The sequence below is a fragment of the Dermacentor variabilis genome, chromosome 8 (genome assembly GCF_050947875.1).
Source record: "Dermacentor variabilis isolate Ectoservices chromosome 8, ASM5094787v1, whole genome shotgun sequence".
NCBI classification, from domain to species: domain Eukaryota; kingdom Metazoa; phylum Arthropoda; class Arachnida; order Ixodida; family Ixodidae; genus Dermacentor; species Dermacentor variabilis.
Window position 1 is genome coordinate 89,493,596 of NC_134575.1, and position 72,089 is coordinate 89,565,684.

Consider the following 72,089-nt stretch of genomic DNA (forward strand, 5'->3'; position numbering starts at 1 on the left):
ATAACGTAATGCCTCTATGACTGCTGGTATCTCTACTGAATCAAATGCCTTTTCGTAATCTATGAAAGCCATATAGAGAGGCTGTCTGTACTATACAGATTTCTCAATTACCTGATTAATCACATGAATGTGATCCATTGTAGAGTATCCCTTCCTGAAGCCAGCCTGTTCATTTGGTTGACAAAAGTCCATTGTTGCCCTTATTCTGTTGGAAATTATCTTGGTGAATATTTTATATAATACTGGGAGTAAGCCAATGGGCCTATAATTATTCAATTATTTAATAACATCTCCTTTTTTTGTGGATTAGTACAATGTTTGCATTCTTCCAGTTCTCTGGGACCATTGAAGTTGATAGACACTTCGTAGAGAGAGCCGCCAGTTTTTAGGCATGTCTCCTCCATCTTTGATTAAATCGACTGTTATTCCATTTTTTCCTGCCACTTTCCCCCTTTCCATGTCTTACAAGGCCCTTCTAACCTCATCGCTAGATATAGAAGGAATCTCTGCAACCTGTTCATTACTGCTTCGAATGGAGGTACTGTACAGGTCAGTATAGAATTCTTTCGCTGCTTTTACTATACCTTCGAAATTGCTGATGATATCACCCTGCTTATCTTTCAGTGCGTACATCTTGGTTTCTCCTATGTCAAGTCTCCTAACTGATTTCATGCTGCGTGCATTTATTACGGCCCCCTCTGTCTTTCTCACGTTACAATTTTGAATAACCCTTATTTTCTTCTTCTTGTTCAGTTTTTTGAAAGTTCCACGAATCCTAGCTTATCTCTTGAATTGCATACTTTCATTCTTTGTCGTTTCTTTGTTACTTGGGGGAGCTTGCCTACTGGCTGCCTTGGTGCCTTACCTCCCACTTCATTTGCTGCCTCTGAAGCCAGCCTAGTTACTGTTTCATTTTTTACTTCAATGACATCTTCATCTCTCTGTTCTAAGGCTGCATATTTGTTTACAAGTAGCAGACTGAATTCGTCCGCTTTTACCCTTACTGCATTTAGGTTGGCCCGTTTCTCCCCAACCAATTTTACTCTTTCTCTCTTCAAATAGAGATGAATGCTAGACCTCACCAACCTATGATCACTGCACTTTACCTAACACTTCAACATCCTTCGCTATGCTGGGATCGGCAGAAAATATGAAATCTATTCCATTTCTTGTTTCACCATAAGGGCTTTTCCAGGTCCACTTTCTGTTACTACACTTCCTGGAGGTGTTCATTATTCGCAGCTTATTCCTTTCTGCGAATTCTACCAGCATCTCTCCTGTAGCGTTCCTAGAATCGATGCCATAGTAGCCAACTGGTTGTTCACCAGCCTGCTTTGTCCTCACTTTTGCATTGAAGTCGCCCATTACTACAATATAATGAGTTTGCACTTTTCTCATCACTAATTCAGCAATTCATAAAACTGATCTACTTCATCATCATCATCATCATGACTGGATGTTGGAGCATAGGCTTGTACTTCCTTTAATCTATATCTCTTATTAAGTTTGATGACAACTACTGCTACCCTCTCATTAATGGTGTAGCATTAGTTGATGTTGCCCACTATTTCCTTATGGATGAGGAATCCTACCCAGTATTGCTTCTTATCTGGGAGACCTATATAGCAGAGAACATGGTCCTTAGCACTGTATAAGCCTCACCAATTCTAACCTCACTAAGGCCACTGATATCCCAAACAATGCCTGATACTTCCTCAAACATTCTTGCTAAGCTAGCCTCGCTTTACAAAGTTCGTGTGTTAAAGGTTGCCTGGGTCAGTTTCCATTGGTAGCCTGTCTGGGTCCAGAGATTCAGTTCTAGGTAGTACGGTAGCTTCTCCTGTGACTTGTACACATACAGACCTGTTGCATTTGTACAGTAATAGTAGGTGCCCACTTTTAATCCTGTCAGGATTAGGAACAGACCCGAGCTGCCTTGACAGCTCGGGTCTGTTCCTTTTACTGTTCAAGTGTATGAACTGTCACATTTACACATGGCTGCACAGTTCCTCTCGGGTAACAGACCATAGCACGATGAGTTTACAGAATTATGGTAGCTAGCTGAGCGAGATGCATGTGTGCAGATGTCCTTATGAGCAACGCCATGCAACGACAGTCTCTCCTGTTCCATAGCTATGCTCATTGACATGATGACCAGCACCACTTCAACATGTACTTTCTTCACAGTGAAAAGAATGCAAATTCAAATGGAATTGTGTACCCCTTTTTCAGCAGTAATGCACTCGGTAAAGGAATTTGTTCTGCGACCAGGGCTGCTTTGCCTCGTAGGCTAAATGGGCAGCCACAAAGGTTGGCACTTCGGGAAAAGCGTACCATAGCACACATCAACTCACTTCAATTTTCTAGCATGCTTCACCAACGGGCCATAGACAACATTAGGGTCCGTTGAATGCGAATTGGATTCCATTTTGCAGTAGTATTAACTGCCTTTTATGGCTCATTCTTCTCGGAACAATAAACTGATAGTACTTGGAAAAATACATGCTTTTGTCTATTACAATTAATGCCTCACAAAGTGATGTTTAAGATGTTCGATATGATAAACCTAAATATAGTGGAGAGTGGTGTAATAATTTGAGTTTGCGGTGGGTGTGAAAATACGTTCAGTAGCTTGCGACTGCAACATTAGTGGCAAAGTTTCACAGTAGTCTCTTCTTCTCATCGGTCTATTTCACTTCTACAGCAGGACAACATTTTCTGGCAGTCTCGACTGGCTCCCAACACCAGTCAGCAAATTTACTTATCTCATCTACCAACATCCTTATTATCTGCTGTCCTTGACTGCACGTCCCTTTTCTTTACATCCATCTGTGTTACTCTAACACACCACCAGTGTTCCATATTTATTTCATTTATTTATTTGTATGCACTTCAGCCCCATGGGAGGGCTATTGCAGGAGTGGGATTAATACAGTGGTGAACAAACAATAAAGTGATATCAACAATGAATCTTACAACATTAGCAACTGTATGTCAGTCAAAGTACTGGAAAATCATTTTCAATTCTAAAAGCAGCAAAACAGTGAAATGCAAACACATAAAGCATAAACTAAACCTAATTTAAACAGTTACACATACTCATTTTCATAGCACATTTGAATTCACTTATCGGGAGTGAATGAAGGCAGCCAGGTAAGGAATTCCATAATTCTATAGTGTGGGGAAAGAAGCTGCACTTAAAAGTATTTGTACGAGCATAGAAAGGGTTACGATGAAGCTTGCAGAAGTTACACATGCAAGAAGGCTTGGTGAAAGATATACAAGCTGTGTTTGAAGTATAATAGAACATGCTAATTATTTTCTGAAAAAATTTTAATGATTCCACATCACAGTGTACTGAAAGTAATGTTAGTTTCAGCGTAGGGAGAGCAGACGAGGGTGAAAAATAGCGGTCATACCGGTGAAAAATGAAGCAGACAGCTTTTCTCTGAACTGCTTCTAGTTTATGTTATTTTGGTTATGACGTCACCACGCTGTGGTGGCATAATCGATAACAGGGCGAACAAGAGTTTTATACATTAAGAGTTTAGTAGCCTTCAGAGCCTTCTGAATAGTACGACGTAGGTATCCAAGTTGTTTTAGGGCCTTTGAACATGTCTGGTCAATGTGTGCAGTCCATGCGAGATTATGAGTAAATGTTACTCTTGTTGAAGATGATCCATTCAAGGAATATGTTGCAATTACAGTTGCCACACTTTTCGTAAAGGGAAACAACTATTTTTTTTAATTAATGTTAATTTTCCATTTTTCGCACCTAGCACCAAAAGAGACAAAGGAATCGTTCAATCGCTTATAACTAGTCGCAGAGTCAATCCTGTCTTATAAGACGCAATCGTCAGCATAAAGACGAATGCTGGAAGAAGCATTTTTTGGGAGATCATTGACAAAAAATAAAAACAATAAAGGACCCAGGACTGATCCTTAAGGAACCCCAGAGCCTACTTCAAAATTTATGACCTTGCAGAACCAAATTCGACGTATTGGGACTGGTTGGAAAGGAAACTAGCAATCCAATCGACCGGACGGGATTTTTTTAGTACTGCGTTTAATTTTTGCAAGAGGTGAGAATGAAATAATGTATCGAAAGCTTCAGAAAAGTCGATGAAGATGACAACCTTCTCAATCCCCACATTTTCCTCATCATGTCTAGAATATCAGTTACACCCTTTTATTAAGTGGATTCTTATAGTATTACGCATTATGCAACTGTCCTAGCTCATTTAAAATCAAGATCTCTCGTGCACAATATTTTACTTCTTGCTGTTCTGCGATAAAATTTGGTTGGCTGTCAATCCAGTGACACATCCGGTGAATGCAGCTAGCTTCACACAACTTTTCTTTTTTATAATTGCCATATTCGTGAAATAAATGACATTATATATATAGTAGCATACTTTAGGCTAAGTACCTTTTGCTTTCTGAAAAAAATTAACCGCTCTTCAAAGACGTTCCTTCATCATAACAGCCTATACACATTGTTTTAATAAAATCAATCATTACTATCATATTTTACATCACTGTCTTTTGCTACCCACCATTACACATTTCTTCCCTAAACAATCGTCAGTTCAGTGTTGGCATGCCCGTGTTACTGCAGCCATCCATGTTTCAACTCTTTCATTCCTGCAACTTCCAACTGGAACAACCTTCCTGCTTCCATTGTTTCCATTTTCAGTGTCTGTATTCAAATCACATAAGCAACATGAGGGCTGTGAGAAACACTGCAGTTAGGGACGCCAAAATAAGTTCAGTCATCTGACATTCTTTAAAGCAGTATACCTGCCTGGTATTCTTGACTGGTTTTCACAATTAATGAAGGCCCTAGACATCAAAAGCCCAGAAAAAAATGATGGCAAGTCTAGGAGCTTCCTAAATAATTTATTATAATGGCTTTCCTACAGCCAGTTATGGTTTCATCTCCCAGGTTACTGTGTCATGACATTATGACACAGTGTGTAGTCACGTGGGGAGCAGGACATTGCTAAGCTTTGACACTTTCTTGGGTCGTCTGTTATGCAGATTCTCATTGTAAGGGCCGATCACGTAGCACCATAGCAGTAGGCCACAGCGAGTGCCAAAACAGCAATGTTCTGATCCCATGCGACCACATACTGCAAGATGACATCACGACACAGTAACATTAGAAACGGAAGCATAACTGGCTGTAGAAAAGCTATTATAATGAAATATATAGGCAGCTACGAGTTTTGCCATAATTTTTTCTAAGGTTTGCAGTTTCCTGACCTTCATTTAATGATAAAGAAAGAAAGAAAAAAAACAATCATGTTAACATACCTTCAAAGGGTCCCTGAAGTGGTTTGGACCAATTTTGTAGGCACATAAGTGCAGTTGAAGTAAAACATTTGCACCACAATTCAAGTGAAGCATGTCGTATTAAGAAAGTTACAGGTGATTACAAATTACGCACCTTTTTAAGAAAAGGCGATCCTTTGTCCACCACTAGCTCTATTTTGCGCGACGCCGGCTAAGAAGGTCACAGATGATTAGTGGCGTTTTATGGGAAAACGCTCAATTATTTCCTTCTCCCTCTCTGTACGCACGGAGTTGATTGCGCACGCATGCAGTCTTGACGCTAGCGCACAGGAAATTTTTGATTTAAGAGTTTCCAGAGTGATCGATTCTGCAGATATGAAAGGTGCATACTGCCCTGGGCTGGGATAATACAGGCTTGTATCATGTTTACGCACATTAGAGAGAAAGCACTAAAAATCAAGTTATAGTGTTTACACCCCAGAGCAAAACATGGGCTGCAAAATATACAACAACCTAGCAAGGGATAATTTTGACAAACTAGGGCTCTTTAACATATGCACTTCAATATAAATACACAAGTGTTTACACATTCCGCCCCAATCGGAACGCAACCGGGAGTCGGGCTCGCAACTTTAATTGTGCTCAGCAGCAGAATGTCGTCAGAGCCGTCAAGGAGACGCCGATGAAGAGTTGAAGAGATGAAGGTAGTGGCAGAAGATTGTAAAAAAAAGATTATTTGTTCAACAAGTATTCCCCACTTGGAAATCACCGCAGTTCTCAAAATGGTGTTGTAGGTTTTAACTTTTTTATTGACAATATGGACACTCCAGGCGCATTTCTGCCGTTGGTGTCGCCGCGAGGTTCTGCATAAAGTCCAAGGGCAACAATCTCGTTGCTGTGCGCCGTATGCTGCACGTGCAAGTGAGTGTGCAAGGATAAACCGGCGATCGCGGCTCAATGCAACGGAGGAAAGTGGGAAGGAAGTGCGCCGCCTTACGTCCCGCGCATGGCTTCAGGGGTGGGAGTGTAGGGAAGGGGAGGGGGAGAGGCGTTCTACTCCGGGTGGCGGCCACTGCGTATTAACCCTTTCCTTACCGTGGAAAACGGACGTTTTTGCTAAGTGTCTAGCTAATGTTTGTTTTTCTTGGGGACATATTGTTGTACAACAGATTACTATACATGAAAATTTAGCTGATTGTTTTGCCTTTCCAATGTAATAAAATACAAAGAAAGCACTGCCACATTTTTCGATATTTATTTCTGAAAGTTGAAGAAAAGGAAGGAAAACATACATGCGAAGGTACAAAATTGCCACTGTACTTGATTACACAGAATTAAAAAAAAAAAAACACTGGAATATTCAAATGATTGTCTGTGTCCTCGGGTACACCTCCTAAATATTTGAACGCTCTAGGTAAAAAAAAGTACATTTTCAGGCGACCTTTGACCTCAGCACCCATGACGCATGTGCCAATCGGCGAAACAGTTACGCGTAGTGGTAAAACAAAGGTGCACTTCACAGGTGCTGCAAAACGTGACGCTGTTCCAAGTTGCACTGCGAGAAGTTCAGCGTCACAATGTTAGCGCCAGAGAACATCGAGCTGTCATAAGGGCACTTGGGCACATCGCTTCATTTCCGATCTCACCTTTGCAGAGCTTGCAGAGCACGTGACCGCAAGGCAACACCAGTGTACAGGACGGCACCAGACCACAGAGGCAGCACACCCGAGCGTGCGGGCATCGGCTTGACGAAAGCGAAGCACCGCCGTTCGAGAAAGTCGTCGAAGCCTGTCAGTGTGTACTCGAAGGTAGCCATACTCGGGTGGTGCTAGTTCGCAAACACAAAAGCCCAGCGAAAAATACTCAAGCAGCCCGTAAATGGTGACTGAAGCTCAATGGTCAGCAACTTGGGTGTTCTCATAGCACTGCTTGCAGTTCCTTCGGTTGCCAACCTTCTCAGGCTTGTGGCGAACCCAGTCGGGTGGCAGATATGCTGGCTGATTGATCATCAAGATTCAAAATTTGCTTCATGAGCATCTCTTGGAAAGAAAGCCGGTAAAAGCGGGCACTCAGACGTAGCTCAGGAGTATCAGGGTGCCCTTTCCGATGCTCTTGAAATAGAATAAAACTATTTCCACAAGCAATATCTATGCAGTGGAAAAACGATGTTTTCCACCAGCGCGCACATTTACGAAGGACATTGTATGTGCCAATGATCTGGTCAGATTTGTCAACGCCCAGCATACCTGCGTTGTACTCATGCACCAAGGGCTTTCTTATGGTCCTCTCACTCCATTTGTTGCCCACTTTTGCACGTCTGTTTGCAAGGACATGTTCATTGGCTGTATGAATGGTGCTCATAAGACTTACAACCCGACGTTCCTTCCACTGAAGAAACAAGGCGTTTCCTTCCCTGATCCAATGAATGTCTCCACGTTCAGCTTTCTTTTCCCATTTTGAATCATTCAGATTGCCAGGGTTACACAATTTGTAACCCCACTTTGTCACCTTGTCACGAATATATTGCCTGATTCTCAAGCGTGCTTTAGATTTCACCATTCTTTCAGCAACTGAAATGGCTTCTCGTGGCTGAAAAAGTTGTGTCGACGCCTCATTAACCTGTCGAAGTAGTGGGAATATACTTCCCGCAGTTTGCCAGCTGAAGCAGCACTATCATCCTCGGGGTCTGAGACATGCAAAAAGCAAGCAGGGACAAAAAATGCTTCCTGTTCATGACCTTCCCTGGGAGTAGACTGCCGTTGATTGTTCCAATGTTCCAATACAAATGGAGCCGAGGTAGTTGCACAACGCCCATATAAATCAACAGTGCAATGAAACGCAACTTCTCAGGGGCGTGACCTCTAGCCAAGAGCCATCTGGCTGAGCATAGCTGGGCTTCCCAAAAATCTTCATCTACGCATACTTGTTGGTGTGTGCACAGAAAGTGGCAATCATGGCAGCGGTAAAAAACATGAACATGTCCAGTGCACTTGAGAAATATCCGCTTCTCACTCCGGCGTGTCGCATCCGGGTGTATGCCGAGTGCACGTTTTGGTGAGAACTTGGCTCGGCACCATGTGTTTGGCAAAATATTGCCTCCATATGTAGTTGACACCCTATAAGAGAAATGTAAACAAGTGTCGTCACTTACAAAGCACGCGCACCCTATAACAACAACACTGACATCCGAAACTATGCTTACCTTGCCACACTAGTTGAAAGTTCGGGCTGCCGGTCAGAGGAATCGTCACTGTCAAAGTCGAATTCAGATGATCCAATGTCCTCTATGGACTCCTCACTACTGCTCATATCGAGAGTATTGGCATCAGAAGCAGCGGAATCACTTTGAGAATACTTCTTCAGTGGCGCGCGACGCGTTTTCGGCGGCATCTTGCGAAAACTCCGCGCTATCTCCTCCGCTGCTTTTCTTCCCACAGGAGCCCTCGCACCTGATCGCAAAAAAAAACAGAATAAAATAAAATGTGCAGTAGGTATCCTATTACATGCCAGATGGCGCCAAGTGTCTGCAAGTGCAGAGCTTTATTTTTAGCGGGGCATTCAAAGCCATCGATTCATAGTGATCGATGCTGTATGGGGCAGTAAGGAAAGAGTTAATTGAAAGCCATCTGCGACAAGTACAGAGTTCATGGTGCGCTGTATCTTCGCAGCTTAGTTCACATTAATGCGAGCGGCAGCATGAAGGTCACTTCACTCAATGCTGCTGCTGCGTTTCCTCACTGTAGCGCGCGGACACCGAGTTTCCGCGGTCATCGCGTGAGATATGTCTGCTTGTGCGTGAGTAGCACCTTATTTGTTAATTTAGTTAGTATGCCTATGTTTACAAGTTTATACGGCCGATAAAACTACTATTCTTACTTCGTATAGCTGTCCACTATTTGCTATCGCAACAGATGAGCCGCTTTTCGGGCGAAAGTGCGACTTCTCTAGCATTCTTCTTTTTTCTGCTGTGTGCTTATATGTTAACCCTGTGCATTTACTGCTGTGCGATGCTGTGGACCTCCAAACCACCATGCACTGCCTCCTGGTCCATCTCGCGTTGTAGAAGTGTTTCTTTTCTAGCTGCAGTCTGGCGCTTTTTCCTCGCATGAGACATGCCAGAAACAGAAGTTGTCGAGCCGAGGCATGTCGTCAAGACATGTATGCTGACAACAACGCACATGTGGCACTTCCAGCTGCAGCCGCAACTGTCCCAGACTGCAAGCAAACTGTACGACCCATGGCCAAGAAGACCAGGTGGCACACAACGGCGTGGAGAAAGCACCCCTGCCAGGAAGAGGTGCCGAGCTACAACGTGCGGATCCGACCAGTTGGTGGTCTACAGGACCGCCTCACCTACCTCGAGTTCTCTTTGGTATTTGCCAAGGACTCCACGAGCTATTGCGCAGATTGTAGATCCTGCTCCTCAGTGTTCCTTTCACTCCTGGCACATCTACTTCCCTTTCCCATTTCTCATACTAGGCCAAGAGGCCCATATTCCCTTCAATCAATAAAACCCTTCAAGGCTGGCACCTGACAAAGGAGAATTGATAGAACAGGTAGCACATGTCAAAATCAACAACCTTAATTGGGGATTTAACTCTTATCCCCAATTTTTCCCAATCCAGGTTTCTGAATACCTCCTGTAAACACACTGTGAATAGCATTGGAGAGATTGTATCTCCCTGTCTGACGCCTTTCTTTATTGGGATTTTGTTGCTTTCTTTATAGAGGATTACGGTGGCTCCATAAAGAAAGCAACAAAATACCAATAAAGAATTCCAATATAAGCGACTCCTTATGGTGCTTACACTATATGTAAACAGCAATCTAATACGCTTTTGTTTGTATATTCCTGCCGCCTACATTGTTCTGTCAGGACTTCCACACATCCACTCACGCAAAAGTGTTCTGAAATGGCATAACAACTTTTGTTACGGAAACAGAGCCCCTCGTTCTTGCAAATACTATTCATGTGAAGGTATAGATTTTCATCTAAATCATGATAAATAATCGGGTTTTACATGCCAAAACCACGATCTCATTATGAGACAAACTGGGGACTACCGTACAATTTTGACCTCCTGGGCTTCATTACTGTGTACCTAAGTACAGGGTTGTTTATGCATTTCGTTCCCATCGAAATGCGGCCGCTGTGGCCGGAATTTGATCACTGATGTGTGATGTTGGGTTTGTTGCTACATGTCTTTTAGAAATGGTTTTAAGAACAAAAATGAGTGCTCATAACTACGCCAATCGTAGTTATGAGCACTACACAAAGACAATATAATTTTCACCAGTTTAAATGCGGTGCTGCGAAAAACCGTAACCATCTAAGAGAAGGCTCTGAATCAAGCACGATAACAAGTTTTAGAGTATTCATTATTTGAAATTGACTGCAGTGCTGAGGTAATTGCTAGAAATATTGCAAGATAAATTTATTCCAAGATGTTGCTCGTCACAAACGCTGATCTGACGTGGTCCAGGAGGCACATACTGGTTAGAGGCAGCCGAGGTGGACGTCGTACCTTGATCGTAGCTTTTCAGGCATGATGGCACCTATGAAAGACCGTACATCATGCAGATCAACCTCACCGGGAAGACGCACAATGCTCCAGGGAAGCGGTACCAGAAGAGAGCGGCGCTCCTCAAGCCGCTCGCGTATAGTGGTGACGTAAGTGACCGGAGTGGGATTTTGAACCACCAGCGCTTTAAATGCCAACGGGCTTGTTCCCTTTAAAATGCGTGGAATGCGTTCTGTTTCCATCATGTTAGCACTAACACGTCGGCAAAGCTCCAAGACGTCTTCAGTGTACGATGTATACGACTTGCTTTCATGATGACAGTGGTCGGCGAGCTTCTTTTTGACGGCATGAGATCCGTCAGCAGTAGTGCCGAATATCTGTCGGATATTCTGGCTGAATTCGGCCCAATGGCCAATTTGCTGTTCGTGGTTGAGGAAGCATGTTTTCGCGACATGAGTGAGGTTGAATGCGATGTTAAGTAACTTTTATGATCGCCTCACTTGTTATACTTGCTGATTCTATCGTAGTCGTTCATAAATCGTCAATGTCATAAATATGGACCCCTGCCAAAAGCTGGGGATCACACTGACGATTATTGAGAGTCCAAACAGGAGTGCAAGGCACTGTAGAGTTAGCAGAAGCCGAGCAGCTGGAGTCCAACATTCCTCTGAAATAGACAAGAGAGAGAGAGAAAAGGATGCATAGAAAGGCAGGGAGGTTAACCAGAGGCAGTTCTGGTTGGCTACCCTGCACGGGGGGAAGGGTGAAGGGGGATAAAAAGAGAAAGAGAGCGGAAGGGGGACATAGAGAGAAATAGAGACGAGCACGAACAAACCATGTACACTACAGAGTGGTAGAAGGCGGCGGCATTCTTAAAGTCTATTGAAGCCTCGTAGACCACAGGAACCTTAATAACGCGAGTAAGGCCTTCAGCGCGGATGTTCTGCAGGAGTACTGACCTAAAACTTTCAGTTCTGACAGTGGACAATTGTCCAACTGGTCCAGTACTCTGCACAGCACTTGTCTCCGGGGAAGTGCACTACAACAATCAAGGTGGTGTCCAAAATCACAAATGTACGTGTAAACCCTAACAACTTTGAAAAAATGACGCTAAATTTTGTCTTCCAATTTTCAGTGAAGGAGTCCTACGTGGCCTTTTCTTCTAGAAACGTCAAATTGGACACGTGTGTTCAACAGACAGAAAAGTCTGTTGTCCTAATGCATAAATTGATCCTCATCATGACATCAAGAGTGCCATCAGGCGCTCGAAAGAAGAACACATCTTAAAGGACAACCTTGGAATACGTGAACAGATGGGAAGTGTGCAGTGGGTCATTGAAAGAAGGCCTTCTCTCATCTGGAACAGCACAGGGGCTATGTGCGAGCATGCACGCAGTCTTGGAGCTTTTGGCATACCTCGCAAAGCAGGTTGGCTTCAAGTACCTCCTAACCTCTCGCCCGAGTCAAGACCCGGTTGAAAAACTGTTCGGCACAATCTGGCGGTTCTCTGGGTGCAACGATCGTCCAACGTCAGCACAATTTTGAACTGCTGTGAACTGCCTCAGCTTCTACAACCTAGTTAAAGCACCGACTACAGGAAATAGTTCAGGGGGCACACTAGTGCCACTGGTTGGAGCCAACGAAGTGGCAAGTCATGTCGACATTCTGATAGATGCTGGCAAACTGGGAGAGGCCTCCAGTGTGCTTCAGACATTCAGAGAGCTCAACAATCATATCCATCCTGAACAGACTAGTGATGCAAGGGTTATTACATGCAGTTTATATTACATATCCGGTTATGTTACAAGGCGCAAAGTCCTAACAAAATGAAATCAGTGCTTCAAGTTACTCCTCACATCAACCGAGGAAGCAGACTAGGACTTTCATCCTTCACATTGTTCAGTGATCGGGGCAGGCGGTTATATCCTTCAAGGGAGCTCCTCTGTTTTGTTGAAGCTTTGGAGGATACTTTTACTATGTGGTTCAGTTGGAACATGCTACCCATCACATTAGAAGCACTGCACTAATTGGATGCGACTCCTACAAGCAAGAGCTCACAAGCAACGTAATGAAATACATATTTAATTATGACAAGGCTTTATTTTTACACAATGTCATTGAACAAAGAGCGAACATCAACCAGGGAAAAGAAAAAGCCCTTGAAACTTCAAAGGACCACATGAAAGGAACCTCGTAGGGCCATGTCAACAGACGGCCCATGGAGACACCCTTATTATTGTAATGAAGAAGAAGAGCACAGGAACAAGGCCAGCCAGATCGTCTCTTCCATGCCTGCTGTGCAACCAGTGGGCCAGCCGGATCGCCAGTGCTTGGCACGAGTGTGAGCCGTTCGAGCTACCAGCTGTTCCTGCTCTGCGTCACCTGCCTCCTCGGTTACGAAGAGACGTTACCATCGGAACTGTTCAGTGCACCCATTACAATTGGTGGAGGTGCTGGGTACTCAAGAACATCTATACCCTGGAACTCCGGTCTCGGACTCTGCCTCCCGTCATGCCTGACTCTCGCCAGCCGCCGCCACCCCCCGTTGCCTGCTCTGGCGCTGTCCCGCAACGCCATCCAGCGGTTTTCAGCGGTACGGACGAACAGGACGTCAATGGCTGGTTGGCTACGTACGAACGGGTGAGCTTGCACAATCGATGGGATGATACCGCCAAGTTCAATGCCGTCATATTCTACCTAGCGGGAGTGGCTCACCTGTGGTTTAAGAATCACGAAGTCAACTTTCAGTCCTGGTCCGCGTTCAAGACCAGTTTCGCTGCAGTTTTCGGTCGCCCTGCCGTCCACAAGTTGCGCGCCGAGCAGCGGTTACGAGAGCGAGCGCAACAACCCGGTGAAACATTCCCCTGTTACATCGAAGAGGTTCTTGACCTGTGCAAACGTGTGGATGCTTCTATGCCCGAAAATGAGAAATTAAAGCACATTTTGAAGGGCATCGCCGATGACATTTTTCAAATGTTGATCGCCAAGAGTCCGCGCACCGTAGCAGCAGCACACCGGTGATCAGTTAGCACGTGGACGCCATGCTTCAGCGCGGCGTCATTCGACCTTCCAATAGACCGTGGGCATCACCGGTGGTTCTTGCCACAAAAAAAGATGGTTCCATTCAGTTCTGCGTCGATTATCGCAGTCTCAATAAGATAACGCGCAAAGACGTATACCCTCTACCGCGCATTGACGACGCTCTGGACAGCTTGCAAGGCGCTAAATTCTTCTCTTCGTTGGATTTAAGCTCGGGCTACTGGCAGGTCCCGATGTCAGCAGTTGATCGCCCTAAAACTGCATTCATTACGCCAGATGGTTTATACGAATTTAATGTGATGCCATTTGGCCTATGCAATGCACCTGCTACCTTTGAACGAATGATGGACACTATCTTGCGCGGCCTAAAATGGAGCACGTGTTTGTGCTATCTCGACGACATCGTTGTGTTCGCTTCTGATTTCAGCACGCATGTTCTTCGCCTTAGGCAAGTGTTGACGTCCTTGACCAACGCAGGCCTGCAATGGAACCTGAAAAAGTGCCAGTTCGCTGCGCGCAAGCTCATGATTCTGGGTCACGTCGTATCACAAGACAGCATTTGCCCCGACCCATCAAAACTTCGCGCCGTGGCAGAATTTCCGAAACCAAAGACACTCACAGACCTCCGCGCCTTCATCGGCCTCTGTTCTTACTTCAGGCGCTTTGTTCGCAATTTTGCCTCGATAATATCACCTCTGACACAACTCTTAAGTGGCGCCAACGACCTATCCTCCTGGTCTCCTGCATGCGACACCGCGTTCGTGACCTTACGCCGTCTCCTGACGTCTCCGCCTATATTGCGACACTTCGACCCCACCGCCCCAACTGAAGTGCATACCGATGCCAGTGGTATTGGCCTTGGCGCTGTCCTTGCGCAGCGCAAGTCTGGCTACTCCGAGTACGTCGTTGCTTACGCCAGTCGTGCGCTGACCAAAGCGGAACGCAATTACAGCGTCCCAGAAAAAGAATGCCTGGCCATCGTTTGGGCACTCAGGAAGTTTCGCCCCTATGTATACGGCAGGCCTTTCAATGTGGTTACTGACCATCACGCCCTTTGTTGGTTATCCTCTTTAAAAGACCCGTCTGGACGCCTTGCCCGCTGGGCTCTGCGCATTCAAGAATACGACATACCCGTCATATACCGCTCCGGTCGCAAGCACACTGACGCTGACGCTCTGTCCCGCTCTCCGCTGCCTGCCGACGCGGCCTCCCTCTCCACCATTGAGGCGGTATCCTCGGTCGACATCGACACGTTCGCATCAGAACAGCGCAAGGATCCTTGGGTGGCCTCTCTTTTGGATCTCCTTTCTGGCTCGCCTGCATCTCCCATCTCCCGCTCCCTGCGTCGCCAGGCTGTTCATTTTGCTGTCCGGGATAAACTATTGTATCGACGGAACTACCAGCCCGATGGTCGCCAGTGGCTCCTGGTTATCCCTAAGACTTTGCGTTCCGACATGTGCGCGTCTTTCCATACTGACCCACAATGTGCACACGCAGGCGTTTCGAAGACGTATGTGCGCCTGCGGCAACGTTACTACTGGCGCGGAATGTTTACTTTTGTCCAAAAGTTTGTCCGCTCGTGCCCGCAATGCCAACGCCGCAAATCTCCGCCTCAACCAGCCCACGGATTATTGCAGCCGCTTCCGTGCCCTGCTTGTGCCTTCGACCGTGTGGGAATTGACCTGTACGGGCCGCTACCACTAACACCCGCTGGAAAACGATGGATTATTGTTGCAGTTGACCACCTTACACGCTATGCCGAAACCGCTGCTCTACCTGCAGCGACCGCCAGTGACGTTGCATCCTTTCTGCTCCATCGTTTCATTGTTCGTCATGGCCCACCTCGGGAGCTGCTGAGTGATAGAGGCCGTGTGTTTCTGTCGCAGGTGGTTGAAGCTCTGCTTGCTCAATGCCGCATAGTTCACCGGACCATCACGGCGTACCATCCTCAAACTAATGGACTTACAGAGCGTTTCAATCGCACCCTTGGTGATATGCTCGCCATGTACGTTTCATCGGAGCATACAAACTGGGACATCATCCTCCCATTTGTCACGTACGCATATAATGCGGCTACACAAAGTACCGCAGGATTTTCTCCATACTTTCTTCTCTACGGTCGCGATCCTTCCCATACCATCGATACGGTTTTGCCTTATACACCATACGCGTCAGAATGTGCTCCCGTTTCAGCCGTCGCCCGATGCGCCGAGGAATGCCGTCAATTAGCCCGAAAGTTCACTTCTGCTGACCAACAACGACAAAAAGCCAATCGTGATGGCGACGCTACGAATCCGAACTTCGCTCCCGGCGCCCTTGTCTTGTTGTCCGTGCCTTCTACCACGCCTGGACTTTCGACAAAACTTCTCTCGCAGTATGATGGACCATACCGCATCGTCGAACGGACCTCTCCCGTCAACTATGTCATAGAGCCGCTTACATCGACATCCGACAAGCGCCGCCGTGGAAGGGATGTTGTTCACGTGCGCCGCCTGACACAATTCTATGACCCGCTCGTCTCCACGTTGTAAGTCGCCAGGATGGCTCCGCTTTTGCACCAGGGGTAATTGTAATGAAGAAGAAGAGCACAGGAACAAGGCCAGCCAGATCGTCTCTTCCATGCCTGCTGTGCAACCAGTGGGCCAGCCGGATCGCCAGTGCTTGGCACGAGTGTGAGCCGTTCGAGCTACCAGCTCTTCCTGCTCTGCGTCACCTGCCTCCTCAGTTACGAAGAGACGTTACCATTGGAACTGTTCAGTGCACCCATTACATTATAATAAATGCCCAAATAATAAACCTTCTTCTAACCAGTTTTCATAGAATTTCACTTATTTTAAGCGTAAATGAGTACCACTTAACCTTCACTTATAACGCTTGGGTCGGCAGTTACAAGTTGTAAACTACTGCAAAGAACTATTATTTTCGTCACATCAAGAATAGATACACTGAAAAATCACTTAGGTTTCTTCTAATATTGTGGCGTAATGAGCTGCGGTAGCCGCATGGTTAGCGTCGGCCCATCACAGCACGGGCAGGACAAGCGCCATACACTGTGCTTAGGAATCAAAGAAAAACCGTTTAGATGATAAATGGCTTATTATTTTACACGTGATAGCCCGATAACTCACCTGCCAGTGTGAGAAAGGGCGAAAAAGTAAGGCACCACTAACATAAAATGTATATGAGCACTACAGTGAGCTGACGTGAAAGCTAAAGCCAGCGCCACATACGGCACGCATCACACGAGTGCACGCAGGCGGCAGCTCCTTCGTCACACTTCCAAATTCTAACCGCTGTACCACGGCTGTGCATAGCACGGTCGCACGCATCCCTTCTTGGAGGTGATCCGCAGTGCTTGTTAATTTAGTTAGCAAGTGAATGTTTACAGTAATTTATGCAGCTGATAAGGCTACTAACTTTACTGCATATAGCTGTCTAATAATTTGCTATCGCAATCAATGCTTTGCCTTTGGGGCAGAACTGCGACTTTTTTCTAAATTTTTATTTAATTCGACCAATTTCGTTGGTACCACTAGTATCGAATTAACTGAACTCGAATGCACAGTGGAGCGCCTCGACAACGAATGCCTCTGCAACGAAATGACTAGAATAACAAAGGAATTCTGTTGCGAGCTGTGCGGTGCACCTGCATAATGAATGATTTCAGAAGCCCCATGCACTTAGTTATAGAAGCGTTCGACTGTATACGGTGTCTTGCGCCTGTGTAAGAGAGCGGCACCGGTACAATTACTATTTATTGTACGCATTTTTTAGAAATCTTGTTTCGTCCCACCTTTAACCAATTTAAAAACTTTTTCGCAAAGAGAATTTATTTCTGTAAAATCTGACACGGCATCAACAAAATCAAAGGCTAAGTAAAAATTTGTAAAAATTACAAAAAAGTTCGGGAGTGTTGGCAGGTACTAGACAACCTCCACATTGTTCAGCATGATACAACTCATTCGCAGGTTGTGTAAACGTGAATACATAACAGCAAAGGCAAATGTGCTGCATAAACTGGGCTGATCTTAAGGGTGTAAAAATATGACAAGTGCAATATCCTGAAAGTGGCTGGGGGTACGAAGACTCATTCACAATAAACTTAGCAAAAAAGGAGTGTTTTTTTAGTCCTGGTGATATCTAGGAGCGGCAATTGTGATGCAAAAAGATGAACGCAACAGCATTTGCAGCTTTGAAGGACCACATAAGGTATAAAATAGGAAAGGCCATTTCCTATTGTGCTGACATTTGCCCACGTACATTTAAAGCGATAAAGAGTCACATGTCAATTCGTCACATAGTCCAAACAATGAAACTGAGCAAACAGCAGCATACCCTGCCAGTGTGATGCACATAAGGCTTCCTTAACCTGTCGGTGGCCTCCGGCGTTCCTCTGACAAACAGTACAACAGAACGCATACTGTTCCCAGCACAGACTAACCATAACTATCACCACCGCACTTTGATATCCCATGATGCTCATATCAGAAGCTAAAGACGGCCCAAAAGACTGAGGTCATCGTTTCTCATTGTCAAATGCTCTTCTTCAAAAAAAATAAAAAACTAGCAATGCAACGAACAGACTAGAAGATGATCTATCTCTCAGTTACAGTGGTTGTATGGTGGAAGACCGAACAACTCGGGCTTAAAGTCTTCGAGCGAGGTCAAGCACAACGTAGCACTCTTGCGCGAGTCCTCATCAACACGTGGATCTGGTACCATGACCACCTGCATTCCAGCAGCCACGGCTGCCAGCACACCGTTGGGGGAGTCCTCGAACACCAGAACCTGCAAAGGCAAAAGGGTGCATCTAGGGATGAAAATGCAGACAAAAGGGCTAGGCAGGCTGCACAGCGTACCTAATGTACTTGTATTAGAGTGAAACATCGTTACTACAAACAGATTAACAAACTTTTCAGAAATACCCTGCTGACTTGTTATAGTTTCAATGTAAAAATATTTCAGTACTACAAACTTCAGAATACCGAACTTTTCACAATAATGATCGTTATTCAGTTTCTCTGTGATGTTAACGCCTTAGTACTACAATCTAATATTCCGAAATCTAGGGATTCTTAGACTGGTGTATCCTTTATGGCAGCCGAAACAGTAGGCTAGCAAACGACAAGGAACAGAGAGCGGACGTCACAGTGCGTGGGTTTCACATGGGTTTCACATGGGTTTTGAAGACCTGAGACAGCACTCGAGAAAAAAAGAATGCAGGGAAGCGGAGGCGACCACACATCAGGTTTTGCATGCACATGCTTCACCGAGAAAAGTGTCCCCTAACAATGGAGGCACGTCTCTTCTTTCTTTCGCCCTTCTTTCTGGGCATGTCTCTTTCTTTTGTACATACTTCTTTCTGTGACCGTACTAGCTACACCTGTGGCGAAATGTGACCTCTGTACTCGCTGGGATGCCACACGGTCGCACTGTGCACTCTATAGAGGGTGTCGTGTGTGCGCCCTTGTGCTTTGACATAGTTCAGGTGTCCGCCTTGAGTGAGACGGTTGCAGTGTCCATGGCAAGAAATGTGAAAAACAAACAAAAAGCAAGAAACACTGTGCTTTGGAGGCGATATGGAGCTACATTTTTGTCGGTAGTTTTCTCGGTGTCAGCGTCTGTATTGCGCGCGTCACTCATATTATACGATGCTTCGGTGGTGCGTGGTGGCGCAATCTATGGAAAACAGCAACAGCACGTGCTGAGAGCCAACAGCAACGTCTTCGTGGATAGCTCATATGGTGACAACTTATAAACTGATGGGCAGAATGGTTACTTTTGGGGCTTTTACTATAACAATCTTTCAGAATAATGAACCATTTACCGTGGCCCCCTGAAGTTCGTTATAACAAGATTTCACTGTATATGCAATGAATAAGTTGAACCGAAATGAGCAAACTTTTTAAGGGCTTTGAAGCTTAGTGTCTAGTACATTGGCACTTTCAAATTCTCTGATCTTTCCTCGTTCCTCCTGGCTGTGTTTATGAGCGTTTCCTGTCAGTCTACGACACTGGAGATTCGGGCGCAAGGAAAAAAGAAATGGTGGTTCATAGCTAGCCAAATTACTATCCCTGCCCATAACTTTCAATAACTACAGGCAGCAAACTGTCTACTGTATACTATCAGATTTGGCTGAATTGTGAATTTCGGTATATTCCAACCACCCCAGCAAGGCTCACGCTCATAAAACCAACAAAAGGCACAACTATATTTGCACACTGCGCAGATTCTATTGAAAACCTCACTTGCTTCTGGCATGCCACTAGCTTTGCCATAACCACCATATGCACCAATTTCCCCGATTCAAAGCAACTGCAATGCAAAAGTGGCTTTTTCCCCTTAATTTTCTAGAAGTCACAAATTCTCTGAAAACCCCAGGATTTCTTTGAAGGAGACACCTCGCGAAGGCGAATGCTAACTGACACACTGGATCTGCAGCCACGGTGACCTGCTGCAGAGCACAACGTCATAGGCTATTTCTTTAAAGCACCTAAAATGCCAAAAGATATTATTGCAAGAGGTTACATTGCTACATTATTGGGGAACAAAAGTGACACGTGGGAGTTGTTGAAACCTCTCCATATTGTCTACAAGGACATATGTAAACAGAATCCCAGCAATGAAAACCTAATTTATCTTGTAGTGGGAAAAGCACAATAAAAACGAGAATTTAGGTGTACACAACATGAACATATCACGAGCACGCAACACAGCACTCATGTTGTGTCTACCTCAATCATTTTTTTCACGCTGTTCCCATCACAAGATCGTATCCAAACTTGGCCCAGTGTCGCAGCCTTCTGTAGCCCCTCACTTAATGGAAGGCGGAATGCAATAGCGCTTGTATACCGTGCTTTGGGCACATGTTAAAAATACCCAGATGGTAGAAATTAATACAGAGTACCCCGCTATGGCATCCCTCACGGCGAATATGTTGCTGTTAAATATATGAATGCTAAATGAGAGCTGACTAGCAGATAGCTTCTTCAGAACTCTGGGTTACATTCTCTCTCTTAGGCAATTTCCGAGATGAACTGCGCCTCCTGAGAGATGTCAAGTGAGCTTGCCCGCTTAGATAAGGATGATTCCTTTGCACTGTGAACGGTTCTTGTGTGGTAGCTGCAAAAGCCAATGTAGGCCAACAATTTCATGGCCGGTATGAAGTGTCAAAGAACCCTCAGCAATGCAGCCTGCATCAAAGCTCCGAAGCAGCTGCATGACCTAAGTATCGACGAGAACATGCAGCTGGATGCAGGCATCGGCAATAACATACCACCACAGTGGAACTCTCGTTATGCGATCTGTGATTTCGTGACATCCGGGTTTTTACGATAGATTAGTGCAGTCCCCGCGAACTCCCCATAGAGACAATGCATTAAGAACAACCTTTAGAGATGCAGGATTACGCATGTCTTGTCTCCTACGAGTACAGTAAATATTCGTTAAACCGTACCCGCTTAAACAGTAGTTTCGTTTTAAAAGTAGTAAAGTCAAATCCCGACTGAGCGGCCATTGAACATAATGTGTTTTGTATCCGTATAAACCGTACCAGCTTACTGCGTACGTATCGGTTAACACGTAGTGTTTCCACTTTTTGTCGCGCAAAAACGGCGGTGCGTTGCCTTCATCAGGCGGCCTGGCAGAACAACAAGCCTCAGAGATCGGAACAACGGCCTCTAAGCACCCTGTGCGTTTGTGCATGAAGCCACATCTACATCAACATCATTTCGGCAGCGTGCCAGAGAGCGTTGTGGCGTCCCGTAAGCGAGGACTCGCATCATGGCGAAGCTCGGATGAAAAAAACGCTGGATGCTCAGCATAGAAGAAAAATTAGACATTGTTTGCGCTATCGAACATGACACGAAGAAGTCGGCGCTGGCACGCGACAGGGATCTGCTGTTGACGATGGTGTGTGGCATTTGGAGTGCGAAGTTGCTCGGCAGCGCTGCTGTGACCGCGAACAGATGTTGGCTACGCGGTTCGACTTTTCACCATCGTTGCCTCAGTTGTTGCCGAAGTGCCGGCTAGCAACAGTGATGAGGACAACACGGAAAGCGACAGCACAGGCGATTCAGGCCTGACAGTGGCAGAAGCTGCGCGTTACGTCAGCCTCATGAATACAGTCGTCGCGACGAGAACAGCACCCTGCAATGAAAAAGGCACCCTATCACTTCTGCAGCGCTACCGTGCGCATGCATGGAGAATACGTAACGCCAATGAGGAATCTGCCATGCGAGCGTTTGCCGAGGAGACGGGGGCTGGCTGAAAAGCTCCCTCACAGCTTCAGTAAGTTTGAGGGCGCTGTCGTCGCTGCCAGGCCGCCGCGGCATCAAACAAAAATAACACTTTTGTCGTGCAAAGTGAATAAATACTGCATGTTTTTTCCCCCTTTCATTGCACTCCCTCTGAGTTCCGTTTTTGACAGGTAAGTGGTCGATCTCATGCTATTTCGGTTAAACAGTACTACCGTTTAGTATGTACTTTTTCCGAGCTCCAGCCAACTAGGTTTAACGAGGTTTCACTGAACCTACGCGAAGCTGTAAAACCAACGATAAATGCGTGAGAGGCACCGCCAGCCTTTGGCAGCTGCCTTACAGTGCTGCTCCTTCCGACAGGAAGGGTAGAGTGCCCCTTTGCATGCAGAAAGCTTTGACTGGTTTCCACGCTTTTCAGGCCCTGCACAATCTAACATTCCAATGATCACCACAGAGGGCAGAAAAATCGCAGTGCCTTCCAGCATGACACGCATACAGTGGATCCACTGACCTCTACATTATATCAAACATGTGGTTGCCATTCGCGTTGTTACATATCACGCCTGGGGCGCATATGTTTGTGCAAAACAAAATTTTGTTGAAGCCAACGAAGACTGCTTCTTAACATTGTATAACGCATAAATTAAACAAGCTGCTCTTTATAGTCTTGTTTGTTTTTTAGATACTGTGGCACATCACTTTTATCAACGGTTCTTGCTTCAGCTGACTCTTGGTCATCAGCAGTTTATTGAGATTGACCTGTTACATGATGTCATGGTTTGGTATGCCAATTAAATTATACGGAGGTAAAACGACGCAATGGGTTATGGTTCTTTTGCGCAGTTTTAAGTAAGCTTGCACTAGTTTTCACTGGCAATATCTTGGCCAGTTTAGACATCGCGCTTTCGATAGCTGCTGCCACTGAGGGACTAGGTTCTAACCTGTACATTTTGACTAGTTTAAGGCTTTGGCACAGTGCAGTCACCTTGCTTCAGGGGCACGAAGCCCCCTTCGAAATCTGCTGCCGGCACTCCACTCAGTTTGCTGCCTAGATGTACGCGCCGGTGAGTAAAAACGCACAGCTTGTGCTTGTTATCGTTGACATTCTTAGAGTGCAACATGGAAAACGACGCATTACAATCAACAAGTTTTGAATGTGTCAAACTCTGTCGGCCATAGCTAAAATTTTCCATTTTCTACAGCAACATGGTTTTACTTGAGATTGGGTCGTTGGTTCCATAAACGTGTATCCTCGAAAGTTACTGTCTGTTAAGGCACTCTCAAAAACACCGCACATACCAAGGCACTACGTTAAAAAGCGTGTGCACACATCTAATGTCATGTATGCATGTTCATACACATACATCAGTACAGAATACACATGGACTGCCAAATTTGTAATACGTAGATGCACTTGAGAGGAAAAGTAAAGGACCTTTTTCCTACAGGGTGTAAAGTTTAGGTGACATCTTTACAATGAATGCGTTTGTGATTTAGTGTAACAAGGAAAGTGGCATTGTAATCAAGGCTATTGTTATGGTGTCAATATCTGTGATCCATACTCCGTGCTTGTGCATCTCGACGCAATGGGCAATGCACCTGCTGCATGACATATATGACTTTTCAGGGAAGCTACCTTGAGCACCACATTCCTTACTAGTTATGTTTCTGTGTATGTGTATTAAACTCCGCTTTATTTATTTGTAACGTTAATTCTGACAAAATTTTGGATTTGTACGTCATGCTTCTACATATCTGATGGTTTCATTATTTCTATCTTCACAGAACTTCACGCAACAACAAGATGACTGGTGTCAAATGTACACCCTGCAAGCACAGTGAAACTGCTCGATGTCTGTTAAAGTAGAATCTCGTTAATTCAAACTTCCAGTTTATTTGAACTGACGCTGTGGTCCCGTCAAAGTTATGTGTATTCCCATGGGCGGAAATGCCTGGTAATTTGAACGCGCAAGCATTTGCGACAATTCATTCAAACATAATGCACTCCAACAATGCTCTTAGCAGCACGCCAAATCATGTGGCGGCGTCCCCAACCAGCATTGATCTGACCCTACCATACAGGAAATGCTAGGGAGAGACCCCTCAACGGCATGTGCGAGGTTCCATATAAAGTCCAAGAGCGATAACACCGTCGCCACGTGCCCTACGCTCCCCTATGAGCCCCTAGGGGAGTCGACGATCGCGGCTCAATCTCACCCATGCAAAAGAGATGGAGCGGGGAGGAAGCATGTTCCGTCGTGTGTGAGGCACCCAAAGTTGTGAGACACCATGAAGGGGGGGGGGGGGGAGGTGCGGCATTCTAATTCGGCAGCAACTGCACATGTGACAGCTGTGGACGGTCGTATCTTGAAAACCATCTGTGATGGGGGCAGTCTAGGTGTGTTAGCGGTTCGTAGCTTTGTGTGCGCTGTGTGTTCCTGGCGCTCACTTTTCGTTGATGCGATAGACAGCACGAATGTCACTTCACTTGCTGCTGCTGCTGCGTTTCCTCACGCCAGCCTTCTTACAGCAAGTTTCCGCGGTCATCAAGTGAGATACGTTCATGTTTGCTTGCGCGCATGTGGCACCATGCTTATTAATTTAGTTAGTATGCCTATGTATACAAATTTAAACGGCTTCGTATAGCTGTCCACAAATTTGCTATCGAAATCGATGCTTTGCCTTTCAAGCCAAACTGTTACTTTCTTTTTTTACAGTGACGAGTCTAAACCGAGACAACCCGATGGAAAGGTTGTCTGAGACAGTGTGCCACATCTGATTCTGTACAAGACGGACCCTGAATAAAAGGACGTGAAGTTGACACCTAGTACGTCATTCTCCTTATCTTTTGCATGCGGTGACACCACAACAGAAGGGAGAACACCAACATGATTATGGTCAGTGGCAATGACTTCATCATCTTCATAAGACATGACGTGATAAGAACGCAGGATGAAGAACATAAACACAGTGATGACCTGTCAGGAGATGAAAAAAAGAAGCTTGCGAGCACGCAGAGGGAAGCAACGGTGGAGGCCCAGTCAGGCGGAGGCAACTCTGCCGTGGCAGTTTTAGGTGGCAGAGGTAATCAGCGCCATCCATCAAGCTGGCGCGAAAGCAAATCCGCTTCCCTGCACTCCCCTCGCCCTGCCTCTCAACTCCCTCATAAATCTCTCACCTTCTATGGTCTCTGCGCATGCCTGCCTCCGTGCCGGCCCGGCATCAGCTTAGCCCGATCCTTGAAGTTTCATTTTCTGCCGTTATTGGGAAGTGGGCGTTGGCCGGCGTGGGCAGCTTCGTGGTCCTCGCTCGCTGTGTGCTTGCGCGCCGTGCTATTTCATGACTTGCACCGTCCTTGCATTGTGCTATGGTACACGACTACTTCAAGAACAAGCCCTCCTTTTAATTCAAACTTCTATTAATTAGAACACATTTTCGGGTCCCTTTGAGTTTGAATTATCAAGATTCAACTGTACAACAAAAACAGGTCATCCCGAACCTCACGCCTGCCATGTTGTGCCCATGGACAGATTTTAGAGCATCTCCGAGGGAAAAGTTAAAAGTTAAAGCTCTGAGGGAAAAAAAAACTGTTCATGTCTTTATCCCTGCATTTTTTTAACGGAACGGGGACGTCATCTGCAGATCACCTAGAGAATAGAGGCACGTGGCTAACTACATCCAAACATTGCCAAACATCAGGGCATCGAAGGAAAGTGCAATTCCTTTGAACACTAAGCTGTGCTTTGCAACATTACTTAAAAGCAAGCTAAAAAAAATTTTTTTTTTGCTTTACCAATAACTGCTCTTGGGATGTAGGTGTTAACAAGAAACGCCCACATTTAGAAGGCTGCGGCCAAATTAGCTTTTGCACCTGTGTAACAGGATATTTGTGTCACATTAACCACAGACTGTAAATGTGGTGAGTTGCATGCAGGAAGTGTGAAGTAGTATGCTAATAAACATACATTGTTTAACTAGGAGGATGAGCCAGATTGCATTCATTGGATGTGCTGGTATTTTTTCATACAGTGCAGTGAAGTCGTTAACCACTTATATGTTTGAGAATTCCTACTTCTGCTGCTCCTGACTAAACATTTCGCCTTCATAGTGCCTGCCACTATTAAGCTGAACAGGGCAGAATCACCACTTCCATGCAACAAAGGCTAGGAAATAGAAGATGTAGTTAACACACACATGACTATGGCTCATGCCTAGCTGAACTGTGCAGTTATTCACATTTCAAGTTGTAGCTTGCTTAAGTGAGTACCTAACATTAACACAAAGAGCACACTTCAATTTCTGCCTCCAAGCATGAAAATGCTGAAAAATGATGCAACAAAACAAATACATGTGTGACACAACTGACTTATTTTCCCAGCATTGGGACAGCCTGACAAGATGCTCGAGTTGTTCATTTTGTGTGTACATGTTTGCTTTAGAGTGCACACCTTGTGTTGACACATTCGTGAATTGTTAAAGCTGATACATAAGTTGAGCTCATGACTGAGTGCTTCTTTAGAAATAGTTGTGTGCAACGAGAGACAAGGCAGGTTTATATTGCGTGCCTAAAACTAATTTTTCAAGAGATGTGACTTATGAAACTGCCAGCATTGGGCTTGTTGTTGTGTGTTTCTCTAGCATTCTTGTTCTGTTCATACTTTGCCCAATTACACTGTCAATCATATTGCGTTCACAATACTCTGTCTTAGCAGTGAACTGCCTCTACACTGTGAGATGACTACTTGTGCCAAGAAATTCTAGCGGTGCCAAAGTATCTGTGTATCTGAACTATGATGAGCAACACAACAAGCATGATAGAATTGTTTCCAAACTTGAAACTTAACCACCTTTGGTACGGGCTCATAGCGGACAATTAAAATTCGAGCATATCCTGTTGACACAGGGTCTGAAGCTATGTGTGCTATTTTCTCATTATCCTGTCTCTTTGTGACATAGTCAAGCTGAAGTAGCTGAATGATAGACACAGAGCATGAAGTGTGAGAAGCAGCACTGTAGTACACAACCACATTGTTTTACGTAGTACTAATCAAGCATAGAACTAACTACAGTCAAACATCTGTACAAGTGCTCAGGACGTCCAAAATTCTTTGTTATACAGGTCGCTTCATGCACCGTACCACTCACACTAGAGAAGGCTAAGCACGTTCAACAAAAGGAAACTTATTTAACATGAATTAAAGAGCGACTCGGCAAAATAAGGCAGTAATTCTTTCGTGCAAACTTTGTCTGACAGAATGTGTGATTGCAGGCAATCTTATTGCACCGGCAAAATGCAGGAGCTATGCAAGGTAAAGCTGCAGTTAGCAGAATGCCGCTATCACCTCCCATGCCGTGAAATCATTGGTTGTTTACAGGATTTCCATCACTGTTGCATTCATTGACACTCGTGTTGCTTTCGTCATAGCTGGCTTTGAAGATGTGCAGTCATCAGTTACGATTACATCATCACGTTGTCATCGAGTGCGACGTATTCATCAGCCATCACACCCAGTGATACGCTACAACAAGCAGCCTACGAGTTGAGCTATTCCTGGAGCTGTGCAGCAGGACTGTACTTCAGACACTGGCACACCCATGTGCATCGCTAGAGCTGCCATTGGCACTAGCACAGAGCTCACCTTTGTGACATCTGTGGAGCACAGTAGCGGCACCGCGCCGTGCCATTCATTGTAAACCAACAAACCAGCCACCGGGAATTTCTGTGTTGTACAGGCAAATTCATTCTACAGGTGTTCACAATACGTATGAAAGATGGAAATTTGGCAGGGATGTAACTCCTTCATTATACAGGTAATTTTTCTGTATACGTGTTAGACTGTACATTGTTCTTACTGTGACAACCATTTCCCACTTATGCGTAAGTTTCCCAAACCGTGCCGTGCACAGCGCTGTCGGCCAATGCGTCCAGTGCCAAATCTGACAAAAGTGAACCCACCTCCGAAAGTGGTCACCCGAGAATACCACCCCAGCACATATGGAAAGCGCGAGAGAATGTGCAAAGGTGCCACCTGAAGGCACGTAGATTGTATTGTATACGTGTGTTCATGCACGCAGTTCGGAGGTTTCTGTATACCTGTGAGCGCCCAAGAGTTCTCGTGCATTTCGTTATTTGGTTTCTGGCATCATGCAGGTCGTCCGGACATGTCAGGAAACATTGCCTAATGCTGGTGCCTGCCATGTCAGATGAGGACGACGCCACAGTTGCTGCCATGTCTTGTCTACATTCACAGATGTGCTACGTAGCATTGACCACACTTGGAGGTTCGTCTGTGTAGGCAACTGCGTAGGTGACCTCCTTGATTAAGGATGTCACTGTGCTCAAGAGGAAGCTCTGGCTGAGTGGCTCAAAGAAAGTCTATAGGAAACTGACCAATGTTTTAAAAGTATAATTTAGGTGAGCAAAAAACATATGGATGCTGATGGGTGCGGATCGCAGTACACAGTATGCTAATTCCTTCGATTAAGCGTGATTGGCACCTGCACTGCCATATTCCTTTTGCATTGACTGTTTTGGTGGTTTTGGTTCCAGAGTCCTGCTGCAATTAGCCTGAAGTTTAAATTGAAGCTGCTTGCAACCTTGTTGTTGAAAACCATCTATTATAGACAATTTTTGTTGGCTGGATTATACGACGTCGCGCGGTCCTAAGAAAGTCATACAACCTGGGTACCACTGTAATAACGTCCAACAACGCGGTTTAACCGGGCCATCAGAAACCGGAGATGGTAGAGCGGGCACAGTATATAAGAGCATGGAATGGACATAATGGCTCTAGAGTACAGGAGTATAGATTTTCTGAATGTAGTGAATTCTATGAAAATGGTCGAGTACAGCAGAGGAATTGCACTGGATATAGTGAAGCGTTTGTGAAGTCTTAGTAGACTTCACACAGTGGCAGAACTAGGACTTCAGGAAGTTGTGAGAAGTCAGTCAGGATGCTGATGAGTGAGTCACTCAATCACGCATGTAACCTACTCCTCCTTAAACCCTACCAAAAAGCTACCAGAAACAAGCAAGGAAACAAGCAAGTCTACCTCTCCATGCTTCAGCAACATACCTTTTCAGGTGGAGGTGCATTCTCAAATTTTCCAGCGGCCACGAGAAAGATGTCTGGGTGTGGCTTGCCCCTTGGCACTTCTGCATCATCCCCGCCGCACACTATGTGGTGGAACTTGGCAAACAGCTCTCCGTGGCAGCTGGTCTTGAGCACAAACGAGTCTCGTTTGGAGCTGGTCGCCACGGCAATGGGCACCCCACACTGGTGGAGGTGACTCACAAGCCGCTCGGCCCCTGAAATTGCAGTGCACCAAGTGCAGCTGTAAAGACTGGCTCCCACTCTCGGTGATCACTCTTCACTCCAAGTTTTATTGGCAGGAATATACTTAGTGACTTAAACTTAGCCTAAGATAGCACAGCATACCAAAACCTAACATTGCCTCTTACTTAAAATGACACAGCAGAAAAAAATACTGTAACCTGATGTCACACCTAAACCAAGATGTGAAAGAAAAAAAGCATGGAAACAAAGGTTCGGCATTGTTTACAGAGACCTTAGTGTAGTCCAGGAAGTTAGATAGAGATTGGCTAATATTTATGGGACTAGTGTGTGCAAGGTGCTCTTTAGTTGCACATCTCTTTCTTTCACATCACCCAATACTTGGTGGTGATCAGTACAACTACAGCTTGCCTCCCCCAATGGAAGAAGAGGCAGAAAGAGGTTTGATTGCTAGCAAATGCAGGGAGTTGTAGGCATGATCCTTCACATGAGAATCATTCACACGAGATCATTCACATGCTTGCAAGGAACCCTATGGCTTCAAGGTGAGAGGAGATAAGTGCCTGTGCAGTCCACTGAACTAATGTAGACAGCCTTAACTTTTCCCTTACCATGAGAACAAACGGCTCTTTTATAAATGATTTAGTTAGGATTTTTTTTATTGAAGCTGTTACTGTAACCCTTGTTAAATAGCAGGCTACCTATCAATAGACATTTAAATATGTACTTTACAAAAACATAAATTTTAAAAACACATGTTAGGACATCGTCGTCATCATCAGCAGCAGCAACAGCCATAGCCTGTTTTATGTCCACTGCCAGGATGAAGGCGTCTCCCTGCGATCTCCAATTGCCCCTGCCCTGCGCCAACTGATTCCAACTAGAGTCTGTAAATTTCTTAATTTCGTCGCTCCACCTAGTTTTCTGTGGTCCTCGATTGCGTTTCCCTTCTCTTGGTACCCATTCTGTAACCCTAATGGTCCAACGGTTATCTAACCTGCACATTGCATGACCTGCCCAGCTCCATTTCTTTCTTTTGACGTCAATTAGAATATCGCCTATACCCGTCTGCTCTCTGATCCAAACCGCTTTCTTTCTGTCTCTTAACGTTATGCCTAGCAATCTTCATTTCATCGCTCTTTGCATGGTCCTTCATTTGTTCTCAAGCTTTCCGTCAGTCTCCAAGTCTTTGCCCCATATGTCAGCACTGGTAAAATGCACTGATCGTACACCTCCCTTTTCAATGATAATGGTAAGCTTCCAGTCAGGAGCTGGCAATGTCTGCCGTATGCGATCCAACCCATTTTTATTCTTTTTGTGAATTTCCTCCTCATGATCAGGTTTGCCTGTGATTAATTGACCTAGGTAAACGTACTCCTTTACAGACTCTAAAGGCCTACTGGCGATCCTGAACTTTTGTTCCTTTGCCTGGCTATTTATCATTATCTTTGTCTTCTGCATATTATTCTTCAATCCCACTGTTACACTCTCTCTGTTAAACTCCTCAATCATTTGTTATTGTTGCTGAATACAACAATGCCATCGGCAAACCTAAGGTTGCCGAGGTATTCACCATTGATTCTTACTGCTAAGCCTTCCCAGTTTAATAGCTTGAAAACTTCTTCCAAGCATGCAGTGAATAGCATTGAGGAGATTGTGTCTCCTTGTCTGACCCCTTACTTTTAGGTAGCTTTCTACTTTTCTTATGCAGAATTAAGGTAGCTGTAGAACCGCTGTAGATATTTTCCAAGGTATTTACGTAAGCGTTCTGTACTGCTGTACTTCTGTAATGCCTCGATGACTGCTGGTATCTCTACTGAATCAAATGCCTTTTCGTAATCTATGAAAGCCATATAAGAGGCTTATTATACTCTGCAGAATTCTCGATAACCTGATTAATGACATGGATGTGATCCATTGTAGAATATCCCTTCCTGAAGCCAGCCTGCTCCCTTGGTTGACTGAAGTCCAGTGTTGCCCTTATACTATTGGAGATTATTTTGGTAAATATTTTATATAATACTGGGAGTAAGCTAATAGGCCAATAATTTTTCAGTTCTTTAATGTCTCCCTTTTTGTGGATTAGTATAATGTTTGCATTCTTCCAGTTTTCTTGGACCCTTGCAGTTAGTTGATAGACATTTCGTATAGAGAGCCCCCAGTTTTTCAAGCATTACGTCTTGTCCATGTCTTGCATTGTCCCTTCTGACCTCATCTCTAGTTATAGTAGGAGTTTCTGTGTCCTGTTCATTGTTATTTTGAGTGGAGTTCTCCCGAGTCCTCTGGGTACTGTACAAGCCAGTATAGAATTCTTCTGCTTCATTTATTATACCTTCAAGATTGCTGATGATATTACCCTACTTATCCTTCAGTGCATACATCTTGGTTTGTCCTATGCCAAGTTTCCTTATCACTGATTTCTGGCTGGATCCATTTTCTTACGGCTCCTTCAGTCTTTCTGACGTTATAATTTTGTATATCACTTATTTTTGCCTTGTTAATCAGTTTTGACAGTTCCGTGAATTCTATCTATCTCTTGAGTTGGACACTTTCATTTTTTGTTGTTTCTTTATTAGGTCCTTTGTTAATTGGGAGAGCTTGCACATTGGTTGCCTTGGTGCCTTGCCTCCCACTTCAATTGCTGCCTCTGAATAATAATATTTGAGGTTTTACGTGCCAAAACCACTTTCTGATTATGAGGCACGCCGTAGTGGAGGACTCCGGAAATTTTGACCACCTGGGGTTCTTTAACGTGCACCTAAATCTAAGCACACGGGTGTTTTCGCATTTCGCCCCCATCGAAATGCGGCCGCCGTGGCCGGGATTCGATCCCGCGACCTCGTGCTCAGCAGCCCAACACCATAGCCACTGAGCAACCACGGCGGGTCGCTGCCTCTGAAGCCAACCTAGTTACGGTTTCATTCATTAGTTCTATGTCATCATCATCTCTCTGTTCTAAGGCTGCATATTTATTTGCAAGTACCAGCCTTAGGTAAGGGCTGGTGGCATGCCCATGTTAGGGCATGATATTTTATATAATTCATGAAAAGCAAAGTCTATTGAAAAGTAAAGAAAATGTTTAGGATGTTTAAAAAAATTTCTGAAATATACAGGTATGCCTACAAAGTATTTACTAAGGTAATCGCCAATAGAATCAGGAACACCTTGGACTTCTGTCAAGTAAAGGACCAGGCAGGATTCTGTAAAGGCTACTCAATAACAGACCATATTCACACTATCAATCAGGTGATAGAGAAATGTGCAGAATATAACCAACCCCTATATATAGCTTTCATTGATTACGAGAAAGCGTTTGATTCCGTCAAAAGCTCAACAGTCATGGAGGCATTGCAGAAGCAGGGTGTAGACGAGCCGTATGTAAAAATACTGAAAGATATCTATAGCAGCTCCACAGCCACCGTAGTCCTCCATAAATAAAGCAACAAAATCCCAATAAAAAAAGGTGTCAGGCAGGGAGATATGATCTCTGCAATGCTATTCACAGCATATTTACAGGAGTTATTCAGAGACCTGGATTGGGAAGAATTGGGGATAAGAGTTAATGGAGAATACCTTAGTAACTTGCAATTTGCTGATGATATTGCCTTGCTTAGTAACTCAGGGGACCAATTGCAATGCATGCTCACTGACCTGGAGAGGCAAAGCAGAAGGGTAGGTCTCAAAATTAATCTGCAGAAAACTAAAGTAATGTTTAACAGTCTCGGAAGAGAACAGCAATTTACGATAGGTAGCGAGGCACTGGAAGTGGTAAGGGAATACATCTACTTAGGGCAGGTAGTGACCGTGGATCCGGATCATGAGACTGAAATAATGAGAAGAATAAGAATGGGCTGGGGTGCGTTTGGCAGGCACTCTGAGATCATGAATAGCAGGTTGCCATTATCCTTCAAGAGAAAAGTGTATAATAGCTGTGTCTTACCAGTACTCACGTATGGAGCAGAAACCTGGAGGCTTACGAAAAGGGTTCTACTTAAATTGAGGACGACGCAACGAGCTATAGAAAGAAGAATGATTGGTGTAAGGTTAAGGGATAAGAAAAGAGTAGATTGGGTGAGGGACATCTTAGTTGAAATCAAGAAAAAGAAATGGGCAATGGCAGGACATGTAATGAGGAGGGAAGTTAACCGATGGTCATTAAGGGTTACGGACTGGATTCCAAGGGAAGGGAAGCGTAGCAGGGGGCGGCAGAAAGTTAGGTGGGCGGATGAGATTAACAAGTTTGCAGGGACAACATGACCACAATTAGTACATGACCGGGGTATTTGGAGAAGTATGGGAGAGGCTTTTGCCCTGCAGTGGGCGTAACCAGGCTGATGATGATGATGATGACAGGTATGCAAAATGCTTCCACTTTAACTGCCTGCAGCCCACTTCAATTGCCTAGAGCCCACAAATGTTGTTTTTTAGATGATAAGAGACAATTAGTAGAGCCTGGAAGTTCAGCTACTAAAGCTGTCATTTCAGGCATTTATAGGTGCCAGGTACTGTATTTTTGGCTTGTACAGGCTCAATTTATAAAAACTTTTGCTGTGCATTTGAGAATAAATTATGACTGATTTATTGAAATTATAATTAGGAACTAGTACTTAACTCCACTCAGTGTAAAGAACTCACATCCCGAATTTTCATAGATTTTTCTAAGGTATTTGACCACATAAACTAAGGAAAATAATTTCTTAAGCTTGACTTTTGTGGATTCTGTGGCATTTCTCTTTCAATAATTAGGCCATATTGTCTCCCTCACTATCAACAAGTGGTAATGAATCTGGTATTTTGGTAATTTATCTGACCTGAAATGCATTGCTGTCTTGAGGAATAATTTGCAACCACTGCTGTTTCTTCCACACATTATTGACATTGTCCTTATTTGTTGCTCTTGAACTTTTATAATTTATGCTGATGACACTAATTATTTAATGCACCTAACATGTTCTAACTAAAGAAAATGCTATGAATGCTCTAAAGCTAAGGCAAAATTGGTCCTAATCTAATTCATTACTAATAAACTTTCAGAAAACCAAAGCTGTCTTTTTCTAGACCACATAATAAGCTAACATCTGATATAAGTATGGCACTAAAAGCAGACTCCTTTGCTATAAAAGCTGTTCCAGTTGTAAAAATTCTTGGCATATATTTTTTGAAGAACATTTATCCAGGAATAACTGTACAAATGGTCAGCGACAAGGTATCGAAAGTACTGGGTACATTATGAAGCTTTTGATACATGAGGGTGTCTACCAAGTTGACATTTCTAATTTCCTTGAGTTTTCCAGGTTTTCCCCGAGTGCTTTCGCAAAATTCCCTGAGTGATACAGAAGTATGTTTTATGTCAAGACGGGCTGAAACCATTATTGCCCGATGCTGTCACTCTCTAGTAAGCATATGAAAAAAATAAAAGAAAGGAGGACTTAATGCAATTGGAATACTAAGGAGTAGTGTTTATGTTATTCAAAAAGAGAATAAAGGAAGGAGTTAGTAAAATGCACAGCAAATAAGATGTCTTAAAAGATATGCAAATCGAGTCGGACATTCTCAAACACGAATAAAAAGGAGATACATATAGAAGCAAATATTTTCAAACATGAGCTATTTTTATCAACTGATAGCAAGCTCAGTGGTATGAGGCCCGAACTTTGTCACAATTGGGATTCTCTCTCAACAGCTCGTAAGTCAACCTCAACTGTCCTGACATACTCTCAGCCCGCCCACGACACCTCAGTGTTGTCTTTCACTGCTTTAAGGAATTTATATTGGTCTGGATCAGGGACACCTGCATGTCGGCATCAGCCAACGCTTTGTTTTTTGAGCTCAAGCACCTTCAAAACGGCGGCAGCACGCTTCCTTTCCCGTTCATTCCTCAATGCATAGGTACTTTATGTTCTTGTCTTCCTTCCGCCACTCGTTCGTCCCACGGACCATTTGAAACATCTTCTTGGTCAGTTGCACAGTTGAAGTCCGATTTTTCGAACTCCCTAGAGGCCGCGAAAACATCCGAAAAATCGGCCAGTTGGAAAAAATAAATGGTTGTCATTTACTGGACTCAAACCGCCACAGGCACATTCGAAAACTCTCTGAAGGCCTGTCGGTACACGTATTAGGCATATCGGTGCTCGTACTGTGACAAGAAATACCGGGTGTATGCGTGTATAATTAAGGAATACATACAGTGTCCCGTGGCAATATACCCTTTCCACGCTTGTTATGCTTCACTGCAATACTGTTGCGTATGCTTCACCAAGTAACATTTGTGTACGGAGGTGAAGCTGACTTTCGGGAACCGGAATTAAGCAACGCACCGTGCTTTCCAAGCTTCCAAGCCAATCGCGAGGACCACAACGGCGGAATCCGTGCCATTGCTGACAGTAGCGAATTCCTTCAATAAAAAACACGGCACCCAACGGCAAGAAGCTTCATAGCGAACGCCGAAGCAGCTAGGCCTAGCGTTGCCGCAGTGGTGGCTACGGCTGCCAGCGGATCTGCGTGCGAGAGCGCCGGTTCGAGGCGGCGAGGTAATCAAAATGGCAGTGGTGGTGGGTTTGATTAATGCCGTTTCGCACCTGCGGTCAGGGCAAAACTTCCGGAAAATCGGACGTTAAAGAGTTTTTGCGTCCAAAATGTCAGACGTTCTGATAAATTGATTCTAAGGGGTACGTGGTGGAGCCGCGTGGCCGTCCAAATTATCGGGAATCCGGAAAGTTGGTCGTTGACAGCACACTGTCAACGCCTCCAGCCGACGACAGGGCGTCAAAAACGATTCATTACGATTCCTGTCTGTTACTCACGCCCGCATTACCGCGACTTTCGACCTTGTCAATAACATTACAGCTAATTTTCCCTGATAGAGGCACAAATTCCCGGAGTTTTTCCAGACTACTCAAAATCCCTGAGAATTCCCGGTTGGTAGACACCCTGTACATCCTTCCTCAACGCATTGAAAGTATTTCATTTAATGCTATGTTTTACTTGTATATTAATTACTGCTCGTTAGTTTGGGGCGCTACCACTTTTATAAACACGAGGCAACTACCGTATCAGCATGATTCTGATGCGAACTTCTTTTGAATAAAAGGTACGTTCAGATTTGCATGCGCATTACAATTGTAACTAATTCTACTCAATATCAAAAACGAAACCGATTCTTTCTAAAAAAAATAACTCAATGCAAGGTAGCTAGTCAGACTGCCATTTAACAGACATTATTTTATGCCTTGGTTTGCAGTCGCCACTTTCCAGTTTACTGTACATGTGGCATTTCTAATGCATTAGATGGAGCTGGAGACGACTTTCTGTGGTCAGCGGACAGCAAAAAGGAGTTTTTTTTGGACTCAGACAGTGACTAGAAGCCAAAATTCAGCTGCGTGTGTGTGTCCGCGTGCCTTTGTATGTTCCACAAAGTTGTTTCAACATGGCATGCGTCAACTCAGGTTTCATTACTTGATGTACGTGGTAGAATCGGCACTAAGGTAATTTGGGCGACAATATAACTGTGCATTAGAATCGGAGGGCGCGGTGTAATCATGTAAATACGGTACATGTAATTCAGAAGTGTGCTTATTTGCCAGGCTTTTCTGACCCTTGGCATGATTCCAATCACAGATCCGCACTAACATGCTAGTAAGAAAATACAAAGGGGATCAGGGAAGGCAACTTATTTATTACAATGTGGGCAAATTTGTGACACAAACAGGTACCATTAACACAACACTTGCACCGGCAGCCAATGGTTCACATCAAAACCCTGTATTAACTAAAGTTGACAAATACTGTCACTTTGCCTCTTGTGCTAAAGGGACACCAAGGCAAATACTAAGTCGACGTGGACTGTTTAAATACCATTCCAGAAACCTCGCAACGCTTGTTTCGTGCCAAGAAAAGACATAGTTTACGAGTAAATTTTATCTGAAGGGTCCGAACACCTTTCTCAAAATTCAAATCTCCCGCCATCCAGCCATTGCGAGTGGTGACGTTGCATACGCCCTCATGACCCTTTGCTGCCGTCGGTGAGTAAAACAGCGCCCATCAGACGGTGGTACTGAGCCAAGATGGAGCTAACGGAGTGGTGGATTCACTGCTGCAACTGCTTCTTAGTCAAGTGGCGTTCAGGCATCGCGCGACATCAGTGGAAGTTGAAATTTCTACTACTTGCATTTTGTACGAGTTTCACGAGCCAGCAAAACCAGCGCTGCACTACGCGATAACAAAACTAATGAAGCGCGAAAGCATGGGCGACGCAGAGTTGAGCGAAAACGAAACCTTTCGACTGCCCGCGGCGTTGTCAAGGGTAAATTCAATAAGTTCTTATTTCTAAAAACGAAATAGAATTGGACAAGTAGCATTTTATTTCGTCTTATAGTACAATGTAAGGATGTTTTTTGCAACGAGTGGTTCAGTACTAGTGGCAGAATTTAACTGACGTGTGCTTTCGTCATCGGGCAAGCAGTTGAATGTCTCGGGGGAGTCTTTAAACATGTCCTGCATTTACCTCAATTTCTCATTTGTTAAAGCTTTGTTCACAATAATATTGACGCCTTAGAGAGTCTCGAGCACTAATCTCTCTCTTTAGCGTGACTTAATATTTGCCTTTAGTGTCTCTTAAACACTGTATGCAATATTTAGAAAAGAAAAAAGAACACGACTGTGAGCATTTATCCCATTTTGCAATGTAATTGTTTTTTGTGTGCAGAGTGTGATTCTACAACAAACAAATGCTGCTTGTTTTTATATACGTTGTGTAAATGGTATGGCAGCTGTTGTATATAAATTATTACGCAAATTTGTGCATTCGCGTAACTGTTTGTAAAGCCCAAGTATCGGTAGGGGGCATAGACCTGAAGTCAAGCCTTTGCATAGGCTTTTTGTCTGCATTCCTTGACATTCCTGTGGTGTATAATAAGTTTGATTTGATTTTATAAGGAACACAGCCCACTAAACTTGCCTTGTGAAATTCATTTTATTTTTTTCATAAAATGGAACAAGGCAAGTTGCGTAGGTTACAAGATTTATCTGAAATTCAGTGCGACTAGACACCACGAGGAAATGAGTGAAAGCAGTGACAAACAAGCACCATCTGAAGACTTTCAGGTTTTCCGTTGCGGCTGAGCACTATAGTTTGTACCAAAAAAGAAAGGAAGAAACACTGAACATCCACCAAAGTTAGCGGCACATATTTGTACTTCAGAATGTTCCATGACTCACTGCTCTGTTGAATTGCAGAATGTTCGCCAGTTGGGACTTTTGACGGTTCTTTAAATACTGAAAAAGCCCAAATTCTTGTCAGAGATGGATTAAGGTATCAAACTTTATTAGCAACAGGTCCATTGGAGATGGTGGCAAACCTTTCCTGAACGTCCAAAATTACCCCAACATTCCGGGTCAGTGTTGCATCCCATCGGAAAATGTGAAGTAGGTGCAAAGTGCACTAGGTCACCTTCAAATGTCTCATTGCGTAGCTCAGCTTGAGCCCTTCACACAGCGATTCCACTAACAACAGCCTTTGCGCCTGCAAATTGTTTTTGGTAAAAACTGGCTGCCTTCAACCAAGTTCCCCAGCATATGATAACATTATAAACAAAATAAGGCTAGGACAAAACAGCAAATGCTATTTTTAGGCTTTGGAAATCCAACATAGCCAACAACCTCAAAATAGGCATTCATAGGCACAATGAAAGTGGCACTAAAATGTTTCTAGACCCATAGTTTGTGCTCGAGCATATGTTGAATAGGCCCTATAAAGACGCAAGAAAAAAAAAACTATTTTGCCTAAAGTTCCAGTCTCTAGACATGAGAGTAGAGAGCTGGGCTAGTCGGTATAGATTCAGTGTAATGGATCACGAGAAAACACACACAGTGCTTGTGGTGTCCAGGTGTTCTGTGTCTGTCTGTCTGTGCTCCTTTACAATGGTCGAAGCACAAGTGACATGTGCTACAAAAGATGTCCTGTGCCTTGTGGAAACCCTTTCCCATAGATTCTACAAATATCGGGCACAACGTCGCACTTTGCTGCTGGGCTGGTGGCGGTGAACCTCCACCATAGGGTGTAGGGATATAAGCTGGATATAAGCTGTAGGAAATAAGGGATACATTGTCGCCAAAATCTCTACGTCTCCAGTAGCACAAGAAATTAGCCATTCCAAGGTATAAAATGAAGCTCACTACTAAACAGCTGATGACAGTCGAGGTTGGTGTTGCGGGGCTCCACTGCACGAATTAATATCTCGTGATCTGCAGTCACCTTCAGGCTCGCTGTTTGTAGTATCCAATCATTTGTGGGTGGAACAGAATCGTGAGACTGACGTTGCTCATGCGAGGGCCCAGCGACTGGAAAGCCTGCCGTCTTCACAATCACAAGGTGTGGGTCTCAATGTCCTCAATCAAAATTGCCTGCCAAATCTAAAATCTTATAAGCTATTTAGCAAATGAAAGTTTACTCCTCGGACTATGTTCTAGATGGTGTAGCAAGTCAGTAAGCGTGCCGGGAGCCTTGAAATTGAGTGCAGCGCTTGTGAGTCACCCATGACCCACGTTTATACCAGCCAACTTATGAACTTCAATATTTATAAAATTCTGCGGTAATGAAAACAAAGGAATGAGGAGTATGGGGGGAACAGTATGAATTTTTTTTTAAAGCTTGCCCTGAACATAGCCTGTTCAGAGATACATACGTACTTCATTAACACGAACTGGCCTCTATTCACAGCATACAAGCAGCAACAAACCTGGCAGAACAAATACTATACTAACAAGCTGCACACTGTCTTTAGATCACAGTGACATTCTCAGCGATCTTGCTGTTGCTAATTCCGCCTGTTTCAGGAACTTGCCTGAATAAACTTGTCCAAAGCAAGTGTACTTTTTTTTTTTCTTTCCTCTCTCTGATGTCCAATAGAGTGAGAAGCGAAACATTTTCACGAGCAGAATATATTTCTTGTAAACCTTAATAGCAACATTTTATTAATTGTAATACAAGCCCAAATTTGTAAAGTGCACAAAAAATTTGGAAAAACTTGCAAGTGTGCCCGTTCAATACCCATGGTAAAGAGCCAATGCAGAGGCATTTAGGGCTGTACGTATCTGGCTAACTTTTCTATCATAGTTTGTAACACAACTTGCACCATGTCTCGTAGACATATCAATCAGAGATAAGCGGTAAGCTGTTTCCCTACCAAGAAAAAATGGTCCTTTTTTTAAGGTTATAGCAACATGCCATCTATCAAAAGAAAGCTAGAGAAACGTGCTTTCCAAGGATACAAATCTGCAAACACATGTTGAAGTGCAATATGTAACATAATTAGAGGAATACAAACATTGCTGAAATGTACAGGGAATCGTTACAATGTTATGCTGACATTATAGAAACGAAAGAAAAAAAATTGCCTGAAATATACAAAATGGATCGACTTCAACTGCCCCCACAATGTCAAAGTTTCAGTGTTCTACCTCATCAGCGTAGCTGTCAACCTGTGAATATCATAACAAGTAAAATATCCCCTCGACATGACAAGATAGAGTGGGCAGGGGGTGCTTGCATAGATTTTAAGGTATTGTGGCACTTTGCTATTTGCTTCAGCTCACTTGGTCGCCTCCTATGCTGCTACTGGTTGTTATTCTAGACGTAGGAGCTTAGCAGACGACCGAGCAAGCCAGAGCAAGTGTCAAGATGTTGCAATGTCCTACACTTAAGTGATTACCTTCTGAGCAATGACGTCACGACACAGTATGACACCTCCTGGGATACAAACTCTGAAGTGATTCATAGAAGAGCTGTTGTAGTAAATTATTTTTGGCTCTCTGATGCTTTCCAGTATTTCTATATGCTGTCGAGGCATAAGACCTTCATTTAACCCTTTAATGATGGCAGACATAAATACTCCCCCCACCCCCCCGAAAAATGTCTATGGTCTGTCGAAATGTGAAAAACAAATCGAGCATAAGCAATCAAGAAAGCAAATAAATATTTTTCAGAAATTGTTGTAGCAATAAGGGGGAAACACCAGGCCTAAAAAAGAAAGAGATGTAGGCTTCACCCCTAGCCACCTATGGCTTCATTAGGAATTTGTGCAGGCAGCTATCGTCATGTGTCAATCATAGGTGAACATTTCATTTGCTTTACATCACATATGTGATACCACTACAGTCGAAGATATTGTATTGGTCTGTCTCTTCTGACCATGCTTTTCAAAAGAAAGCGAGCTATGTACCAAACTTCCTCCTCCTCTTGTGTGCCTGCTTTAAGCCAACAATTAATGCTTGCTGGCTGTCATTCTTTGTTGGCGAAGGACACTTCAGCAGAAATTTTGTACTGGATACCGAAACTCAGCAAGGAAAAAAAGAAATAAGGTACATTGCCTGTAGGCAACATTCGTCAAAAAGGGTTCCCACATAAAAAAAAAAGTGAGGAGTCAAAAGTATCATGTCAGTACTTGGTCAAACCCACTGCACCGTTTCCCTTGTCCATAAGTGATGGATGAATTTGAATGTATTTAGTTAAAGTCTGGGTTTTTTATGCATCTAAACCACGATGCGATTATGAGGCACACCTCAGTGGATTAACTTTACCACCTCAGGTCCGGAAATGTGACACCCAGATCTAAGCACACGAGCGTTTGTGCATTTCGCCCTCATCAAAATGCTGTCGCCGCAGCCACGATCGAACCCACTACCTTGAGCTTAGCAGCATAACGCCATAGCCACTTGAGTGACCACGGCGCTACCCATTGTCTCACCTTTCCCCCTATTCATCTATGTATAACACGTAGTGGAATGAATACCAACTAATTCATTGATTGATTGACTGCCCCGCCTCACCAGGCATGAGCTGTGCAGTAGGGAAGAGCTCGGCGTGCATCTGGTGCAGCTCAGCCTCGAGCTGCTCCACAGTGAGCGGCAGCTGCAGCCTGTCGATGATGATGCGCGTCGACTCGGACCCAGCGGTGCCCATGACGGCCGCTTTGATTTCCCAAGTGTAGTCCTTGCCGTAGCGCTGAGTCACCCGTTGCGTGGCCTCTGTGTACAATGACTCCGTGTCTGAAAAAGGAAATTAATCCAATCGTAAGAATACTAATAAGAAATTTCTGCCTATGTAAACACGGCTAAGTGTGCAAGGGGGAAACACAAAAGCATGGGTCATTAGAACATCCTGGCCACGGCAGAAAACCCCGAACAGCCTGGCAGGCTGTACATATGTCCCAGTGAGCTATAACGGAGGCTAAAGAGAAGCACTGAATCACTTTAGAGCGATGAAGTACGTGTACAACACTCTTTTCATTAACTTCACCCTAATACATACACTTTTAGTTGACAGAATTAAGCTAAAAGTTCTATCTTTTGAATTTTCGAAATGAAATCCCAGCACTGGCCTGTCAGTGTGGCAAAACAATTTCAAGGGAATTTTTTTGTATACTTGAGCCCTTGCGGTTCAGTAAATGATCTTGAAACTTGTCGAGTTTACCTTTCTCTTTTGGAACACGGCATAGTTGATCTCTGCCAATAAATATTTAACTAGGCCGTAGCACGCACCACCAATGTCCATGACGTCACAGTGCACTTGTGGCATCACCACACGCGTTTCGTTCTCGTGCCTTCTAAGCCTCAAGTAAGCCTTTTCGCACAGACCAAGTCACAATTTTATTATTGCAGAAGGACAACCTACAAATTCAGCTCAAATCATTTTTCGTTCTAGCAACCATTTCGGGTCATTTGCTAGAATGACCTGTTTTTACTGGTATCTTTTGCAACAAATGGTGTTACGCATGTGCTGTTTATTTATCCTGCAGAGAGCCCTTTGAGAGTATAGCTTGTTGTATGTCCAGTGCTCTTTATGTTCACTTCTTTCTTTACGTTAGTGTCTTTTAGCTGGCTAGGTGCGTGCGAGTGGTGCCGAGTTTCTGACTAGATGACCATGCCTGTTGTCATTCTTGAAGGCCTGGAGTAAGGTGGACGAGTGGGCTGGTGGAATGGTTCATGGAGGCTTTCGTAGTGTGGGCTGCTCTGTTCTCTTATTTTAAGGCCTGGTTTTCTTAAAAGGAATTCTCAAAAATTGGTAGGTTAGAAAAAATAGAAGGATGAAGTTCACAAGTTCATTGCTCTGCACCAAGAACAGATGTCACGGTTCTGTAAACTGTATCTGTTATCCAAAGAACACAGATTTCACATATCAATTTAAATCTTATGTGAATTTGTTACATTGTTTACAAGGGTTTTGCATAAGTTCTACTCACATATTAGTAGTTTATTTGAGAGCCATGCATAATACATTAATTTTGTCCACTTCAGATGTACTATTAGATGCAATGACTGAATTGTCATGTTGTTGGTCATTGCCAAGTGAGAGTCGTGAACTTGATAGTTTTGCTGCCTGAAAATTTGAGATATTCAACAATTTTTAATTAAAGATTGACGGCCTCAACCGCAATAACAACCATCCTAAATTTTTTTTTTAATGCAACAAACCTAATCAAATTTGCTGCAATGGTTGCGGAGAAAGATTATTTCTCTTTCCCAATGTATTTAATAGAGGCCTCCAAGCTAAAGCTTCCTCTTAATACCAAAACAGCCAGTTGTTACCTTAAGAAGACACTTGGTAAGCCAGAAAAGACACCAAGAACGAAGAATGGGTGGCAACGTTGACATGAAATTCCTGCACCAGCTTGCCGTGACGCCATGGATTTTTTTACACTGTCTTCTTGGGCCCAGTTAGACTATTATCGGTAAAAATGGACTACATCATATCCTAAAAGATCCAAAAACTGAACTTCGGATATTTCAAGAAGTTTTACCTCCCCACAACGGCTGAAATGCGAGAAAAATCATTGTCATTCACGACGTCACAGAGGTGAAATTCAAAAATCAAACTGACCGCCATTTTCTTTTCTAATAATTGACCTGTTACTGCAAAACCAACAAAACTAGTTCAACCTAAACTGGCTCAGTGTTCCCTTTTAGTGGCCCTTTAACACGCATCTGTGCTGCCTCAACATCGAAACTGATGGAAACACTGCTTCATCACATTACGCGATAATTCTGAGCTCTTTGGGTGCTGCCATAATCCACACAGGCCTAGCGCACACAACGGACTGCTTGTTATTTAGTAACAGCTGGACACCCCTTGTAACTTTTCATATGTTTTGCTACGAAGCAAGCGATATATGTCGCGAAAGCTTACCCAGTAGCAGACCATCCATGTCAAAAAGCACATGTGTAACCGGCTTGAAAGTAGCCTTTGAATCAGTGGCCATATCTTCAGTATTTTTCTGACTACTTAAGAATGTAATAAGAACGTTTGGTCAAGTCAATTCGACCCTACTGAATACCAAGGTTGCATATGCTCGCCAAAGGACTTTTTTCACCGGATATCAAACTCAAAACGCCGGCATTCGGCTTTGTCTACGTCTCGTTGTGACTTGAGGTGGTCTCGGAAGAAACTAGTCGCGGGCATCTCGAATTAGTTTTCCCACAGCGGTTAGTTTACAGCTCAGCAGTTAATACAACTAAAGCATGTCAAAAACGTTATGCGCGTGTTTAGACGGCGTTATCGGAGAATTGCATATTCTACACGGTTTATATTTAGGGTAGAGTGTAGAATAGGTTGAGTGGATCGAGCGGCTGGGGCGGCGCATGCTTTGCGGTGAGGCGCGTGACGCCGAAAAATACGCTGGCGGCGCTGCGATAGAAGTGGATAGGACCACTTCTATCGCAGCCGTTGGAAACTGCTGGCGATTCCGCTCGGCGGGGTCGTTCGTACTGCTTCGCGCGCTACTGTTTGCGATGAGACCACTCCAATTGTGTTTATAATTGGATATGACACGTATTTATGCCTTAGGAATAGGTGCTTTTTTTCTCTTCTTTAGTTTATTTTACTGACTTTTAGTGCCGCTCGGTGACTGCGCGTGCATTGCGGCCGCAGTGTCGGCTTTCATTCTACTATGTGATTGTACTGTTTGGATTGTACTATGTACTATGTGATTGTACCTTTGGAGAACAAATGTTTTTCTTCTTCAAGCAGTATGTATCCCTCGTGTGTATTTGAGCATATAGTTTTTCATCAGTAGGTCTTGCGAAACGCACGCCGAAAAAAAAAAAAACATATGTAAACGCCCTGCTTGGCGCTTCAAACATAAAACATATCGCCCCCATCCGGCGCCCTGCACTCAGATTTACGGGCAATATTCTGATAGAAAAAGAAAAAAAACTACAGTGCAACATACCATTCATGTTTACGTCTTCCTCGCGTAAAACAACCCGGAGTAACTGGCACGGTTTCTTTTATTGCGGTCGGCACTCGGGCGCCGAAAACAGTTTTAGGTAGCGATTATATATGCTAATCTTTGGCTCACAAGCCGCGTCATATTTTTTGTCCAGTTCATGCTTAACAACAACAAAACTCAGTGCCCTTCCACTTTGTGAAGAGGGATGACCAACGAAGCTGCGCATGTGGGCCCCTTAAAGGGACCCTGAAACGCGTTTGACGATTTTCTACAAACGTATCGGGTCGTTAGAGTAGGTCCTTCTGATCATTAATTGACATATCTAAGTGCTCCGCGTAAAGCGTGTAATTTATTATAAGGTTTTAAATATGCACATCACTGCCGATCGCAGCGCACTGCTCGGCGAAATTTAAAGGGCCCCTGAAACGGTTCGGACAAATTTTGTAGACGCGTAGGGTACAGCTTAAGTAGAACATTCGCACCACAATTTAAGTGAAGCGTTACGTATTAATGGAGCTACAAGCGATTAGAAGTTACCCTCCTCCCTAGCCATGCTTTTCCTCCTCAACTCGTTCGCCGAGCGAGCGGGGCTAAGCTCCGCCTTCACTGGTTCAGCGTCACGATGCGACGTCACATCGTCCACTTCCGGTTGTTTTGGAGCCCGCCCGCGCGACACCTCTCCGCTAGCCGCTTGGCAATTTCTTTCTCTATGGCTTGGCCGTCGACCCCAAGCGAGAGCTATCGAAGCAGCGTGCGTTGCAAGCATTCTGTCGTAGCACCGAACGTGTTTTGTATTCCGGTAACCACAGGCAAGCTGGTCATTTCGGCAAATGACTGGAGGCATAAACTCAAGCTGATGAAGGAACATTAGCGTAGACGTACGTGAGCGGCCTGATCGGTCTTCACGGTCCATACACTTGTAGGCGCAGCGCTTAACCAGCCAAACAAAGCGCTAATATTGCTCTAACCAAGTGTAAAACAATTTAAACATTTATAAAAACACGTGTTGATGATTACACTCCTGCGAAAAATACACACCAGCAGCAAAGAAGAATACACTTCGTTGCTGCTACTGTGTATGGTTGAGCTTTGTGCCACCAGGTGGCTGCACTATGCAGACCATTCATATTTGCCCTTCTGCTCATCTCATGGCTTATCCCGTTACGGCACAGTTAAGCGGCCAGACTCTGTCCCCTTGCGCTTGCGTCTGCCCTAATACCGGACTCGCGAAACGCTATTGCGCTAGTAATCTTCCGGTGTAAAATGACGGCCACAAACGCGCAAATCCTGGCGCCGATCGGTTAGCGGCAGTCTGATGCGCAGCAGGCAGTTCGCTCGTACGCTGCCTTGCAGAGGGACACGATGTCGCAGCTTGACATATTGCCAGTCGCTACGTTTGCAGTCCACAAGGCAACAAAGTCGAATCATAGTGCTCGCGAAAAGACTGAGACCGACTCTGACCGCGGAGCTCTCTTCAAAATGGAGTACGTTGTAACACAAGCAGACGACACACGCTGTGTGCCGGAAGTGCTTAAGTGTACTGAAAAATTGTTCTTGTGCATTCTCTTTATGTTACTTTCTTTTCATAAAAACAAATTAACTAACATTCCAACTATTACGAAGATAATTTGTTTACCGTAAAGTTGGAAAAATTATCGATCACGCGCCCTTGTCAGCCAATCGGATAGCTCGCCCCAATGACGTCGTATGGGAGATTTCGGTCATATGGGTAGGGGCGGCTTAAAATTCCGCCGAGCAGTGCGCTGCGATCGGCAGCGATGTGCATATTTAAAACCTTATAATAAATTACACGCTTTACGCGGAGCACTTAGATGTGTCAATTAATGATCAGAAGGACCTACTCTAACGACTCAATACGTTTGTAGAAAATTGTCAAAAGCGTTTCAGGGTCCCTTTAAGCCGCCCCTACCCATATGACCGAAATCACCCATACGACGTCGGTGGGGCGAGCTATCCGATTGGCTGACAAGGATGCGTGATCGATAATTTTTCCAACTTTATGGTAAACAAATGATCTCCGTAATAGTTGGAATATTAGTTAATTTGTTTTTATGAAAAGAAAGTAACATAAAGAGAATGCACAAGAATAATTTTTCAGTACTCTTAAGCACTTCCGGCACACAGCATGTGTCGTCTGCTTGTGTTACAACGTACTCCATTTTGAAGAGAGCTCCGCGGTCAGAGTCGGTCTCAGTCTTTTCGCGAGCACTATGATTCGACTTTGTTGCCTTGTGGACTGCAAACGTAGCGACTGGCAATATGTCAAGCTGCGACATCGTGTCCCTCTGCAAGGCAGCGTACGAGCGAACTGGCTGCTGCGCATCGGACTGCCGCTATCCGATCGGCGCCAGGATTTGCGCGTTTGTGGCCGTCACTTTACACCGGAAGATTACTAACGCAATAGCGTTTCCCGAGTCCGGTATTAGGGAAAACGCAAGCGCAAGGGGACAGAGTCTGGCCGCTTGACTTTGCCGTAACGGGATGAGCCATGAGATGAGCGGAAGAGCAAATGCGAATGGCCTGCACGGTGCAGCCACCTGGTGGCACAGAGCTCAACCATACACAGTAGCAGCAACGAAGTGTATTCTTCTTTGCTGCTGGTGTGTATTTTTCGCAGGAGTGTAATCATGAACACATCGTTTTTATGAATGTTTAAAATGTTTTACACTTGGTTAGAGCAATATTAGCGCTTTGTTTGGCTGGTTAAACGCTGCACCAACAAGTGTATGGACCGTGCTGACCGATCAGGCCGGTCACGTACGTCTACGCTAAAGTTCCTTCATCAGCTTGAGTTTATGCCTACAGTCATTTGCCGAAATGACCAGCTTGCCTGTGGTTACCGGAATACAAGACACGTTCGGCGCTACGACAGAATGCTCGCAACGCACGCTGCTTCGATAGCTCTCGCTTGGGGTCGACGGCCAAGCGGCTAGCGGAGCGGTCTCGCGCGGGTGGGGGCGGGCTCCAAAATAACCGGAAGTGGATGATGTGACGTCGCATCGTGACGCTGAACCAGTGAAGGCGGAGCTTAGCCCCACTCGCTCGGCGAACGAGTTGAGGAGGAAAAGCATGGCTAGGGAGGAGGATAGCTTCTAATCGCTTGTAGCTCCATTTATACGTAACGCTTCACTTAAATTGTGGTGCGAATGTTCTACTTAAGCTGTACCCTACGCGTCTACAAAATTTGTCCGAACCGTTTCAGGGGCCCTTCAATGGCGAACTGCACCTCCGCCGCGGGTCGGCCCGGTATTGTACCATCTTCGGGATTGGCCCACGTATGGGGACTGCTTAACGCCTGCGTCACATCCGTTTTCATTGAATACCATAACACCTGATTTTCTAACGAAAAATTTCAGACACCTAAATTCTCGCCTTCCTGTCCACAGATATTAGACAGACCTTGCATATACTTTGCTTGTTAGCTAGCAACACCATCTCGTTCGCACAAAACGAAACTGGAAGCTGCTGCTCTACTACTGTTCCCGCCTGGCTGTATGAGAGATTAAGCAGTATGTTGCTTCCCTCTAGCGCCCTTTCCATCCTTACCATGGACGCCATGAACTGCCTCATTCTCTTTCGGGCGCCTCGATGTCCTCATCCCCCACTGCTCCGTGCAGCGCGGATACATCCATTGTGGGGTCAGGTACCGCCGATTTAAGCGCGTCCGCTACAGAAGTGCCCACGCCTCCCCTCGAACTCAAGAAATAAGATAGAATTCGCGGAACTGTCGAAACTGATCAACAAGGCGAAGATAAGTGATGTTCGAAACTATAATGTGAGAAAGACTGAAGAAGCCGTAAAAAAAAAAAAAAAAAAAAAACGGACCCCGCCTGAAATCAGCGAGAAGGAAACTTGGCATAAGACAAACCAAGATGTATGCACTGAAAGATAAGCAGGGTAATATCATCAGCAATCTCGAAGATATAGTAAAAGAAGAGGAAGAATTTTATACTGACCTGTACAATACCCAGAGGAGTCAGGATACCTCCATTAGAAACAGTAATGAACAGGATACAGAAACTCCTCTATAACTAGCGATGAGGTCAGAAGCGCCTTGTAAGACATGAAACGAGGAATAGCGGCAGGAGAGGATGGAATAACAGTCGACTTAATCAAAGATGGAGGAGACATAATGCTTGGAAAACTGGCGAAGTGTCTATTGACTGCAAAGCTCCCAGAAAAGTGGAAGAATGCAAACATTATACTAATCCACAAAAAAGGAGACGTTAAAGAATTGAAAAATTATAGGCCCATTAGCTTACTTCCAGTATAATATAAAATGTGTACCAAAATAATCTCCAACAAAACAAGGGCAACACTGGACTTTAGTGTACCAAGGGACAGGCTGGCTTCAGGAAGGGATACTCTACAATGGATCACATCCATGTCCTTATTCAGGTAATCGAGACATCTGCAGAGTACAATAAGCCTCTTTATATGGCTTCCATAGATTACGAAAATTTATTTGATTCAGCAGAGATACCAGCAGTCATAGAGGCATTACGCAATGAAGGAGTACAGACCGCTTACATAAGTACCTTGGAAAATGTCTACAGAGATTCCAAAGCTACCTAAATTCTACACAAGAAAAGTAGGAAGATACCTATAAAGAAAGGGGTAAGACAGGGAGACAATCTCTCCAATGATATTCACTGTGTGTTTGGAAGAAGTATTCAAGCTATTAAACTGGGAAGGCTTAGGAGTGAGGATCGACGGCGAATATCTCAGCAGCCTTCGGTTTGCCGATTACATTTCTCTATTACACACTACAGACTAGACGACGAGCACTACAGACGAGTTATAACAAATGATTAAGGACCTTAACAGAGATAGTGTGAGAGTGGGGTTGAAGATTAATATGCAGAAGACAAAGATAATGATGAATAGCCGGGCAAGAAAACAAGTGTTAAAGATCGCCAGTCAGCCTCTAAGAGACTGTGAAGGAGTACGTTTACCTAGGTCAACTAATCACAGGGAACCCTGATCATGAGAAGGAAATTCATAGAATAAAAGTGGGTTGGATCGCATACGGCAGACATTATCAGCTCCTGACTGGAAGCTTACCATTATCACTGAAAAGGAAGGTGTGCAATCAGTGCATTTTACCGGTGCTGACATATGAGGCACAGACTTGGAGATTGACAAAGAAACTTGAGAACAAGTTAAGGACTGCGCAAAGAGCGATGGGACGAAGAATGCTAGGCATAACGTTGAGAGACAGAAAGAGAGCGGTTTGGATCAGAGAGTAAACGGGTATAGCCGATATTTTAATAGACATTAAGAGAAAAAAATGGAGCTGAGCAGGTCACGTAATGCGCAGGTTTGATAACCGTTGGACCATTAGGGTTACAGAATGTGTACGAAGAGATAGGAAACGCAGTCGAGGACGGCAGAGGACTAGGTGGAGCGACGAAATTAGGAAATTTGCGGGTGCTAGTTGGAATCTGTTTGCGCAGGACAGGGGCAATTGGAAATCGTAGGGAGAGTCCTTCGTCCTGCAGTGGACATAAGATAGGCTGGTTATGATGATGATAAATGATTAGCAAATAATTATTTATTAGTGATTGGATTAAGGTGGATTAGGGAGGGTTATGGTGCACTAAGGTGAATTAGGTTGATTAAACTGGATTAAATAATAATAATAATATTTGGAGTTTTACGTGCCAAAACCACTTTCTGATTATGAGGAACGCCGTAGCGGAGGACTCCGGAAATTTTGACCACCTGGGGTTCCTTAACGTGCCCCTAAATCTAAGCACATGGGTGTTTACGCATTTCGCCCCCATCGCAATGCTGCCTCCGTGGCCGGGATTCGAACTCGCGACCTCGTGCTCAGCAGCCCGACACCATATCCACTGAGCAACCACAGCGGGTCAGTATGTTTTCTCGCCAGACGATTTTTCGTCGAACACTTGACTATGAACTGTACATGCATACTAAGTGCAGCTATATGTATGGACTTACCTTTATCTAAAATAAACAAAGACGCCACCAATGTATTGAACTGGTGCTGGAGTAACGAACTAAGTAATAATACCAAGAAGTCTAACTTTACTATCTTTTCTTCGCACGACAGATACATTACTGGTACTCCATCTGTTCACATTGGTAATGATATAATATTTGCTTCCGATAATACGACCTACCTGGGGGCAAAATTGGATTATAAACGCGTATAACGCATATAAACTCACCAGTGAAGAAATTGGCATACGGCGTTAGAATTCTACTGAAGGCTAGGCCATACCTACATATTAAAACCCTGCTATCTCTTTATGATGCATTTATTCACAGTCATTTTAATTACTGTATCTCTAACTTGGGTAACATTTACCCCGCAGATTTGTCCCCATTGCAGAACATTCAAAATCAGGATATACGCATCATGACATTTAACAATCCCACTTGCGCACGTGGGCATTTTCCGCGAGCTTTTCTTTTGCTCGCTCCATGACAAAACCCAGTGTCCGGCCTGGAAATGTCCCTACTTCCACTCTTTTATCGCCTTTCACCTTCTCCACAATTGCTTCTGAGCACCTAGCCAGGTTTGAGTCGCCAGCGATAATCACCATTTCACTCTATCCTACCACTACCTTTGTCCTTTTCTGCGTTATTTGGACTCGACAAGGGGCATTGTCCCCTGTGCCCCTGCTTTTTCCGCGTGGCGGCCTCAAGGTAGGTGCCGCTCTTTCCAGCTAACCCTTCACCACGTTGCACGCATTACACCTACTTTGCTAGCACTCCCTCTCCTGTGACGTCGGGGAACTGCGTTCCATTGTCACGCACATTCTCGTTCACAATGGCGGCCCTTTTCAGCTTTTCCTCGGCTGCTTCGTCTTTTTAAACTACCTTCCGTGCATCACGCTCCCTGTTTAGCTCATTTTTGAGCTGTTCCACCTGTTTGACAAGCACTTCTTGGGAGGCCTCCATTTTCAGTAGCCTAGTATCGACAACACAGTGTGTGCCGGTTGACTCGATTCCCTCTCCAATCTCATTCGTCCCCTCATCTGCTTTGAGGGAGCCCACTTGCACTGCCTGCTTTCCCCGCTTTCTTGCCACGGATTTGACTGCTTTTTCTGATGGAAATACTAATAAAATAATGTAGAGCACGTGCCTTTCAGCAAAAACCGATACGCACATGATCCAAATCCTCAAAATATCGCAAAGCAACTCTCACCACTGTTTCAAAAGCAATCAATGCCGCGGAGACCCAAGATATGACACGCTCTCGCACGCGCTCAACTACGCGGCCACGCTTTCACTTTCCTATCAAAACACGTGCAGTAAAACCACTAATAGCTATTAGTCGCAACTATTACTCAACTATTAGTAGTCAACTATACTATTAGTAGTCTCGACTATTAATAATAGCTATATTCTCTCTAATAACTCAATATCCCACCCGGCTGCACGTGTGTAAGCACGTGGCGCGAATGGGCACTCTAACCATCCTGCAAAACCAAATTTACACGAACCACACCCGCGCACACGAAATACGAGAGACAAAGAAAGGAAAAAAGAAAACCACCCACTTACTATTTAAAGGAAAATAACCGGCAAACCAAAAACAGAAGCAAGCTCAAAGCATGGACAAAAACTTGTGATTTCGTCGCCACCAGGAAGTCCCGGAAAGCACTTCCATTCGCCACAGCATGGGCAGCTGTCGAGGCGGCGCTGTTATCACAACCTGAGTATGTGTCCGCATACCTAATGAGTCGCGCTGCTAAATTTTGGATTAGTTTTCTTTAAAGCGAAGCGATAGGAGTTATTTCAACTGCTTTCTCAGGCCGTCACATAGCAATTTACAAAGTATTTCCGTGGTTACAGGTACGACCATAGCGTGATCCTTTATCAATTCGACTAATCACCAACACTGACTTCTTATAGGTAGAAGTGAATTGGTAGAATTTGTTCCCTTTTAACATGTTTGTGAGATCACAGATCGTATACAGCTTGCACTATAATTTCTCACGTCATATGCATTTGCTTTCACTGCCCTCAAGAGTAGTTGCAAAGATTTCGATGGAAACATTTGCATTACATAACCTCTAGCTGCAGTAAGTGAATTTGTTTCGCAGCATCATCAGTAGCTGGTGGAAGAGACAAAGGCCTTTCAGGTGGTGCAGCAGCAGCTGGCAGCGGAGATGCGGCGCTTGCAGGAGGCCACTTTACTCATTGCAAGCACCCTGCGGCAGCTCCTGGCTGCCCGGGCACAAGGCCTCTACGTGAGGATCGTCAGCAGTTAAGAACGTCAGCAGTGAGGGACGTCAGCGTTTTTTTTTTCTTTCATATGATTCTTTAGTGCGACCAGCTACGAGTGTAGGCTATCTTTCCGTTCAAAGTGACGCTGCGGCATTTGGTGCGGGTGCTCACAAGCCCTCACAAGCTGTTTGACGAGTTCTAGCCAGCCTCGTCAAATGAGGTGCGGGTCATTCATGACCGCGGCAACGAAAACTGATAGTGCTGCGACATGCTTTCGAACACGAATGCACATGGCACAGGTGTTTTTTGTATGTTGCATTACAGAATGATACGAGTGTTTTCTGCACACTGGGGAAACAGTGGCTACACAATCCGATTACTGGGCCAACAGCTGCACATAAAAAGGTTGAAAAATGTGTGTTGCTACACCATAGCTTTTGAAAAGCACATTTTTCATGTGTAGTTTTAGTTTCCGTGTAAGTTTGTCCAAGTGAGAAAGTATAACATACACATGTAATTTTTGTAACAGTTTGGTTAGGTGTGTGTTTTCATTTTGCTGTTACGGCGATGTTCCAGTACTTGCCGCTTTTCAAGGAACGTGTACACTATGTGATCATTTTAATTTTGAACACCATAGTGCTTGACACACATTTGCTGTACGTGCACTTAATTGGAGCACTGTGATAACTAGTATTAAAATTTCATGTTAGAGTTTTCATGCTATATGTATACCATGTTTGCAAACCCAAAAGTTTAGTGTCTTTGGAAGCCACAGTTGGCCGTATTAGAATTTTGTTAACACCAAGTGCCTGTCATTTGTGATAATATTTGTTATATTTCAGGTGTCCTTACCGGTGATAGCAAGACAGCCTAGTCTCCACTGTTAAATCAGTTTGATATACCTAATGTAGCCATCGACGCGGACACTGTTCACGACATTCACTGCCACACTGCTCTTGTAGCCATTGGTATATGAAAGACCATGAAACTACTAATGATTTCCTCACTTGCGTCGTTCTTTAAATGCACGTTACTGATGTTTTATATGCCCGTCTTGTTATGGCACAAGTCATTAAAAAGAAATTCTATAGTGTGCTACAAACTCGTTGAATGCACAACGGACAATACATTTTTGTGCTGTGAATTTTCTGAGTGAAGGTGAATGGTTGCGCATGAGCTTGAAGAACATCATTATACTCGTGTCAGATATTTCCAAGATTTAATGCGTTGACGGCCCATTTACAGTATATTGGGTCCCATGTAGTGAATATCATATTGTTATTCTGTCACCATGAAATCGGGCCCTGTGGGCTTACAGCTATGCATCGCAATGACTGTCATTCACGTTGACTTAAGATGACACTGAAGTTGTGTTTTGATTCTTTTATTTAAATTGGCAATATAAAAAAACGTGCTCAGCTTGCACTTAGTTGTGCAAGGCTGGAGTCAACAGAGGAGCTTGTATCACCTAGCTTTTACGTGGCTTGCCTAAGTTGTTTATAGGTATTGCTAAGCTGTCTGTGGGCTTTGCTAAGTCGTTTCTAAGTTTTGTGAGGTTACGCTAGGTTTTTCTAAGTTGTTGTATCGGCTGGCTTGACGCTAGACGTTTTCGAGCAGCCGTAGGCCGGGATAGCTTTCGCGGCCACGTCGAGCATTCAGGCGGCGACTCTTGCGTTTCCTCGACTGAAACTCGGGATCCTCAACTCAGCGTCGCCTCTCCTCAGTCGCAGATTCGGCGCGATGTTCCGCGCCAAAGATGCGTTTCTCGTTCTCGTTTGGCAGTACGACGCTCTTCCTGGTAAGCCACTTCTCCATCGGGAGTCCGGACTTTCTTCGGTCTGCCCATGGCAGCAGCACCTACACACGGAGTACAGGAGGCGAGAGGTGTGTCTCCACGCCGGCTGTTCCGAGCTTTTACTCGCTTGTGACGTCATGACTCCGCCCTACGTGCGCGGATTGCGAGGGGGCTACTTGGCTAGGGGCTCTCGCAGGTGGTTGCTTGGCAACGGGAGGCAGCGCACAGCTGGGCTCAGTTTTCTAGTAACGCTCCACGGCGGAACTGGAAGCTTAAACAGCTCCGCTGTTAATAAATTTTCACCGTTACTTGCACTAGAAATAAATATTTATAATTACCGGCCCTTGAGTTTAACAATTATCTAAAATGTGCACTCTTCCAAGGAAGAATACTGTGCTTGACATGCCAGGCGATCGCTTTCACCATGACTTGGCTATTGGACAAGGAACAGTTCGGTGTCTCTGTGGCAAAACTGTGCAGGGCCTGCAAGTTGCGTGAGAACAGTACACATGGTGGAGCGAAAAGTGTTGTGCATTGCGGCAGTCCAAACAGGAAGCGAGGAGACGAGAACCGATGTTCACCCCGGCGCAGTGCCGATGGCGGTGTCGGCGTTCGTGACGTCAATGGCGAGATGCATCAAGATGACGGAAGCAACAGCAATTGCAGCAGCAAATGAATCGGCAAACTCGTGTTGCCCAGAGAAGTGGCCACGGCATTCTGCTGTTGAGCACGAGGTGTTCTGTCCATAGCTACGAAAAAAAAAAGGCTTTCATGAAGTGTCACGGTGGGATGATGCAATCACCTGTAGCAGGCTATGTGAAAACACGGAGGATATTTTAGGATATCTGATTAAAAAAATAGCAGGCTACCACGTTACCAATAGCAGGACACCTCACGTTGGTTGCTTTTCTCTATTGGGCGTATAGACAGCATCAATAAACAAGTGCCTGCAGCGTCAGACACATGTTTATTGCGGGTTTCGGCGCAGCCGCCTTCGCACCGTTCGAAGGTAGTACTGGTGCTGCTGCAGAGTCGTGCCGAATGATATTATAATATTGTCCCTGGCAGCGCAGCCTTCCAGATACATTATACGTGGTGTCTTTACTCGGGGAACTTCCTTTGGGAGGGGATCGCCGTTGTCATAATCAGTACTGCTGTTACTACAGTCATGATCGATATCAGCGAACACGCTGTTTCCTTAGTCAAGGCGAAGTTTGTGCAACAGTGCACACGCTGCAACAACGTTGGATGCACGGTGCGGTTCTAGGGGAGGGCGCAGTACTGCTGAATGTAGTGGAAGCGGCTCTTCAGAAGCCTAATGCACCGCTCCACTACGGACTGCAGCATGGCAGCGTGTGCAGTGTTGTACCTGCCTTTTGCAATGCGCGTGAATGGATGGCGTGGGATCGAAGTAGGGAGTCATAGTTCTCGGGGTAGCCGCTGTTACCTGCATGATAAAAAAAATAGTATTACGTTATCCGCACAAGGGTGAGTGAGTGAAGCATGGGTCATGTAACATACGCCTCCTACGGAGAGGACGTAATGAAGGAATGTACAGGATGAGCACCTGACGCCGCTGTGATTAGCGCACATAAGAAGGGCTGCTAAATGGTAACACCCGTATTTTTAGCATCCAGGAAGGTGTCTGTTTGGGCAATTTGCGTGATCTGCATTCTTGAATGAATATCAGTGTTTAAAGAATGTCACAAGACACATGCACTGTACTTCAAACTGTATCTACATACTAAGTGCAAGTAAATGTGCAAGCTCCCCTTTATGCAAAATTAACAAAGACGCCTCCAATGTATTGAAATGGTGTTGGAATAATGGGCTTAGTATTATTACTAAGAAGTGTAAGTTTATGATCTGTTCTTCGCACAATAGGTACATTTCTAGCAAGACATATATTAACACTGGTAGTGACATAATATTATTTGGGACAATACCTCTTTCCGGGGGGTGAAATTGGTAGGCATGTGACATTCACTACGCAAATAAACTCATTAATGAAGCAATCGGTATACGGCATTATAAATTTCCTAAAGGCTAGACCGCGCTTTCATTTTAAAAGCCCGCTATCGTTTTATTATGCATTTATTCGTAGTCTTTTTAATTACTGTATCTCTACCTGGGGTAGACCCTTTGCAGCACATTCAAAAGAAGGCTAGACGTATCATAATTTTTAACACTCTCAGAGATAATATATCCTTGTTGCTTCCTCTTCACAATATACTACCTCTGCATAACTTAAGCAAATATTCCCTCAGATTTTATTTTACAAATTCGTCATGGAAAATTCCTAATAGCCATTATTACCCTGATCAGTTCTCCCTGTCGTTTTTTAGCAGTTTCGCGTCACAGAATAATTTTTTGTTGCCTAAACCAAGAACAAATTATGGAAAATTCACCGCTAACTTTGCCTCAACGTCGCTGTGGAATATCTAACACAATAAGCTTAAAGAACATTCTGCGATCACTTCATATAAATTCGAGTTCGGAATCTTCTTGTAAGGTGTATCAAGCAGACTTTTTATTTTTAAATTATTTTATTTCAACGTACCTTACAGGCCCCAAGGGGAGTATTCAGTAAGATGGGGCGTCGCTGAACAAATGACAAGAGAACACAGATATACGAGCGCTGAAAGCATGATAGCCAAAAATGTTTCTAATGATCAGGTGCTTGCAAAATAGTGTTACAAATAAAAACGCTAAATCAATACAAAGAGTTGTCGGGAAAGGAATAAAAGTACAGTTCACGGTAATATAAAAAGCGGCGTATCACTCGCGTAAAATAACGCACATAGCGCGAGCACATAAAACATACAAAATTATGACAACAACAACAATAAGAAGACATGGCGCATATGTGACACGTATTACATGAGATGCTATATGTGCAGATGAATGTATCTGTTAAGGTGAAAACTGCGGGTTCAGTATTCTGAATTTATCACTGCTCATTTGCGCGACAGTGCTGTTAGGAAGCGAATTCCATACACGAATCGCTCGTGGTACAGCCGAGACATTTAATGCGTGAGTGCTGCCATAAATGTGAGTGAGGCTTAAGTCATTGTAATGTCGTCGTGATGTGCAAGACGCGCATTCCAGTGGCTTCATTTGGTGAACATATCTATGGAGCAAGGACCGGAGTGCTATGTCATGTCGGCTACTCAGTGATTGAACGGAGAGGTCGAGTTTGCATTGTCTGATGCTAGACTGGCAGCTGTAATTTCGCGAAATTAATCGACCAGCTCGGTTTTGGATGGGTTCTAACATGCGCATAAGGTATTCATGATAGGGAGACCATATAGCTAGGGGACGCGAGCTCAAGCTGGGAGCGTACAAATGATAGGAATGCTAATTTACGGCTGTTAGACGGGCAGTTAAGCAAGTCGCGACGAATATACCCAAGAGATTCGGAAGCGTTTGCGCATATGGTTGCGATGTGAAAGGCGCAGTAAAGGCTCGGGATAAGGTTTACGCCTAGATATTTATATACTGATGCCTGAAATACTATATTTGTAAATATATAATAGGAAAACCAGTGAAATTGTGTTTTTCGCGTGAATGCCATTAGTTTGCATTAAGATGAGTTACGTTTCATTTGCCAGTCTACAAAACATTTGGCAAAGAGATGACGGTCCTCTTGACGAATGCTATGATCATGAAGGCTGCGAATTGGTCTATATAATATACAATCATCGTCAAAAACACGCCTGCAGGATGAGATGTTATTGGCCAGATCATTAATGTAAACTAGAAAAAGCAAGGGTCCTAGTACGCTGCCTGCGGTACACCGGAACTGACATATGCAAGGGGTGGCGTAAAATTATTAACCGCTGTAAATTGATCATGATTTTTTAGAAAGTTACGAATCCAGGACAGCGTTAAGCAGTCTAATTAGAGAATGGATAACTTGGAAATTAAACAGCAGTGAGCGACACAGTCGAAGGCTTTTGAGAAGTCGAGAAAAATGAAATCCGTTTGAAGACTACGGTTCATGTTAAAATGCAAGTCTGTAGTGAATTATAGTAACTGTGCCGCACATGACAAACCTTTCCTAAACTTGTGTTGATTAGTAAAGAAAAAAATATTTGATTCCAGATTATATATGTGAGATGCAATATGTTCAAGCATTTTGCCGCAAATACCTGTCAATGATATTGGGCGATAGTTTTCTGGGTTTCATGCTGCCACATTTGTGTACTGGTATCACTTTTGCAATTTTCCTGTCTAAGGGAAGTCGGCCTGATGATGACTGGCGAAAATAAGACATGAAAAATTGCTAGACAGTGTGGCTGTATTTTAAAAAAATTTTTGCCTAATATTATCGACACCCGAAGGAGTGGTCAACTTAAGGTTAGTTATGAGACCTGTGATACCATCCTCTGTTACATTGATGGATTGCATGTACTGGTAATCTAGATCAGTGACTTGCGGCAGATTTGAATGGTCTTCTATTGTGAATATGTATGAAAAAAATGCATTCAATACGACCGGGCATTCCTTGTCACTGATTAGAGCTTGATTGCCATCACTTAGAAATGTGATGCGAGCCACTACGAGGTGAAATCGCCTGCCAAAATTTTTATAGGTTGTTTTTAAGTAGTGAAGGTAGACCTTGATAGTGGTATTCTTCTTTAGCCTCTTTTAAAGACGAGCAGTAATCTTTCAAGAATGTGCTATATTTATTCCATACCATGGGCAAGTTTGTACACTTTGCAGTTGCGTATAGCCGATTCTTCTGGTTTCTTAGCCTTTGAAGGTAGAGTACTTGGTGAACCAAAGGTTCCGTCTATCGCCTGTTATTTTGATTAGGGTATATACGTTTCCACTAAAGCAGATAACTTTTCTTTAAACAGAAGCCAGTTTTCGTTGACTGACCGAGCTGAAAACGAAGCTAAAAAGGTGCCAGAAAGAAATGTCTCAAGTTGTTTGTTAATATTGTCATAGTACCCTTTGTTGTAATCATGGATGGTATTGCTCGGGGCGCCTGTATATTTCAAGAGGATTTAAAGATTACGTTGTGGAAGCTTGTCACCGCTGAAACTGTCTAAGTGAACAACTTCACCAACTGTTTCAGCGGTGTTAGTTAAAACTAAATTTAAAACGTTACCGAAACGGGTGGGCTGGGTATTCATTCGGAATAAATTGAACCCATTAAAGAAATGAGCTCCATTGATGTATGACAAGAGGATGATAGGTTATTCCAGCCGATCAAAAGAAAATTAAAGTCAGCAAAAAGATAGACGATATCAGCTTGACAGAGCTCAAGGGCTTTTGAAATACTATTGCGCAGTTCGTCAAGAAAGTGCTCATTTGTATCGAGAGGACGATAACAACATCCTATCAGTACCTTGTTCCTGTAAGTTTGACATATAGCCCATACTATCTCAATACTCGAATCTACATTAATAACTTGTGAGGTAACTGTTCTTTTGATACCGAGGAGTACGCCACCAACTCTCTTTTCAGTGCGATCACACTTTAACTTGTTAAATGTGTTATCATGTGGAGGTATTTAATTTTTCTGTTATTTTACGGTGTAGCCATATTTCAGTAAGAACAAGAATATCTGAACAGCAGTCATCAAGAAATGGGACAATATCGTCGCGTTTAGGCTTCGGATATTTGGGTAAAATATCGACAATGATGGTGCTATGACAGGTGGCTTTGACTTTCTGCGGTTCACATCCAGCAGTGTGGTTTGCAGCTATTTCCCACAAGGAAAAACGCTTTTGCAAGTGCTATGAAAAATGTAAATTGCGTCCTCAATGCGTAGTCGATCGGTTGATAACGTGCAAGGCTTAGCTTCTCTTTTGGCAAAAGCAATTAGCTGCTTTCCTGCCTGCCGGGTAGCTGGCGAAAAATCTTCCCAAATTGAAAAAAACCAGACCCTTTTAGTTTGCATGCAGAAGAGAAAATACAGCCTTTGACATTGAAAAATGTCATTTTCGCAATAATAGGCCTCACCCTGCCTTCTGTAAGGTTCCATAATCAGTGCACCCTGTCAAACTTCGCAGTCGTGAATTGCGTGCCCTATATTTCGCAGCAAAATTGTATCACTTTTTTTTTCTGAAGCAGCTCAGTTTTCTTCAGCTTGATCTGCTATTGCAAAGAAGAGCAGGTTGGATCGCTGCATACAGTTTTCCGCATTTTCACATCTAGAAGACATTTGATACAGCTGATTGGAAACGTGACGCAATGTTTCCAAACACGTTCCAGAATCCCCAGGTCGTTGAGATGGCATTGATGATTGCAGCGCTACTAGCTTTGTATTTAGCAGTTTAATTTCGTTTACAGTGGCGCCGCGTTGTTCGTTCGCTCGTTTGAAGTCAATGCGCAAAGCCTTCTTATTTTCTGCATGTTTTCGTACACTTTCCAAAGCTCCTGCCTGTCTCTTTTGAAATTTTAACAATATGGCTTGCATAGCAGCCACGACGTCTTCAAGGTTATTTATTCGTTCCAAGGCTGCAACGAAGGCGTCGGCCTAAGCCTTCGACATTGGATCGGAATTCTGCTCGAAGTCACTAGCGAGGACAAGTAACAGCTCAAACAATGTAAAGTACATTTTTAATACCAAAATAACCGACTGCTTAAACGCGTCAGTCCACTTTGTCGGGCACGACATCGCTATGATAGAATAATCGCTAGAGTTAACCGATGCAGCACCTACCAGGTAACCAACCTTCAAAAATGGCATTGGTGAGGAAGGCATACTTGAAGCGATGTCGATCCCGAAGCGGAAGATGGCTGGCTGGCCTTTAAATCCCCCATTGGCTGTGACGACTGTAGTATTGGTTCTAGGTTGCCAGACGAGTAGTCGAGCAAGATCCATATAGGGCCTTGCATGCGTAGCCAAACCACAGGCTGGGAGCGGTCCATTGTCGCCTCGTTGGTTGGCCCCGAGGATGATGTAGCAGTCGGCCCATATCGTGGCAATCTACAACAATGACATTGTTGGGGAAGGCATACTTGATCAATGTAGTGCTTTTTCTTCTTTGCTGTTGTTTCGTACCTATGTTTCAGTGTGTATTAGGTATTTATGCTCTTTATTCATGCATGCACAAATTTTCCCATTTTCATGCAATTATTAAGAGAAGGTCTCGCTTTACAGTCTTTGAATATAAGACCTCCTTTTGCATATATTTCGTACATAAATGTACTTATAGGCAATAATTTCAATTTCAATAAATTTCCATAATAAAAATAAGTTTCAACTACAGCATAGGTGTGTTGTCACATTGTTTCGCGCAAATACCTTGAAAAATACGAACATTCCACTTTTTTTTTTTTTTTTTATTCATATGATATAAGGAGATGTTGGCGCGCAATTTAAGGCGCCGGCTACTCCTTATCTCTTGGGTGGTTCCGTCATACATCATTCAGGGTGCACGGTTACATATCAAATAGTCTTTTCACACAAGCACACCTATGGCTCCACACCTACGTAGTCAAAAGTCTCAAAAGTACAAACGATGCTGTCGCCTAATAACACTGTCGCCTAATAACACTTAGCACACTATATGTATCCACACCTATGTAGTCGAAAGTCTCAATAGTACAAACGATACTGTCGCCTAATAGCACATTTTCTAGTCAGCGGGTCAGCGGGTACATACAATATACATGGCAAATGTCTTCACACTTATGTAGTCGAAAGTCTCAAAAGTACAATCGATACTGTCGCCTAATAACACGTTGTCTAGTGAGCGGGTGGTATATACATCGTGTTAAAATATTAGCACATACAGTCACAACAAAGCAGTCAACATAACATAATTCCCAAACTGATGGATATATAGAGTGACATTCAAATGAACAGAACAATGAAAGCACTAATAACGTCCAACGATGCCACTGTCTTTAAAAAAAGTCTTTAGTGCTTTTAAAGCGCTCTTCTGCAAGGCCGTTGTTGGCCAAGGGCCCAAAAGTTTCCTTAAACTGAAAGGTCTGCGGTCTAATTTACTTAGCGCTGATTTAAGTCGGCATCTTGGTGTGTCGTGATGTGGGCAATCTAGAAGGAGGTGATACATATCTTCATCTACAAATCCACAATCACATTCGGGGGTTTCCGCTCGGCCAATTCTGTGTAAGAAATGCTTTGTGTAGGCAGTGCCTAGCCGTAATCGATGAATAAGCGTTTCCATAGTTCTATCTAATGACAATGAAAATTTGAATTCAATAAATGGATCAATATGATATAAGTCAGAACTCTTAGAATTTTGGTCAAACCAAGTGTTTCTAGACATGTTGACAGACGTTGTCCTTATAATGCAGCGTAATTCATTTTTTGATATTGGGAGCGGAGCCGTATCATCTTTCAGGTGCGCTTGTCGTGCTGCTTCATCGGCTGCTGTGTTGCCAGGAATGTTGCAATGCCCTGGTATCCACTGGAGTGCTATTGCATGTTTCGCTTCGCTTGCCTTTGTGAGGTTTTTAAGTGTTTCATAAATTATACTGTCGCTGAATGCTTTCCCCTTTGTGCTGCAGAGTGATGTTAGAGCCGCCTGTGAATCGCTGAAAATCACCCATTTTTGCGCTTCTGTTTACCTAACCACTACAATATAGGCAGTTCGGGCTCAAACATCCTCTTACAGCGTGAGCGCACTTTACTGCATGCTGCCAGAATTGCAACTATATAAATTTTTGGTGCTGCTCACCTTTGAGGTTCTCTTGGCATGACGTCCTTCCTGGAACAGACGACGCAAGCAAGCTGTTCTCCAGACGTAGGCGTCCTGGTCTGACCCCGGTCGAAGAGCGTCCAGGGCGAGAATCTGCGTGCCTGTGTCACATATCTGACGAGAGCGCGCACAGCATAAGCCGCGCGTTGCTATGACAGGCAAGCTACACAAAACTAATGACACGAGCATTGCATTGAGGGTGTATCAGCCTTTTTGGCACATGAACATTGCCTTCTGCTCGTCCATCGGTGCGATGACGGCGAAAGGTTGCCGTCCACGCATCCGATGACGCCGGGACTGGCGCCGCTTTGGAGGAACGCTTCTTTAACGGCTGCCTTGTCCTGGGGCGTCCTCGAGAAGTGGACCCACTTGTTGCGGGTACCTGCGTGGATGTTAGCCTCCGCCAGGCGTCACACACACTTGCTCACCACCGGCTTGGTCACGCCAAACGTCTCCTTGCCCCCTGCTGTCCCTCGGCAACTGACCGTGGCGAAGAAACGCAACGCGCACAACACTTGTCGCTCCACCGACATCGCTGTTGCTCTCGCGCCTCCGAGTTCCTCCGCCAGGTCCTCGCACAGCCACCGCACAGTCTCTTCAGGCGAAACTGCCGCCGAAACAGGCCGTCTGTCACGTCAAACGCAACCTCGGGCTCCCTCCTTCCGCGGCCGAGCTGACGAGCCGCCGCCGCCAACGCAATCAAAATGGAAGCCATTTTGTATTCATAATGGAGCGGGGCAGTGGCCAGTTATTCGACGATATTGACGGGTTTGTTTGGGACAATTAAGCAGACGTAGTGCGTAACCGTCACTTTGACGTGTCGGTTTTTGAGGATTCCTGACGTCGCTTGAGACAGGCAAAATGGACGCGTCCTGAATAATGTGGGCCAATAACCGAGGGGTAGTGGCGGATTCCGAATAAGATCACTTTAAAGCAGCTTTACAATATACCGACACCAGTTTGACCTTCGGTTGACCTTGAAGATCAGATTTACAGTTTTTTCTCGCTTGGTACATGCAGCACTAGAGCTCTCGCTTTAAAGGATTTGTTCTCCAAAGGAAACCGTGCAATATGACAGTAGAATGAAAGCTTACCGTGGCGCCGCGATTCGCGCGCAATCACCAGGCGGAAATATAAAGATTAAAATGAAATAAAGAAGAGAAAGAAAGGCATGCATTCCAAAGGCATAAATACGTGTCATGTATCATTATACAGACAGTTGGCGCGGTCTGAACGCATGCATGTACCAGGGAACGTAGTAGTACGAATCACCCTTCTGAAATGTAGCATCAGCAGTTTCCGACGGCGCCAACTTGATGCGGCCCACTCCACTTCGGTCGCATCGCCGCCGCAATATTTTTCGTCGTCGCGAAGCAAGCACCGCCTCAGCCGTTCGTCCTACTCAACCGTATTGTAGTACACTGTAGTGCTGCACTAATACACACATTGTTTCCGGTTCCCCATTATCGTGCGTCTTATTTGGAATGGTATTGCCTAGACGTACTTAAGTGTGTCCGTCGAATGATGATCCCTCCAGGGATCAATACTTTTTCGCCGCGTAAGCCCCGCCTAGCGTCGATACATCCAAACTTTCCATTGCAGTTGCATATTATTGCTTCAGATAGAACGCAATGTATCAGATGCACAGGTAGCCGTAGAAGGCAGTTAAAGAAGGTATGATGAAGAAAACGTCGTTTACGGAGATGTATACAATACCCCTAGTAAATATATATATTGTGTGCCTGATTAAATCAAGCTGGTCAGGTGACTAGGTCACCGCCCCGTTTCAAGTGCGATGCAATATACAATCACGATCATTAACATAGTATCGTGCTACTCGGCTTGCGATGTCAGATGCGCGCCGCGTATCGTCTATACGTATACGCACTTTGTGTTGAGTTGCATATTAATATATTAGGTGGCAGACCATGTAGCAGTTGCACAGGTAGCGGTACAAGGTAGGTAGAAAAATCTTGAGGAAGAAAAAGATTGTGCGGATGATTTAATGTAACGAAATACATGTATGCCATACGTGAATAATTCAAGCACCCTAGGCGACGGTCACTGTCCCTTTCAAAGGGAATGCCATTAAACCATGTTGATCATCATTAGCATCGTATTGTGCCATTTGATAGGCTATGTGACTTGCGCGGGGCGTAGCGTCGACACGTGCAAAATTTGCATTGCAGTTTCGTTATATTCTACCAGGTGTCCCGACATGAAGCAGTTGCATATTAGCGACGAGAATATGGAGTGGCGCCCTCTCGCGAGTGACGTCACGGCCAGGACGCCGCTCGGCCAGGCTCGCTGGGCTGCCGCGCGCGCTCGTTCCCATTGTGTATGCTTGGGGTATGGGTGGCGGGAGCCGCACTTATCGAAGCATATGTCGGCTTCTTTCTGCTACCATTCCTGAACCACATTTCTTCAAAAGGGCGAGAGTCGAGTAAACTTGCCGCTGGGATATCGGAAGCTATGTAGCGTTGAAAAGGTTCACTGGTTTTGCAATGCGTATATTCGCCGTGTCTGTTCATCAAATTAGCGTAAAAAGAATGTCTGCAAATTCAAAAATTTAACACCCGACGCTATGTTTGATGCTTTGCTAAAGGCTGAACATTACCTTAGTACTTGGCAATGAGGGATATTTAATTTTAAATCGAAGAATTGTTTAGGTATTTGTCCTCAAAGTGTGTCCGTGTTAGAAAGGCACTACCGAGCGAAGCTCTCGTCATGATTCCTATTACTCTGGTGAGTTGTTCTTCTCAAATATGGCCAGCTTATTAATGCGTAAAAGAAATAGTTAGGCGTGCATTACGTGCGAAAAATTTTATGCTATGTCACCGCTCTCTCAAACAGGCCCCCATAAAACGAATTGCTCATTGCTGCTAACACGATGGTGCGTCATGTATATTATGCATTTGCTTCACTAATACCATAACAACAATCACATTAAAGAAATGTTTCGTGGTTAAGATCGAGAGCCAATCATTTGTCAGTCATGAAACGTTTCATATTGGCCTTCAGTAGCCTTTATCGGCAATATGGCAAACCCCTCACCCAACGGTAGCAAACAACTGTCGTTGTGGCGAGGCATGCATTGTTCGCACAACCCATCTGTTGACTACAACTTCGAATTGAAAGCACTAATCAGTTTTTTACAGTGCCAATTGCAATGCCTAAAGTATACTTGAGGTACTATAGCGCACCTTAGGCTGCCTAGGAAAGGAAAATTCAAGCATCTTAAGCCACACCATGCTTCCATCCATCGTTGTTGAATCATACAAACGGAGAACTATTCGCGTCGTCGGTACATAATAGAGAACCTCGCAAACCTTTATAGAGAAGACACCTCAAGCCTTACAGTTTCACCTGGTTTTTGACCCTGCAGCTTGGATTTATATCTTCAATATGTGCCGTACTACTAATGAATGAAGCCTCGGCTTTTTTCTGGCTGCAGCCATACGGTCCAAAAAGCATATTTTCACTGAAAGACTTTGTCCGAGCAGTCTGTGCATTTCTCCGGAATGTTCGGGAATTTATATCTCGAAACTGGTATCGTCCTGAGAAATCGTTACGAGTGGATTCGCCTTGCGATGTCCACTGCTAGAATTTGTAAATTGCGGTATGGGTCATAAGGTAATTGGCTAAAAAGTAATGTATGAATTTTTGTTAATTAATCGATTTTGCATTTAAATTTTTTTGTGAAAGTAGTGTCCGCTGCTTCGAGTAGACCGGCTCATCAAGTAGAATAGACCTATCTGCCACAGGCAACCTTTAAAAATTTTGAAAGTGTTCGCTTAAACGCCCTGTATATTCCACGTGGACAAGAAATTGCCCTTCAAGTCAAGAAGGCTTCCTTGAAACTAAAAGAACATTTGTTTCTCATACTCATAACTTCCTTTTGAAGTTTCCTGTTGTTATCCCTCCATATGTATTGTCTGATTCTCGCCTTCCATGTTAAATAAAGTTAAATGGAAATTATTTTGTCTATGAGCCAAAGCGTCTGCTACAGTGAACATCACTTAAATTCTCTAGCAATAATCAACCTAATTTGACGGAAGTAATACACGATTTTCAGGAAAGAAAGAAAGAAACACCAACACTACTTTCACAAAAATATTTAAATGCAAAATCGATTAATTAACAAAAATTCATACATTACTTTTTAGCCAATTACCTTATGACCCATACCGCAATTTACAAATTCTAGCAGTGGACATCGCAAGGCGAATCCACTCGTAACGATTTCTCAGGACGATACCAGTTTCGAGATATAAATTCCTGAACATACCGGAGAAATGCACAGACTGGTCGGACAAAGTCTTTCAGTGAAAATATGCTTTTTGGACCGTATGGCTGCAGCCAGAAAAAAGCCGAGGCTTCATTCATTAGTAGTACGGCACATATTGAAGATATAAATCCAAGCTGCAGGGTCAAAAACCAGGTGAAACTGTAAGGCTTGAGGTGTCTTCTCTATAAAGGTTTGCGAGGTTCTCTATTATGTACCGACGACGCGAATAGTTCTCCGTTTGTATGATTCAACAACGATGGATGGAAGCATGGTGTGGCTTAAGACGTTAATAAATACAATCAATAAAAATGATTTTGAACTTGAAATGAAAACATTTGTGAAGCAAATAAGATCTAAGCACACAAATATGAGTCCAGTTCGAAAACCTGGTTTCGTGCTTAATGTTTGGTAAATATTGGGGAATAATTACTGCCAGTACCTTCGGTACTCGCAGTTACGGATATGTGAAAAAATGAAATACGTGAAAAAGTAAACTAACGAATACCTGGACAATTGATGGGGTACTTGCAATCTGAAGAAATGATGCTGCTACTTTTCTGATAATGGAACGCATTCCTCAGCCATTAAAGCCTCAGGTCGCGGTAGATGTTCATTTCCACAATGATGAGAGGTCAATCATTAAAGACATTCAGAATAAAAACTTGTCTAAATGAGGCAAAAATGCTTGCAACTGAAATTTGCTGCACTGAATAGGTAGTAATGGTGATTCATCTGGCAGTTTCACGCCCAAGCCCCAGCAATATAAAAGCGGCAACCTGCTATAGTTTGTCATCAAGACTGAATTGCGGAACGAAGAGCCAGACAAATATTGCTCCCTTGCAAAATTGTTCAAACTGTTGTGGTAATGTCTCCCCTCGTAATTTTTGACAGCCAGCTAACACAGCTTACATCAAGGATTTCTCCAACTGTTTCCGCCGTCACAGGAGCTCAAAAGCGCACTGTGCGCTTTGCCCACATTGTCACCCTTTGTGTGAACTGGTACATATGCCCAAGAATTCGGCCACTCGTCGGGAGATGTTTGCTACCATGAATCATATTTATAGAGGCGATAAATGCTCTGCAGACGACTGAGTTTATCAGCGCACCGAATTGGTTATCGTGGTCATTTAGCAATGCGCGCAATGGAATGCGTGGAATTTTCAACCATGTCTCTAAAAATAACTCTTCACACACAGGCCGTATGTTGCTAGCAAAAACATCTGTCGAGGGTTTTCTTGCCCTCTAAGCGACTGCGGCACTGCGTAAACTGATGCAGTTTCTCATCCTTGTGTTTACTGCAGTAATGTTCCTGAGGCAACTCGCGTTTAAGGAATTCTGTTCATCCTTCGCAATGCCGAGGTCTTCGCCTCTACACGTGTAGAGATTTTCATCGAGACATCGCTGGGGCGCCAATGATGGAGGGCCTTATGGGCAGGCGTGAGAATTTTCGGCGGTATGCTTTTGAATATGCCTGGTGAGAGGGGTCTTCCTCGTGTAAGATTTAGAACAAATATTACAGGCAAAGGGCTTTTTACTCGTATGGCATGAGAGATGATACTTGAGGTGTTGCTTCCTTGTGAACCTTTTATGACACATTTCGCAGACAAAAGCTTTTTTACCTGCATGGTCAGCGAGGTGGTGTGTGAGGTAATTCTTCCTTGCGAACTTTCTGGGACATAATTCGCAGGCAAAGGGTTTTTCCCCCGTATGGCATCTGATATGCTGTTTGAGGTTATGATTCGTTGTGAAGCTTTTATGGCATATTTCGCACAAATAAGGTTTTTCACCCGTGTGCGTGCGGCGATGTGCCTCGAGCTTGCTCCTACAGGGAAATGACTTGGGGCATTCATCACAAATGAGGTGCTTATCGCCCACGTGTTTCATGCTGTGCCTCTCGCGTGCGGACTTTTCGGCAAAGTATTTGTCGCATTCCTTGCAGGCATAGAGCTTGATGCTAGTGCGCGTCAGATGGCTGTCCTGGTTCGATGCTCCACCGGAAACAGTGTTGCTGGTTGCACTCTGCGGATTTCTTGATATTCGTGCGCCAGCATTCCTACGAATAGACGGACGGAATGTTGTAAATAGACACAATAACTGCTGTTAGAGAAAGACAGCAAGAGTTTTTTTTAGCCAGGAGCAGAAAGAACTACTTCCCCACAATGTGAGAATGAGTGAGGACACTTTATAACAGGAGTCATCTGGAAAAGGATACTTCTCTAAAAATATTTGGTGCATTTGATGTACCGAATGGGAGCATTACTCTGATGGCCTTAAGATGTTGATGTACTACGGGACAACAACCTCGTACGCTTTTATTTGTAAACCCTTGCAAACTGGGTGGTTCTGTCAGGAATCTCACAAATAGACAAAGTATGCGGAAGAGACATCACTGTTGTCACCTGATGACGCCGAGACAATTTTGCGAATATTAATTATCCGAAAGTAGCCTGTTTAGCCTAAATGCTCACAACTTGATATTTGCATTTTCTCGTTCGTATGCCTTTGGAGAAGGTTCTTGAAAGTGCGTTGCTGCACGAACGACTGATCACATTAAAGGCAAGGAAATTATGTTTTTCACCTGTGTGGATGCAACGATGTAAATTAATTATTATGAGTCCTGTGGGCAAATCGCGTTGAATATATATCGAAAAGGAATGTCTATGTCCGCACGTTTCCTGCTCCATTCCTCGAGTTGCGGCATTTGCGCGAAGGATTTGGGACATTCATCGAAAACATGAGGCTTGTCGCCAGTTTAGGTTGTGAGTTGACGGTCCAAGCTCGACGGACTAGCGGGAAAATTTTCGGTGGTTGCACACCGATTCTTTGCCTTCCTTTTGTCTGCAATACTACAAATAGGTTGACGCAGGTTTTCACATTGGCAGAGTAACATCTGCAACAGAAAGACTACAATAAGTTTCTTTATTTTTTGCGAGAAGCAGCAAGTATTTCCCGCATATGATATAAAAAAAACATGAGATAACTAGCGATTTGAAACGCATGACTTATCGAACTAATATACTTGATTTAACTGGACGTGTAGGTAAATCAGGGAGTATTTTGATAGACTTTAGCGAATGAGGAGAGAGAGAGGCTCGATTTTGTTAATCACGAACATATAAAGTTCACAGGCTTTGAAGCCAACGAAAGCATAGGGTTACTTATATTTCATTAAAATGGAACATGTACAAAATAATAAGGAAAAGGGAAAATGAAAGTGAACGACGGTATGACCGGTCGCTAGGTTGGAACCTCCGTACATAGCCTTATGGTGATCATCATCATCATCCTGGTTACGCCCACTGCAGGGCAAAGGCCTCTCTGATGCTTCTTCAACTACCCCGGTCATGTGCTAATTGTGGCCATGTTGTCCCTACCAACTTCTTAATCTCATCCGACGACCTATTTTTCTGGCGCCCCCTGCTATGCTTCCCTTCCCTTGGAATACAGTCTGTAACTCTTAATGACCA

General features: G+C 44.2%; 1 protein-coding gene across 1 annotated transcript; it reads right to left on the reverse strand.

Annotated features, from left to right (window-relative positions):
- Positions 1-17,665: 17,665 nt before the first annotated feature.
- LOC142590400 (pseudouridine-5'-phosphatase-like) lies at positions 17,666-44,824 on the reverse strand. The gene is made up of 4 exons (XM_075702483.1): positions 44,591-44,824; positions 42,235-42,453; positions 29,191-29,423; positions 17,666-18,644 (listed from the first exon to the last, which is right to left on the reverse strand). Exons 1-4 carry the CDS (start codon positions 44,661-44,663, stop codon positions 18,459-18,461), a joined length of 711 nt encoding a protein of 236 aa, XP_075558598.1. The 5' UTR covers positions 44,664-44,824; the 3' UTR covers positions 17,666-18,458.
- Positions 44,825-72,089: the final 27,265 nt, after the last annotated feature.

Bases quoted from the DNA above. Each gene is read 5' to 3' on its own strand.
- LOC142590400 (XM_075702483.1), bottom strand. From the start codon at position 44,663: ATGGCCACTGATTCAAAGGCTACTTTCAAGCCGGTTACACATGTGCTT. The intron at 42,454-44,590 runs GTAAGCTTTCGC...TTCCTTTTTCAG, and splicing joins CATGGATGGTCTGCTACTGG to ACACGGAGTCATTGTACACA. The intron at 18,645-29,190 runs GTATGTTGCTGA...TTGCCTTTGCAG, and splicing joins ATGCACCTCCACCTGAAAAG to GTTCTGGTGTTCGAGGACTC.